The sequence below is a fragment of the Balearica regulorum genome, chromosome 15, assembly GCF_011004875.1.
Source record: "Balearica regulorum gibbericeps isolate bBalReg1 chromosome 15, bBalReg1.pri, whole genome shotgun sequence".
Lineage (NCBI taxonomy): Eukaryota > Metazoa > Chordata > Aves > Gruiformes > Gruidae > Balearica > Balearica regulorum.
Genome location: NC_046198.1, coordinates 9,684,966 through 9,757,054, shown reverse-complemented (window position 1 = coordinate 9,757,054; position 72,089 = coordinate 9,684,966). Strand labels below are relative to the sequence as shown.

General features: G+C 45.9%; 1 long non-coding RNA gene across 2 annotated transcripts; it reads right to left on the bottom strand.

Moving 5' to 3' along the window:
• Positions 1-49,189: 49,189 nt before the first annotated feature.
• Positions 49,190-55,369, bottom strand: LOC142603985 (uncharacterized). 2 transcript variants are annotated; one of them, XR_012837874.1, is made up of 3 exons: positions 53,838-55,369; positions 53,015-53,196; positions 49,190-52,931 (listed from the first exon to the last, which is right to left on the bottom strand). It is a non-coding gene; the product is annotated as an uncharacterized LOC142603985 (long non-coding RNA). The 2 variants fall into 2 exon arrangements; XR_012837873.1 differs by having other exon boundaries at positions 53,015-55,369.
• Between the last annotated feature and the right edge of the window lie 16,720 nt (positions 55,370-72,089).

Genomic DNA, 72,089 nt, shown 5'->3' with positions numbered 1-72,089 from the left:
TAAATGTTCCTTACTAAAGATTTTATAATCCATAATTAAAGCTTTGAAATAAAGCCACAAATCAATTACATACTCACTTATACAAGTAACTATACTACGACTTTGGTGGGGTTATGCACATGTAGATAGCGACCATTTGGTCATGTGGACCTATTTATTGCATATTGTGGTAGGGTGTAATTGTAGCCTGATTATCAAAAGCAATAAATAATTTCAGTAGGTTTTCCACAGTGGAAGTTGATAGACCTGATGCTCAGAGAGTTTCTTCAGGAGCCCACTTACAGATTCAATAGTATACGTCTTAAAATCACAGCAGCGGAAACCCTCTGTCTTCTAAAACATGTTGAAGAGGTCTTCTGGGTCCTCCTAGGTTCTGGGAAATACTTGCACATTGGATTTCAGCATCATTCACTTCAGCAGGTATTATACTTGAGTATGCATTCAAGCTGTACTGACATGGCATCTGTACCTTCTTAAAATCCAGGTGCATGTCACACCGAGGTTTGCAAAGGCTCTCAGAGCGCTTGAACACCAGGTCTGTGGGTCTGCCTCAGGAAGAAATAAACCCAGGCATTCGTAACTATTTTAAGCTCTTGCTTGAGAATTTTGCTAATTCAAATCTCCCAGTCTCAGATGGAAAACCTAGTGCTATTTTGAGCTAGTATAGTCAGATTATTGAAAACAAGTGTGTGGGCATCTTTGAAAGAGAAAAACAGGAGTCTATGAAAACATTCTGTGATAAATGTTTTTCCTCACTGGATTTTTTAATTAATTTGTTGGCCTGAGGCAGTTTAGGTTTTCTGGCTTCTGATAAGAACAGCAAATGATGGAGTAGATTTTGTCTCAAGTTTGTTACCATTTGTGCAGTGCCCAAGGGGCAGTTGTAAATTAACTACTCAGAGGAGCAACAAGATTGTAGTCACTTAGCAGACATATTATTATAGGACTTTCATCTGATGCTTATTTTCTTTTTGTCTCTGATGATACCAGAGATGAATACAGGCAGTGCTGAAATGCTGATACTAACTCACAATCATAAAAATGTACATAAAATTAAGAATGATCCAAAATGAGCAATTGACTGGCACAGGGGAAATCAACCTGTTATGAAGCAAGATCTTCTTTTTACCCTGAGAACTACTTAGTGTTTTCCATCAAGCTGAGTTTAATCATGATGCCTCATCCACTCACATTTTGCAATACAAGAATTGCATCCTGAACACAAGTTCCTGAGAGTATCTGTGCTTGCCTTGGGAGTTGACACACAGCCACAGTCACACATATCAGCTTGTGCAGAGAGGACATGAGCCATGCAAATCCATGGAAATATTTGTTTTTGGTGTCATAGGCTTAGGGATGTTTTAAATGAGAGGCTTCAATGTATGCAAAGCTCCTATTCTTTCTCCTGGGACTTTATAACCTGGGAAACCTTGTCAAAATGTGATAATCCTGGTATTCATTGGTGCATGTTCAGGTGGTAAAAGGAAAAATATTTCTGGTGCACAACTTCTAGAAAGAAGAAAAGGCACTAAGGGACTAGATCCAGATAAGTCAATAGGCATAAGTATTGTATCAAAACATGTTAAACTTCCCAGCACCTTGGGAGCCAGGATGGACCTTACCCTTGGTTGTAAGGGAAGAAGTTATGACACTCTATGGCTGATAAATCAGATAGACAGTTATGCACATGGTCCCTCTTCGTGCCAGCATAGCACATAGGTGTCTCTGAAAATGAGTTAGTCTGAAATTTGCTGCTGCTACTACTTACCATTATTTTCAAAGTAAAAAGTTACTTTGAGGATTCATGCTACATTGACTCCCAAAGACAAAATACATCGCATCACTTGTATGCTAAACATGAAGACCTACTTAGCAACATCTTTAACATAATCAAGAAGAGTTTGACCTGAATAACAGGGTGAAATTTAGTGTCATGCAGAAGGACTGTTCTACCAATACAGTCATTCAAAGCCATTATGCTGTCTAAATGGGACTGACAGATTTAAATGGTCTGTAGATTGTCCTGTAGACCTTTGCACAAAAATAACTTTCATCCATAGAGATTTACTGTGTTTTACATCTTACCAATTGTCTACACAAGGTGAATTTCAAACAGAACAAAAGTGACCGTGTGTACGTGCATAGACTTTGAGCCCTGGTATTTGTACTAATGCCTCTTGTTGTTTCATAACACAATTCAATACTTTATTCCTCAGAATAGTGCTTCAATGTAAGGTTTGACTGAATTTTCTTTTGACATTTATATGAAGGAATTAACATAACGACTAAATTGAACTTTCTCCATCACTGTTGTTTTAAGCTAATCTACAATGAAAATAGCAAAGCTGACAATATCTCAGATTTTGGTGGAACCTATTTTAGGATCAAGTTAGTCCATATGTTCTGTTGTTGTACACAGATAATCTGAAATAGATCTTCACAAAAATGTTAATTTAATCCTCTTCTCCTGTTTTCAGCCTTAATTCATTCTGGGATGGTCTGATGCCCTCAACTGCATGAAATCATCCTCTAATAGTTTTCTAATTTTATTAAAATTCATGCACGTAGATGTGAAGGGTTTGTAGTTAATATGAATATGAAAGGCAAAATAGAGATGTGATGATGCAAATCCATTTAAAAAAAAAATTAAAGGTCTGTTTGGAAAAGCAAAACCAAGGAGTAAACATATCTATTTAACAACTCTTTTCTTGATACCAGTCTTTGAAAATGTCATAGTCTCTTCTGGAATAAAATTCAGGCTAGTCTTACTGGAATAGCGCATTGTCTAGTCTCATGTTTGATAGGAAAATTAGTGGCTGATTCAGAACATTCTTTTAAAACCTTAACAGGTTAAAAACTGAGAATCACTGCCAAAAATTCATGAAGTCTCATTAATTAAGGACCTAAAAAGAGCTTTAAAATTCCCCCTGCCCTCCTTGGAGGGGATTCCAGGCTTGCAAAGTAAATGTCATTGAAAGAGTTTGAGCTCATGGAAAAATAAATTCTCTCTGACAGAAGAGAAAATTTGAGGGCCCCAAGAGTGCAAGAACATAAAGTCTAGCCAGAGCGAACCAGATCTGCAATATATTAAGCCTGAATCATAGTACTGAGTCATTCTTCACGCTGAAGGAAACCAGCTATTTAGAGTTAGATCATGAGGTCCCCATGCTCGGATTTTACTCCAGTAATACTCTCACTGAGAATTACATGTAATAGGTTTACACATTTGTTTAAACTTACCCACTTGCTGGTCTTAACCCCCAGTCTGAGTAAGCAAGGGTAGGGATTAATAGCATAGATATCAAAGGCTTCTCAGACAGCATGAAGTGGAGGTGAATGGAGAGATCCACACCTTCCCCCAGCCTGGGGTGTGTGTCTCAGGCCCTCAATCACAGCAGAGGGAAATAGGAAGATAAGTGAATCCAGGAGAACTCTGTATTTCAGTGCTTTATCTGCCCACAGAGATTGTGCTATTATGTCTTTATTTTCTAGATTTTTTTTTCCCTCCTCCCTACTCTTAAGCTATGAATTGTGTTTTTACAAAAGGATCTTGGCAGGCTGAAATTCAGCTTGCCAGCATGATTTCTTTTGACAGCAGCACAATGCTTGAATTAAATACCAGATGTAGTCTCAGTTCAGTCATTCTCCTAAGCAGATTGGAGATCCAAATTTGAAAGTGCTTGTGTTTTTGGAAGTGGATTGCTATATTCCACTTTTCCATATCTACTGGTTTTATAGCTATCTCTATTTATTACACTGAATGGTTTTAGCCTTACAGAACTCATATCTCTATAATGTACAGGGATATATGTTTGTGTGTATACGTGCATATCATTATGTATGATTGTGCATGCATATGTGTAAATGCATTTAGACAAGTTGGCCTGTGAGGAGCAGGAAAACTTAAGCTCATTTCAGGTCTTTCCCCCCTGTGTGTTTTCTGATATCTAACAAAAGTTAAACCTTCTAACCCTTCTTCCATTCTTTCTTGCATCTGTTTTCTGTAAGTTTCTTGAAAACAAGGGACTGAATTGATGTGGGTCTTGTCTCTTTCTGCTAGGTGTGATGCAGATTAAACAACAGGCCCAAAAGTTATTGAATCAGATCCACTTGCCATTCATAAACTCAGCAGGCACTGTCCTACCCCCATGTAGGACAGCACTGATACCTGCCACTCTGTACACCTAAAGAGCTATTGCACAAATTTATGGTCACCTTATTGCTAAACAAACACTTCAGAAAGGGAAAGTGTGGTTTAGGAAGCATCTTTCTAATGTTCTTAAAAATATCCTGGCTTGTTTCAATAGTCCAAGGAGCTATTATGTACATTGGTAATGTAGCATACATTGCAAATGTCTAATCATCATCATTAAAAGTTTGATCTCCACTTATGCTGGATTTGATTTTCTCCTTACAGACAGTAAAACCATGAAGGAAGCCTGAGGCTGCCTTAGAGCTCTGGCTCCAACTCTAATTTCAGGTGGGTTAAAGAGCTCTCAGCTGTCTCAGAGTGTCAGTATTTACCTCTTTTCTTGGTCAAGAAAGAGAATTTTAAATTATTTGCAGCTTTTCTCTTTGCAAATGCTACAACATCCATAGTGGGCTAATTACTCTGCTCTTTAAAGCAGAGTAATTAAACTGCAATTAAACTGCCACCCAGAATATGGTCCTGGTCAAATGCAAATAGCATTTAATTCAGGTCACCTTGTCTAAATCAGAATCTCAGCACACATCAGCCTTAGCAAAAAGGGACAAAAGCAGGCACAGCAGTTGATCGGCATGAGGAAGCAGAGGGATCTCGCCAACATCCAGTGTGTAAATCTGAGCTCTGCGATACTGGCCACCTCACAGCAATGTGCGAATCCCTGGATTAGCATTCTCCGCTTCAGCTGTCAGGCGACATGCAAGGAAGCACCATGCAGGTTTATTAAAAATTGTTTCCTGGAGTATAGCACGCCTCAGTGTCCCTGCCGCCAAGTACTGAGAGCCGTAGTTATTGGTAGCGTGTTGTACGGATGCACTGAGCTGTCTCCTTCGCAGAGCTTCAGAGGTTCCCACTTTTGTCCCTCACCAAAGACAGTGGAGACCTGCTTGTCACCTAATGGCATGTTCTGGTGTTTGAGTCAAGCGCTATAATGAGAAGTGTAATTGGACTGTTCCATGGCAGCCCCTCTGCTTGGCAAATGACTGTTCCATTATAATAACATTCATGGAGGAGAGGCAGGAATAAAAAGCCATTCATTCATGAAGGGGACAGTAAGGGGCAGATTTGCAATTCTTTCTCTTGTTAATGGAGATGGAGAGTCAAGCAAGAAGTGGACCTGTCCACTCTCCACCCTGCTGGTCTGACTCCCCCGTGTGATGGGAATCAGGATTAAAGCCTTTTGGCCAAATCAATTTGATGAAGTAGACAAGAACTCTGCTTGCACAGCACTTCTCTTGGCTATTTAAGGGTCTGATCAAGTTGGCATTGGGATGGAATCACTGACAGTTGAAATCTAATTCCAAAGAAAGGTTCCTATAAACTGACCCTTCATTTAAATTGGTGTTTAACCAAATGTGGCTTAGAGAGTGCCATGAGGAAGCAGTCCGGAGCTGAGCCATGGGAATAGTTTCAGTAGGAAATTGGTTCATAGGAAAGAAATAATCCAGGAAAAATCACTGTGATTTATGAATGAATCTCAGATCTATGATGGAGAGCTATGCCAGTGAAGTCCAAGAAACAATTCCGTAAACAGTGTGTCAGTTCTAAGGACTAAGCAATAAAACCCAAAATAATTAGCCTCTGTGTCTCTGCAAAACTCAGTATGTGCCAAAGAGAAAGCAATAAACATTTTCTGTGATTGGACTGCAAGAAATCTGCATAGCAGGACTAAATTATCAAAAAGAAAAGGAATGTGCCCGGAAGAGAGGTCAAATGCAGCTAACCACAGGTTGGGCTGAAAACAGCATGGAAACAAAAGTAAATTTGAATGAGAATTAGACTATGCATCCTGAGTTTAAGCATGAATATAAGATCTGTTGACTTCAGGGCTTGATTGCATTCAGAGACATTTTTGAATAATTTGTGGAGTCTTGGTCATAGCACATATATCTTTAATAACTGTGCTCCTTTGGAAAACCATTTATAGACATGTAACTGGTCTTGTACTAAAACACAATCAGGATTCCCTTGTTAAAATGAGTCTATATTCCAGAGGAAGAGAGGACAAGAAAACATTCCCTGACTGGTTAGCAAGTCCTTTGCTTTGCCAGGTTTTGCTCCTGGTTTCTTTTTGTCTGGCAGTATCAGCATTTATTTTAGGCTTTAAATTCATCATTCCTTTCTGGAGAAGTTGTATCTTCAGCCTTTAATGCTCTGTGACCTTCCCAAAGGCAGGACCTGGAGCCAGGCTTGGCTGTGGGCAGCCCAGATAGAGATGCTGAGCATGCCGAGCATCAGAACAAGCATGCAGAGCACATAGAGCTTGCAGAGCGTGCAGAGCGCGCAGAACGTGCAGAACATGCCTCCTGCTGAGCCGCAGTACCCGGGGTGGTACTTATCCAACAGAGGAGCCAGAGGCACTTCCAAAGCCAAGTGCCCCACACCACAACTCCACCAAAGGGTTTGGGAATCGCCCCTCACTGCAGCCGCTGGGATCCTCTGCCAGACCCTGTTTGTTTTAGAAAATGTTTCAGATGGTTCAGAAAATCCATCTCCAAGATAAGAAAGCGTGGTAAGCTGGCTACATTAGCTGGGATTTCCACAGGAATTAAGGGATCAAGCGATCAGAATCCCTTAGGCTCCAATACAAACAACCTTCTTTGTACCTTGCATTTAACAGCATTACAATTTAGTTTCCCTTCAGCAAAAAATACCGGGTCTTATAAAGAAAACAGATATAACAGGGACCAACGTATTTACCACCTTCGCAGATTTTTGCCATTAAGTTTTTATTCATATTGTGTTAGATAAATGTAGCCCGCACCAACCTAGATTAGGTTTCATTTATTCCCAACGAATTGTGTTTATTTAATTCTCCCCTTTTTCCACATGTGGAATATCACCGTCCCATTACCTCCAGCAGCAGATGTTCACTGAAATCTGATAATACAGTCGCAGCAAGGATAGCTGCTCCCTCACATGTCACCATTCAAGGCAAAGACTTGGGTTTAGTTTGCTCAGGTTTCACCTTATTTAACTTTCCCTTTTTGTGTTAGACATGTAGCGAGAGACCTTTACTCAAGCAAGCCTGAAAGAAAGCTGGGATTTTTTCGTTCAGCTAGGAAGGAGGTAAAGGAAAGGCAGCAGCACTGTGCATGGCTGAGACTTGGTACACAGACCGAACTGGAAGAGATTAAATGCCCTCACATGCTCTACCATGGGTGTTTATACTTCTGACTGCTTCCGAGGAGGCTACACATCCTGAACGACTGACCTGGTGTGACAGCTGCATTCCTGTCCAGGTTATTGCGGGGCCCATGGGGATCACAGCTGCATCCTGTCGCCCATCTCCTTCCCCTTGGGAAGGTCCCTCCCGCTGCAGCATGGAGCTGGGCAAAACCTGCACCACCTTCCCCAGGGATTTTGCAGCCCTCCTTGAACTCTGCATGTGCCTACGAGTCCGGAGCAAACCAGAGCTTCAGCAAGAAACTTTGTAGAGCCATGCCCTGCTTCTCCTTCCCCCCGACCAGCCTCTCTCTGCCTCATCTTCCCTACCTCGCACACCTCCCTATTCAACTGTCTGTTGCAGAACACAGTCACTGCGTTGCTTTATCACTTTGATAAAACTGCTTAATCTCTGATTTTGGCTGCTGATTTTGCTTTTCTCCATGATGCCACTTCAGATTAGGAGAGGGGACACAGCTTGCTAGCAAGAAAGAACATAAAGCCAGGTTTGTCAGGCTTGTACTGTTCCTGAGCAGCACGCAAGCTTCGTCTCTAGGGACAATTTTACCATTCATTCTTGCTTAGAAGCAAACTGATTGAAAAAGACACATGAAAACCAGCCTTTTTAATCATTGATGCCCAGATCTGGGCACCATTCTTCATGGTTTGAAGTAGCCAAACAGCCTCTTTGATTTCCCACACGAGCTAAAGCAGGCAGGTTTAGAAGCATCTGGTCCAAACTGTCTGCCCCTGAGGCCCCCCCACTCGTACAGATCATTTCTGCTGTGGCTCTGCAATCATGGCATCAGAGCTGCATCTGAGCCCCACCTCTCAGGTGCTGCTGCTCGGCTGGAGGACCAGGTTTATTCAGCCAGGATTTCTGAGCACTCTTCATGTTGCTGTCACCTGGAAACCCAGCAAATCACAGCCAGAAGCAGCAGGACAGGAGTTTACTGGACAGTTTGGTAAAATCCTGAGATCTCTGATCTGTCAGGGTGAGGATGGTGCACTGTGGTCCCTGGGGCTCGCAAAACTCTTGTGTTCGGCATGCACAGGAAAGGGCAACACATTCTTCTGACGGCTGGTCCTGTAGCAGCTGACCCTTGCTCCGTGGAGGATGCTCACCCGGGGACTGACAAGCTTCATGTGAGGCCTGACATTTAAACTTGTCTTGACATTTTGCTCCTCTAAGCAAGAACAAGGCAGACATACAGTAACAAGAAGTCAACAGGAATCTGCCTGAACCTCTCCCTCTCCCAGGGAGGTGTTTGCCCTCAGCACTTAAGGCCAAATTGTTCGCGATGCAGAGAGCGTAGCACGCTCCCCAAGCAGAACAGCCAGTGCTGTGAAAGGATAGAAAGACATACGGATCCTGTTCCTCCACATACGGATCCTGTGCTCCTGCAGGGAGTTGGCTCCGAGACAGAGATGTGCAAATGACACCCAGTTTGCTGGACCTGAGCACTGACTTTCTTGTTAGACAGGGCTGTAGGTGATAATAAGATGCTTGTGTCAAGAAATGCTGAGAGGTTGTAATGAGCATCAGCTGAGCCAGCTATGTTTACAAAATGAAGGGTTTCTAGCGAGCTGGCACATGCCATGGATTAGATCCTTATACCCATATGAGACTGGGATGCTGTCACTCCCATGGAGCTATGCGCTGTGCCGGGTTTCTCTCTCCTGCACTTCTGTTGAGTAAGTTCACTTCACCCACTTCTGGTTTACTCCTTCATGGGAGGACTCAGCAGGCAGACAGAAGAGGAAAACCACACCCCTGGTGGCCTGTTAAAATTTGGAAGATCCCTCAAATGAACAAATAAATTGGTCCTGTAGAGCTCAGCTCTCCAGTTAGCTAGGCATTAACACAGCTGCACAGAGGTTTGTGTGCAGGTAGGAGTCCCTGCACACAAGTCATGCACTTGTTTTCTGGTTTATAAAAGAGGACGATGGTGTGCTGGGTCTGGGTACGTGTGTGTGCAGCCCTGTGTAATGCACAGTCCGTGGGTACACTCTTGTGCACCCTGGGAAAACCCCCCGTGCTTCACTTCATCTATACATGGCAGCGCTGCCTGACTTCACAGAGGCAATGTGAGGATAAACAAGATTAAAAAAAATAAAGATTTATGCTATACTCATTCATCATAGAAATAGGAGATGACAAAAGAATTCATATTATTTTTTTTGGTGTGCATACAAAGTGTAGATGTGATGGACCTGTCAGGACTTACCCACTGGAGTAAGGCTTCATCCAGTTATTTGCTAATCCTTGCCAACCTGATTTTAGAGTGGTCCAAATGGCAAAATTCCCAGGCTGCTCAGTGCAATCAGTGCAATGGGATGGAGCTCTTCAAAAGCACGGAGACCAGCAAACCTGGGCCATTAGTCTTTCCCCAAGAGGTGCAAATGGATGGGCAACACAGGTGTTTGCACTGCAGCTGTATTGTACCTGTTACTGACGTTCCATCTGCAAATTCTCGTGTGCATCACAAGGTTGCTCTCCTCTCTCTTTGGTGACATTGGCTGTAGCCAATTTTTGTAGTCTTTCCGTGGCTCCTTTTCCCCTTTGAGTATCAGGGAGGATCATTCTCTTCTACCCTGCCAAAAAGGGTCTCTACTGACGGTGTGAAGTGTTTGTAGCAAAAAGGACTATTTAAGTACCTGAGATAGGCAGCATATTGCATCAGAAAAAATCATTTTGGCGTGTACATTTTGTAGCCAGGTGTCCTATGTGCCAGTCTAGCCTGTGATACGCGCTGTGAGTGCTATTAAAATGCTATCATTTACCTTTTCCCAGCTGTTCTTGTGCTTTAGAAGGAATTCCCTGGGCTCCACGCTGAATAAAGAGGATTTCTGCAGCACCACAGTAACACTCTCATCCCCAAATGGTGAGCCTAAACATTTGGTTTGTGACTAAAAAACCATTTGAAAGACAGCATTTGATTTCAACAGAGTGGTGTTAAAATGTCGCGCACTATAATTTATGTCCCATTTTCCCCAATTACTGATTACAACTAACTCAGCTTCAAAGATCAGCACCTGCTCCATCCATCTCTGTTACTAATGCTTAGTGTTTATGGCAGCGTCTTTAGCCCAAGATCCTCAACGTACAGCTCCGCATTATTAGTTTTCCCATTTTTATGTGTCAGGATGTCATGGAGTGAGGCTTACCCTCTTATTAGCATCCACTAGTTCTGAGCTACCGGCACGCTGATACCTGCATTGACTGACATTAGGATCCTCACGGCTTGCCCAGATTAATCACGCTGGAGACTGGCTATAGGGAGGGCAGCAAAGTCCTGCACAGACTAGCTGGGCTCAACCCACAGCATGGGGTTACAGGAAGGAGAAGGCTCAGCTATAGCAAGAAGGAGGCTCGATAATCAATCCTCACTGCGATTTTTGTTATCCTCAGTGTAGGAGGCTGTGATCTTTCTCTTTCCAACTCGCAGGAGCACGTGGCAGGATGCAGACAGTTTCATTTATTCATCTGAAAGCCCTCTTTGCTGCTCTGCTCTGATGTTAAAAGTTCATCTGTATATTTAAAAATTGGGCTGCACCCGAGATGGAATGAGCTCTGCTGACACCAGCTCTGTGCTTCAGTCAGTTCAATCAATGTGATGATTGTTATTAACTTGGTCGGTCCTTTGCTTCACCATCCAGGATTTTTCCTCCCAGCATGAATTTAAAAAACAATTAGTAGTAAATTATCCACTGGCTGCAGTAGTTGCTTGTAAAACCCAGGCATGGAGGCCCTGGTATTCACTCCTGACTTTCTTGCCAGGTTGAGGTGTAAAAGCTGAATTTCCTGGAAGTTTTCCTTTCCCGCGCTCCCTACACCTAAAAGGTGGTGCAGCGGGCCAGGCCTGTACAGGGAGTGAGGAGAGCTCTGAAGGACATTATTGATGCTGCAGTGTACCACACACAAGTATAAGGGGTTGGACCAGAAAAAATGGCAAGGAGTTGCTCTACTCTTTCAGCTGTTAAGCAGGGGACATTCCCGTGTGCATCTGTAGAGATGCTCTGACTTCCCTAAAGCAGTCCTGCCGTGGGTGACCTGCACCCTAACGAACTCGGCAGGGGGACTTTGTAGGTGCAGATCCGGTTGAGGAGACCTTGCTCAGTTTCTCTGATGTTTTTGTCCTTGTCTTCCAAGTATCTGCATTATCTCTGGCATGGATCATGTATATTAATGAATTTATCCTTTATTCTGTAAGTTACAGGAATAGAATTACCATTATTTTGGAGACAGATGATATTATTTGCTTGATATCCAACAGGGAACTGAACTTCGATCTTCTGCCTTTTAGCTCCGTGCCCGAGCTATAAAACCTGCCCGTCTCCTCTCTCATTATTTTCTGTACTTTGTAGCAGGTAGGGTCTGAGCTGATAAACACAAAGCCTGGGTATAACCAAGACAGGGTCTTCTCCCGAAGAGGTTATGGTCTAAGTTTGTAACAACAGCAAGCAGATGGCTACAGCGGACAGATGGGCAGCACAGGGTTGGCTGTTGTTGCTTGTAATGTTTTATTCAGTCCACGTCAGTTATCATCCGATCTGAGCCTTAGCCTGAATCTTTGGCACAGTCAGTTGTGCTTCAGATTGATTTGCACCAAACAGGAAAGCTTCTAGCTTACAGGAATCTCCCTAAAATGGCAAGGATGTGATGGGAAGCTGGGTATAGCCAAGGACAGAGAGAAAAAAGCAAAGTCCTTGGCTGCTCATGCATTTCAGGGAAAGCGCACACCTGGGTCTGGAAAAGTCTGAAGAGTGATCAGGGGTCTGTGCCTTTCTGGTGCATGAGTCAAACCACATCCCTGAACATGGAAGGCAAAGGGCATTAACGCTCTCCCCGTGCCCCTCGTAGCACCCCACGGCAGCAGTGGTACACAGCACAAAGCATTTTTGTACTCTCACTCTCCCTGGCTGGTACTTGCCATGTTCTTACCACCCCATACAGGTAGAAAAAAAACCCCAAAACATGTTTAAAATATGTAAAGTCCAGTTCTCTCTCTCCACCCGCCCCCCCCCCCCCCCCCCCCCCCAGCAAAATACCATGCAATAATGAAGGCTTACTCTATATTTATCTTTGCAAGAGCCTTGAATCAGAATTAATTCCTGTGAGCTGCATTTATTAAGAGAACACTATTTCAGATGGGGAAACAACGCTTGCAATTATTTAATTAGAAACCCAGTGCCAGACAGCAGAACAGGATGTGCCCTGGGCTAATAACTGCAGGTTTCACAGCTCCCCGTTTGCATCGTGTCCCCTCCTTTAATGTGCCTCCAGACAGACGCACTGGAGGGCAGGACCAAATCACACACAGCTCCAAATGCATCACGATGTGTTTTATTCCCCAGCGAGCTACATTCGCTTCCAGCCTCTTGTAACTCCAGCGGTATATTGTGATTGAATTTTACATGCCCCCACCATCTCTGAGGGAGAAATGAGGGTGTGAAATGGAAACAGGGAACAAATCCCATTCACTTTAATTGACAAATCAAAAGATCCTCAGGTCCTATATTTTATTTTTTTTATATTTTTAAATCCCTGAGAGAACTGGGGAAGACCCTGCAGACTCAGACTAGTTGCTCCAGAGCTCATGAAGAAGCTTTTTCTGGGCAAGTTTCTTAGAGCAACTGCAATGTTCAGTGCAAAAGTGACTTTGTGGAATAGCTAGAGCTCCTCTCCTGTGGGAACAGCTTGTGTGCTGGAAGGTCAGGGGAAGATCATTGTGCACCTGAGGAAAATGGAGGTGGGTCACGCGTGGTGAAGCACAGTCTGGGGACAGCTTTCCCTGCTACGAGTGAGTGGTGGAGAACGGGCAGAGCTTCAGTGCTTTCCTCCCGCACTTCTGTTCATCAGTGTCTGCGGAGAGCGAAGGTGACCTGTCTCCTGCAGCCATCAGCTCTTCCTCCCCAAGCCCCAGACCCCCCTAAAATGGGCCTGTTGTGCTTTCTGAGGGGAAATTCCTCCTCTAGCCTGACCCAGAGCAGAGCTTGGGCAAGAAAGCCCGCTCTTCCTCCCACTAGCCCCACCAGTAGGGTTATCACCATCATTCACGGGATGCTCCCACAAAGGGGTGGGTTGGTTTTGCCCTGTCTTTTGCAGAGTTATTCCCCGTGACCAGGGGGCCAGGAGAGGAAGAAACAGCAGCACAGTGTAGCCACTGGGTCACACTTCCTGCAGATTCATTGTCAGGGCAAAAAAATGCCAATTTTCAGCCCCCAAAGTCAGATCTAAACATTTCTATAAATCCAGGAACCTGGGGAAAGATTGCTATGCAACTTGTCTTCCCAGATTTTTTTCCTTTTGATTGAAGGACTCGCACTAGAAGTAAGTGATGCTTTTTCTGAGATGTCTATTTCTGATAAGCTCTTGCCAGTCCACCAGAAAACACCCAGCCTTGCACAGCCCTTCTCTTTCATTTTTGAAAGGGCATATGCGTGATTTACTGCTTTGCCCAAATCTCCAGAGCAGCTCTTGCCATTGTCTTCTTTGGCATCATTATTTATCATCATTTCAATTCTTGCTGAACCTGAGAAAGAGAGCAATATAGTGAATTGCCAGGCAATTGCACAAAGCAGGGGGGTGAAGTTGGCAGCAAAAAAAGGGAAATAAAACAGTAATAATCAAAATAATCACCTGGAGTGATTAGCACAGCTTTTGAGAGAACTAGCACCAATTGCCATCCCCAAAGCTTGTTTCTCAATGCTTTAAGACAATTTAGTCAGGCAGACGGAGTTTGTCTTATCAGGTGGAAATCAAAGCCTGCTCTTGGATGAACAAGACTCCAGCTCAGACATTTTAGAGCGTTCCTCCCTCTTGCGAGGCTGAGGTGACAGAAGCAGAGGTACGGCGGGATGAAGATTTATTCTGCAGTACGCTGACTTTACAGTGTCCTCTGTAAAGTGCTGAGATGACAACTCTTCAGCTGGCCCCTGGAGACGGGACCAAACCAGGCACGTGGCATTTACTGCTCAGATGTTAAAAATGGATGCTCACAGCTGGGAAAAGGGGTCACGTTTAAAGTGCACGAGTGCACAGCTTTCCTGGGTTGCTCTGCTCATACTGCTCCATGGCAGATTAATCTGTTCCTCTTCCCAACTAGGCTCCTAGAAATAAAGTGCAATAAACTCCAAAAAGGATGATAATTGCTAGGGCTTGGGTAATGTTTTTCCCAAATGCTCTGATCTACTCTTATCCATATCAGGGCTTTTCTTCCCCTTTGCCACATGAGTGTAGTTTTATTTTCACATTAATAGCGGGAAAGGGTCTCCTGTGGGACCAGGGACGACTGTCTGATTGCCTGGTGGAGGTGGGGATGAGGAATATGAGAAATGATGAGGTAACAGGAGAAATCATAACTAGATTTTTTTTCAATAAAACTTTTTTTCAGTGTCTTCATTTATTTAAAAAAAAAAAGATATTCAAAATTAACTTCAACTCTCATTGTAATAGTAGCTAGCAAGCGTCTGTTAACAGCATCAAATATCCCAAATGGTACCAACTTATAATTTCCCTAATTTTTAATGTAAAGTTATCTTGGAAAGCTCAGGTCTGGTAAGGAGCAGAAAAGCTGTTGAGCAAAGAGGTACGAAAGGGCTGCGTTCCCAGAAGAGTTCTTCAAGTTCTTAAAAAAATGTCTTCTAATCACGCTTGATGACTCAGGAGTAAGGCTGGCCTTTCCGTAGGGTGCCTGGGTGCCTGCGGCAGGGTCCGTGGGAAGGACGGCTCGGCAGAGGACACCGCTAGAGGCCACTGTTGTAATTTAGCAAGGCCCCCTCGGAGCAAATCACTGCTGCTCACTCCATTGCTTACTAATTTCCTAACGAAGCGTTCAGTAGGTGCAGCGCATGGAGCCAAGAAAAGGGATTTTGTTTGCGTTTCTTCCCTTCAGTTCTAAAGAGAGAGTTTGCATAATCAGCTGGAGAATTTGCGGGGAGGGTTAAACAAATTTTGTTACTTGAATGTCCAATAAAAATCCAAATGTCCTGAAGAGCTGGTGTTGTGTTGCTCCTGGTTATCACTAAGGACCAAAGGCTGAGCCAAATGATAGTGGCAGACAGCACGTCCTCAGTTGCACGCGTGCCAGTGCTCACACTTTCCCGAGGAAAAGCCAGCTGAGGACACCAGGACACGGTGACACCAGCCCACAGTGACACCGGCACGTGGTGACACTGGCACACACAGGAGCACAGATGAGGGCGAAGGCTGCCTGCAAGCCTGGCTGCGAAGGGAAGAAGAGGTGCCTTGGGCTTTTCTCTGCTTCAGTTTTGCTGGTGGAGTCAAAGCCAAAGTGGTATTTGGGGAACTCTGTAGTCAGCTTAAACAGAATTGCCATAAAACCCTAAAAAAAGAGAAATATTTCACATTTTTACAGATGCCAGGATTTTTCCCCCCCAATGTTACTCCCTCTCTCCCATCCCTGCTGGGTTTCAACATCTCTCTCTTTTGCTAGGCTTGCTTTAGAGGGCAAAACCATCAAAATCGGCCCAGCCAGACATTGCAGGCGTGTTCCCAACCCCAGACGCCCAAAGCAGAGAGCAGAAGTGCTGCATTACCCAGGGTGGTCCCCTCTCCCCGGGCCTGTAAAGGGGACACTAAGGGATTAGGTGGGCTCAGCTGCCTTCTCTTGCAGGATAAAAAGTCACAACAATCTCTCAGAATAGTTTCCCTCCAGCAAATCGCTCCCCAGGAGCCCCTCCAGCCCATTTTCCCACGCAGGGGGCGGGAGGGGGGGTTTTGCCATGTCGTACCAAGTTACTCTCCCAGCACCACTTCAAGGCAGGTGATGCTGATTCTCTTAAGCTGCTCCTCTTCCCCATTAATAACTCTTCTTCACTAACTCCAAATGACTTCTGATTTCATGCTACGGTGAGTGACAGGCAAAGCTCATCCAAGACAGCGTGTTGTAACATCCGTGCTCGTCCTGGCTGAACTGGCAGCTGGAAATGCCTCCTACGCCCACGGCAGCACATGGGCATGTCACCTCGATATTTGAACTCAGACCCTGCAGAAGCAAAGCATGAGCCTTGCCAATGCAGGAAAAAAAGAGTCTGACCAACGAGGAAGAAGCAGTTTGGACTCTGACATGTCTTATGTAGATATGCCACTAGAGGGGAACAAAGATCTATATAATATTTCCCAGATTTGCAAAGAGTGCTGAAAAGCTGCCTGCATTCGGGGGGGCCACACTGCCTGCCTGGAGATGCTTCTGTGCCAGCACCATGTGAATGCTTTTCCTTATCTCTGACAAGAAAAACCTCAATCCATTTCATTAATTGCACTTATCACAAGCAAAGAAGAGCAAAAGCAATTGTTCCCGAGGATCTGTGAGTTTTACTAACCACTGACACCCACACCAGGTAAAAAATGAAGAAAACAATATAGCCTTTGGCAATACTTTTTCTGATAATTCTGTTTCTAAATTGGGTGTTCGTGATATACTTGGGAGGTACATGTGCAAAAAGTAAAGAAATTAGTTCCAAACCATTCAAAATTTACGTTGAGAGCTTAATAAATGAAGTACACAATCATTTCTTTGCAGTCTGTCTAGAAATAATAAAGGTTGATAACGTGATTATTAGGTTATTCATTATGGAGGCATCATTCATTTGCAATAATCTGGAGGCGTTGAAGCTGAAGATCTCTAATTATGATGCTTTTAGAGGAAACATACATAAAAGAAAAGTAGGGGGTAGCTTGTAATTCTCTCCATAAAATTAGTTCCTAGATGAAAACGAAAGGGTCAGAAAATTAGTTAGTGACTTAATTAGTTTAGAGAAAAACTGTAAATTATCTGAAAATAAAATGTTGGAAAGCTTTAATGCACGGAGAGGGCTTGTAATATGCAGACTCGCAATAGAAATTTGAATTTGGCAGTGATTTGATTAGTGTGATGGAAACACTTTGGCCATGAAGAGGGGGTGACTGCCATCGATTTCTCATAGGGTCCATTTGAAGTTGAGTGTGTGGCAGAGGAGCACGTCACATCAGACAGAACAGAGTCGGTCCTCGAGACCGTTGGGAGACCTCTCCTGCCCTGGCTGCGAGTGGAGGAAAGCTCAGCAGAAATATTCTCACCTGCAATCAGACTTGGCCAGTATCCCTCCTCCAGGTGCTTTCCTACCCTCCACCCCAGCTGCTATCAGAGACTGACGGTGATGCCCTGGTTATGTCAGCCAGCACAACGGGAAGGTGTGAAGGTGACACATGCACACATGTAAAACCTCTCTTGCACACATTCAGTCTCCGTGCTGGGTTAAGGCAGCGATCTCAGAGGAAATGTGGATTTCTCTCTCGCTTTAGCTTACTGCAAAATGTAATGTCGTGTTCGGGAGGGAGGAGGCTGGGTGCCCTTGCTGGATTAGCACAAAAGGGAAGCATATGTGTCTGTCTGGACATAAAAGTTATACAAATCCCCAAAGGGATACTCACTTATGGTCCAGCCGATTTCTTTAGCAAAATGTAAACTTCTTTCCTGCTCTGTGTCATGGGAAACCTCTGTTCCTGGTGGCACAACGGCAGGACTGGAAGCTAACTGAAAGACCAAAAAGCAAGAACAGCTACAGCCTGCTGCTGGACTCAGTTTATGTGTACTACACAAGAAGAACTTGAATCTGAAGTTACCTCTGTTTGGTGTGTGATGAGGCAGCAAATCGTCACTTTGAATCAGGAGCTCCCCAGACAGTTCCAGCGTGGCAGTCCCTCATGCCCAGTCTGGAGTTCAGACCTACATCCCAAATCCTTAATGGAGCAAAACCCAAAGTGCAGGGAGATTCCTGGAGTAGATAATGTATGGTCCACCTCAGTCCAATGTCTGCTGTCATCTCTAAACCACACAGTCACACACCAAAGGTCCTCTCCATTTATTCAGAAAAAGTGTCTACCTCCTCTCCAAAACCAGAGTGCTTTGTTCCTCCCAAAGCACTTAAGTGGCTTAATCTAAACCTCCAGAGCTGGAAAATACCCACAGGTGAATACAGCAAGGTTTTCATCTGTACTACAAACACACCTTAAAATTCTCACAGAAATAAAGCCCCGTGGCCATGATTAACTTTTTTGAGGCTGGATTCCCTCCCCAACACTTGTATCACAATTGCCAAAAAGTAATGAGCAAAATGACCCATCAGAAGTCACATTTGTTCCTTCCACCTTCTTGAAAGTGGTCCCTGCCCTCCTGCCAAAAAGGGGTGACCTCCTCCAGGATCACCCTGACGGTGAGGACACGGCACATCTCTTCCCTGACCGTGCTGGACATGTTTGTTTGGGACACTGAAAGTGAGTCACCACGGAATTATGTTTCCCCAGAGGACTGAAAAATAGCTGGACACTAAATCTCAGTATAAATCAGCCAAGAGTTAATGTTTATCTTTTATCAGAGTAATGGGAAAAGTTCGAGCAAGCCGGCTAGATTCAGGGTGAAGTCGAACTCCCAAACTTTCTCTTAAATTAGGCCCAGCGGGGGCGTAAAAGCATCCTTAGGGACCACAGAGCTCTGCAGGAAATTATGCCAGCTCCACCAACTCGTGTTCATTATCAGTGTCGCTCACTCATGTCACCTCCACAATTATTTTAGGACCTGTCACCAGTAACATTCTCCCACCAGCAAATGTTTCCCGCTCGCTCTAATGGGGAGGGTGAAGTTCGAAGCAAAAGTTACCTCTGCACCTACTCCTTCGCACTTACTGCCTTTTCGCACCCCTGCTGAACAGAAAGCAGCCGAAGGCTCCTGCGATCCGCCCGCGTCTGGCAGCTGATGGGAGGCACTTTGGAGCGAGGGGGCTGTGCAGCTTCCCGCGCTCAAATGAAGGAGTGGAGATGGGGGAGGTGGGATGGATGGGCAGTGTCAGACTCTGGGAAGCGGACCCAGGGCTAAGCTGGGGTCTATGATGTAAAAACTTAAATCCGCAAACTCCAAAGTTTGAGGGAAATTAATGTCAGGCTCCTGTGGAGGTGCTAATGATGTAGGGAGAGGACAGAGAGGAGATAAGCAAAGTCTACCCTGTTATAGGGCTGTCATCCAGGGCCTGACGGCTGATCAGCTTGGATACACATTTATTGGCTTTCAGAAGAGTTTTTGAATATTGTGGAAGGTGAAAGAAACGTCAAATGTCACACAAGCACATGATAATACAGGTTTGAAGGGACTCCACAGGTTTCTGAGCCCTCTGCTCAGAACAGGTATAACCTCAGGATGAGACGACATCGCGCAAGGCTTCACCTGGATGAGTGTCAAATAGCTCTGAGGATGGAGGCTCCACAGCTTTCCTCTGCCCCTGTGCCAGGAGTTAACCACCCTCGCTGGCACTATTTTTCTCTTGCATCTACTCCGTATCTAGCTGCAAGCTGTGCCCGTTCCCTCCTGCCTGGGAAGGGTCTGGCTCCACCTCTCCTAGAAGTGCCCCTCACCTCTCCCCCCCAGCTCTCTGCCACCAGCAGTGCCCCCCTCTGCCAGTGCAGGCACCGTCTCTGTACGGTGGCAATTTGTCCCACGCTTCTTCTTGGCTACTTCTACTCTGAAACAGTGGAGGTTGTGAAAGGCGCTGGCGGCAGCTCGAGTTCAAATGTGGATATGCCAGATGAGCCACCGTCGGAGGCTCCAGGGATGAGCCGTGTGCTGGAAGGGAGCAGCTTTGATTAAGTGGATTATGCTGGAAATAAGCACCAGACAAAGCACTGAAATGTTGACATGAGCTATAGCAATGAGAAACGGCAGTGATTAATAAGCTGCAGTACTGTAACTAATCAGTGTTTGCAAGCACTTTGGACCTGGAAAGCATCTGCTGAGAACTGTTCGCTGTGAACATTTCCTATATGATGTTGACAAATCATATTGATATCTTCACAATGGGGAAAGGGGCCGACGAGTCCTTTGGTGGAAGGGATGTTTTAATGATCTTTACTTCACAGAGGCACACCACGTCCTCGTGACAGGCTGCAGGATGTTACCCATCCCTCGGTCCGTGGCCCTTTGTGCATCAGGGTTTGGGGCTCCTGCCACGCCATCAGCCCTCAGCGTGCCTCCAGCACACCCAAACCCGCGTGGGATCACAGGCTTGGGTGCAGGCAGGATGGCTGTGGGGTATGTTGGCCCACAGGAACCTCCAGGTACATCAGCTGGAGCCAGGATTTCTGTTACATCTCTTCCAGCTCCATCATCTCCGTCCCGTCCTGTTCTCCTGCCAGCAAACAATTTCCCTGGGTTAGCACGAGCAGTGCACACAGATCAGAGCCCATTATCAAATTTTCTTTCATGCCAAGTTGAGCTGGAATTTGATTTTCTAGAGAAGAACATACAATTTCATTACAGTATAAGCCAGCAAAAAAAGCCGCTTGCTTGTGAGAAACCGCCATCCTTCTTGTAAATATTCCTGGGGAAAAGAGTCCTCAGAGTCAAACTGATGGCCCCATCTTGTCACCGCCGGCACAGACATCCCACCTCCTTCCCCAGACACCCTGTCCTGAGACAACAGGTGAAAAGCAAGTTCACAGAGAATTTTTTCTTCCTCCAGTTTCCCTTTTCTTTCCCCCCCCCCATGTCTCACCCGCCTGCCTTTTATAGTGTAACACATGTCAGGGTTCATGTAACAAAAAGAATTTCCAATGTCAGGCAAATAATTTTTCCATCTGTGGGTTTTTTTCTCCCCATTTTATATTTTTTAACGGAAGTGGCATCTGCGAGGTGCTGGCTGTAACCGATACGTCCAGGAGTTGCGCAGTTCATTACCAGCAGCCCGCTGTCGGCATGCCATTTTTGGCTGCTCCAGCTGTTGTTATGGAGAGGGCATGCATCAGTTCGGCTGACAGCTGCAGGCTCGCAGAGAAAATGAAAGTTGTTTTTTCCTGTTCAGCAGTTGTCTTATCCTTCCCAGCACACCCTGATGGGGTTTTCTAGTAATAGGCTAAGGTTAAAAATCCTGAAAAATATTCACAAGTGTCTTCTTGATATGGGTCAGGTCTTGCATTTCCTCCTGTCCATTTTCAGAGTGGTGCATCCCCAAAGCTGGTCGTGTATGAGCCTGATTTACCTGGTTGGGACACGCTCAGGACCCTGAGAAGGTACGAGCTGCTCTGGGTTGTAATAATTCACATCAGATGCTGAATGAGTGTGATGAGAAGTGGAAGTGAGTGCTGGGGGAAGAAGGTCCTCTAGGTCCAGTCTTTGAAATTCTTCTGCCGAAACCAGCTCTGAGCAGCAAGAATTAAGGAATCAGTGTGGAAACTGGAAACCCGTTAGAGATGGACTTCACTGGACAGCCCCTGCCTTTCTTCCTGCTGGTGCTGAACCATCCAACTGGTGTGTAGGAGAGATGGTGGTAAACCCGGCAGTCCCATGGCCATGCCATTGGTCACGCACATGTCCTTCACTGCCCCTATGTCCATCCCTGGGAAATGTCCTCCAGGTGTGTAGGACCAGGCAGGTCTTTCACCCATCAACAAATCTGAGAAACACAGAGGACAAATGGCACCAGAGGACAACTGGCACAGGTACGGGCTCATCACCTGCCCATAGGAGCCAGCGCTCGCTGAAGGGAAGGAAAGGCTTTATCAGACCTCGAGCAACATGTGTGTGCTATTAAAGGCATGTTAATGAAGATAAATCTTTAGGTACGTACTGAAACCCTACCTGCACAATATAACAGCAACAGCAGCCGTAGTGTGACAACCCTTCTGCTTGCACCGCCGTAATGTAACCAGATCTTACACTCTAGCCGACTGGGATGCTGTTACCCCTCACGGGTCAGCATCAGAGACGTCAGGATCCCAACCCAGAGCCCTGTGCGGGAGCGGGGGGGTGACAGCAGCCTGCATCCCCACAGCCCCCCCCGCATCGCAATCACAACTCTGCCCTTGGTGCGAGCACCTGTGGGTGCCACCCCAGTTACACAACACCAAGCCTTGACGGCAGGTCCTTCGCCTTCGAAGGAGGGGCTGATTTCTCGTTAAATGCCTTGTGGAGGTGGAAATGCTCTTTCCATTGCTTTCCTGCCCACGCTCCTCCTGTGAGATCCCACACATGTGGCAATCAAAGCTAGGAAGCCAGCCTGACTTTCTGAGCATTTCTCACTGTTTTCTCGCCCGTGGAGCAACGTGGCAGGGGGAGAGCACCAGGGGATTTACAGCTCTCCATGCCCTCCTCTGCATCGCTCTGAGGTGTCCAGGGACTTGCAGCTATGATGGGAATGGCAGATTGAGCGGTGTCGCTTACTACGCACTGCTTTCAAATCTGCAACATGGATGCAGGAGGAATGTGTCTCTTGAGTAGAGTATCATAAGGCAAAAATCAAGAATATTTGTTTATCTTTCCAATAAAGGCATCATGGGAAGGATAATTTCCTACATGCTAAAATACAGACTGTATCACACTGAGAAAATTGAAGGAAATATTGCTCATCTATTCCTCTTTAACTGCCAAGGCATTTTCAAGCATCCTTCTTTTATTAAATGCCACATGAGACCTTTTTTCAATACTACATGAAAGAAAGGTACTTTATTAGGTAAATATAATGAAATAACCATGTGTTGTTTCTCACTTCACGGCAAATGTTTCTACTTCCTGACAGTATTGATTCCAGATCGAAAAATGCTGCTTTATCCCAGTACCACTTACCTTCCACACAATCTGTTAAACTCAGCCTAAAAGCTGTGTAAAATTTCCTTTTCCATCAAGTTTCCCTGACTTTTTTTAGTACAATACTTGTGGAGTCAAAAAATATTGCTCAAACTCAAATATTCATTCCAGTGCAATGTATTTTTCTCTTCATATTTCCTTTTGCTGTATCCTACCATTTGCACACCCATGAAAAGAGAATTTCCAGCATAAATTGTGGAAAACAAATGACAAAGTGCATTTGGTGGCAACTATTCAAAATTTGCAAGGTGCTGGTGCTAACCGTGCATCACCCAATAGTAAAAGATAGAAACCATAAAAAGCTGAAGTGTGGAGTGTTTGCGAAGGGCTCTTCTTGCAGGCTGAAATACCAAGAAGCTGTGGCTCGATGGATACCCTGGACCAGCAGAAGAGATGAGATTTCCTCTATAGAGACTGAATTCATTACCTGAAATTACCAATTCCGTACCACATTTAATGAACTACATTAATTTGGGGGTACATTCTGTCAAGATCACATTAACAATTTCCCATGGAAACCACATTGATCATGTTGCTGATGGAAATGAAGCTGAACATTAAAACTTTTGTCACATCTATTGAAAAAGTGAATTTCAAATGATGTGGGATTTTATTTTCCTTCTGATAAGCACCCAGAAAGCCAAATGTTCATATGGACTTGTACAAATCTGATTAAGCCATCAGAAAAGAAACCTTGTGATGGTGAAATCAGGTGCCTTCCCCAGGGAATCTAAGTGCTTCATGATGATTTCTAACAAGGAAAACTGCAAAGAGCTTTTTTTTTTCTTTTGAGACACTCTGATCAATAATTTTGGATGGTTCTGCACACTCACACACTCCAAAGTCATTGAGAAAACCAAGGTGTGCCCGAAACCTCCAAACCTTCCAAATCCAGAGTGCAACCCAGACGAGCCTGGGCTTGGGAGGTCTCTTTGGTGCTGCAGCACTTGCATACAGCAAAGAATTGAGGGGCTAAGGGAAGCACTCATCCTTTGCTGTTTGACCTCTGGTGCACAACAATGCTTTGTAAAGCCAGGTGTAGGCATCTCCTCAGTTACAATAAAAGCTAATCACAGCCCTCTGCTGCCACCTGACATCTCAAACCTCTCGTGTTCTGGTATTGTATGGGGAGACCCAGAGCCAACTCCAGGTGAAGTCAGTGATGGCTTAGGATACAATAAGAGATTGAAAAACAGCTGCTACCCCTCTCCATCCTGGACAGCACAAGGAGCATGGCTGGTTCCTGCAGCTGAAGGCAAGGTCAAGGTGTGAAAGAAGGTGACTGCTCTGGGTGATAGGGGGGGGCAAAACAGCCCAAAGGCATCTGTCACTTCCCTCACCTCTGGCCAGGAGCAGCAAGCTCATCTGGATGGATTGCTTGTTCCAGCTGGCCACTTACTGCAGCACTTCTGGATCTTCTTCCTGACCTTCAAGATTAGTTGGCAAATGCCAGGCATGGAAGCAAGATTGAGAAGAGCCAGATTAGACTGAGAAAGGTCAGAGGACCCTGAAATTACTGCACAGAATATCTCTCATACGTCACATGCCCTTAGGGTTTTCCTCCAGCTCTTGGTTTTGCTGCCGGGCACAAAGAGACCAGCCACTCCTGCCTCTGCATTGAGTGGGTCTCCATCACACTTGGTCTGGGTGATCCCATTCATATTGGACACCCCTCAGCTTTTCTTGGCAATCACTGCTCACGTGTGCAACCAAACATGCTCTGATCCATACCCTGTGCTGCATGACATAATCCCATATCAGTTACTGCTTATTTCCTTCTTTTTGTCCCTTCTAGCCTCATTCAGACACATACAAATTCTTCGCCTCCTACATCAAATGCATTGCAACCCACTTCCTCCAGACACTGACTGGGGAAAACTTGGCACCAAAAGCCCACTGCATATAAGATGATTTTTTTGTTGTTGTCTTAAGCAGTTTAAAGCTGTTGATTTATTTAAGGTTCCACATCTTCTCAGCATCACCAAACATCTGATGATTTTATTTTGATTGCCTGGTTATTCATGGCCAGCCTGCTTTTTCACTCACCCAAGCCTCTTTCAGTTATGAAAAAAATGAAATGGTGGATGTTTATTTTATCTCTTTTCCCCAGAGAAGGAGTTTAATAATTTAGCAGCAGATATGAAACTGCTCCATGAGGAGTAATTTGTTTTAGGGGGGGAAAAAATGAGATGATTTTTTTTTTCTCTCTCCCAGATCCCCATATATAAAGGTATGGTTTGCTTTGGATCATATTCACTCTCTGAAGACTTGGTTTTGCTATTAAAATCTTTATTTCACTACAGATTATTCTACCATTCCTTTGTCTCTCTGCTATTAGTCTGCTTTTGGTATGCAGCTGTCACCATGGCTTTTAGTAACCTGCTTTCTATTGGTTCCCAGAAATGGTTTATATCCCCTTAGAACAAGCCAATAAAGGATTTCAGGTGCTTTTTAACCTGCCAAATGCAGCTCATCAAGAGATGCATGGAAAGGAAGGGCAGGAAGCAACAGATTTTTTGTCACAACTTATTTACTAACCTTGTATTTTGAGTTTATTGCTTGCTTGGTCTCTTCAAGAACTTTTTTCCCTTATGAAACAGAACCTTTATGCTTGTAGTGACCAACACAGGGATGGACAAGTCCCGTGTCACCAAGTGAAAGATGCCTGTGCCTGCTGTCTGTGTGCATCCAGAAAATGAGCCCTGCCGTCCCTTCCACGGTGATTGCGAGAGTGGAGCTCAATAAACTGCATTTCTAGACTGAGGACTGTCAAAGGCCCTTATACATATTTCCCAGAAATTTTAGAGGTTTAATGGCCTCTGAAATCACCAAGATCTTCCAAAGATCTATTCTCAGAAGACCTGTAAGAGCTCGGTATCTTGCCAGCCTTGGCGTCTCTGTCAAAGGGGGCTGAAGTTGACTGAGTTATTGCAGGAGAGGCAGACAGACGGGCGCATTCACGGCAGCCACACAGGGCTCCTTTCACCAACCAGGTGAAAAAAAAATAATATCCAAACCCTGCAAGTCCATGCTTTGCTTTTCCCCAGGATCCGGAGACCAGCCCTGATACGCAGGTCCCCCTTGTTCCCAAACGGAACCCCCCCCTCCCCAAGGACACCCCACCACCGTGGATGCCCACGAGCTGCTTGCATCCTCCTGATGGGAAAAGCGGGATTAAATAAATAGCAGGTTCTGTAACTGCTAACTCCTAAATAGTATCACTTTTGGCAAAGCTGTTTCACATTCTGACCAAATGGAAATTCTTCTTTATAGCAGAGGGTTGGATTTTTTTTTAATTCGCTCTTTTTTTTTTTTAATAGTTCTTGCGGGTTCCCCCCCTCTGTCATTTTTAATGTGTGGCACATAATAATATGAAGCTAAGGACACTGTTCTGATAATTCCTTGAGCAGCCCTAGCGAAACACTATCCAGATGTGTTGCTGTTTTTCTGCAGGGGGAATGCATTGTGCATGTCAAAAAAAAAAAAAAAGGGCAATTTTCCCCTCCATTTGGCCTTCAGTTTTAAATGAAGTGAGGTAGGCCACCATTTTGAGGCCAGAAGATGAAAACCAGCACACCCAACCCTTCCAATAACATAATGAGGAAGAATCCAGAAGAGTTCATTTGAGGAAGAAATAGCAGGAGAGAAAAAGAGAAGGGAAAAAAAATAAAATCCAGGCTTAGGAATCAGAAGCAGAAATATGAGCCTTGTTCCTTGTAAGCTTGGATAATCTAAGTCAAAAACCACATGAATCAACTCAAGCTGAGTCCAGACTGCTGTTCTGTACACACATGTACACACACACACACAGCATTTGCTCCGTTTTATAACATTTTAGCGGCTGCTGCTTTGTTGGGAACTGTTGGGAAACACATTTGCTCTGTTCCCACTCATGAGGAGGGCTGAAAATGTTTTGATTTTATAATAATTGGACTTTCACACCCTTAGTGTTTTCAAAGCACTGCACGAGCATTATCTAATAATCCTCAAGGCAGCTCAGTGAGGTAGGTAAAAGTCAGCATCATTATCCTCATTTTACAAACCGGGGTGAAACCAAGACAGGGGTGATATATGCCTTGCCCAAGGCCACACAACACGTCGATGGCAGAGATGGGATTAGTGCTAAGGAGCTGCTGGCTCACGGCCCAGGATCGGGGCTCCGTCCACTGGCCTGGGCTTCCCCTGGGATGCAAATGCATTTGTGCGTGAGCGAAAGAGGGGAGAAAGGGAGGGGAGGGCAAGATGTGCAGCAAATGTGCACTGTAATCAGTAGCACGGGGGTATTTTTAGCACCAAAAGGATGGGCTCAGAGAGCTCAATGGTGTTTCAGATGTCCTGTCTTGCAGGCAGAGCTGATGCTGATGCTCAGCTGGAGGGAATGAGTTTTTCCAAGGCAGAGGTTGGTTCCTTGGTCCCTTTCTGACCTATGTCCTTCGGACAAAAATGAGTTGAACTCAGAAAGAGAGTGAGCAGCAGGTCTCTGCTAACGGGGCTCGTCCGGACAGAGATGGATGAGGGAGCGCTGACCCCATCGGCTCTGCTGGCAGGGGAGCAGTGACAAGCAGCTGGTAGTTGCAACTACCTCCCCCGAAACAGCTGGATCTGAGGGAGGACATCTGGACGCAGTCTGGGTGGTTTGCGAGAAACAACGTCCACTGAGTCACCAAAGAGAGTGAACCTGGGTCTTCGGGATGCAGAACACGAGGCGCCCTGCGTTCGCCACGGGGACGGGGCTGCAGGGCGGTTGCGGAGATGGACTGGGCCTCCCACGGCGCAGAGGTGGGAGGAATAACTGCGTTAGGGGGTTATGCACTCTGAACCCTGCCCCGGTGTCTGGGGGTGGGGAACTGTGGTGGATCAGAGCTGCACGTGAACCATCAAAATCCTATAAATCCAAAGGCTCGCACAGAGAGTCCACATCTTATGAACGTACTAGGGCCAAAGAGTCAAACAGCGATGTAAAGGTGGAGGAAAACTTAAATCTCTCCAAACCTTCCCTGCAGCTGCCAGTCCTAGCTTGGCTAGTCTCTGGAGGCTTCTGAAGCTCCAAGAGGACTTTCTCCCATGCAGAGGCGGATCTGCCAAACCCACATCCCTCTACCAGCCATGGCTGTGCCTGGAGCCTCATGGGTGATGGCACCCTCCAGCAAAGCATCTGAGCACCCCAATTTCAGGAGTTTTCCAGCCCCTCTCTCTGGCTTTCAGCAGCGGGTGAAGGTGAAGCTCCACACAAGGTAGTGTGACCATCTGTCTAGTTTCTCGATTGCAGTAGCTTATTGAACATTTATGCCAAGCAATACTGCATTTAGCCAGTTCACAGCCACTTCTGTTGAGCTTTCCCTCCTCCAGAGCTACTGCTTGACTTTCCAGAGTAATCAAATTAGTGACCACCTCTGTGGATGCTTCATCAGGGAGGTAAAATTAAGTCAAAGTTTGCACCTTCTTAGACATCAAAGCCTCAGAAGAACGAGAAATCAGCATAGGAAACCAACTTTTACTCGTTCTGGTGCTCGGGGTTGTTTCTTACCAAGATCATAGAAAACACCCTTGGGGTGTCCTTCTCCACACTAGGAAGAACACTGGTTACAGGATTAGGTCCAGCTTTGTTTCCTTCAAAATTTTACTGTTTGCAAAGCAGTTACATGGTTTGCATCGAGTCGCTCTGTTTGCTCTGTGAGAGAACAAGTGTTCCCAGTTTTGAGGAGCCTTTCGCCTTCGATCCCAGGTGACACCATGCAGATTACTAACCTTTTGCCAGCCAGTTTCCAGACCCAAGAGACACGTCTGTATTTCTGAAGTCAGCCACAGGACTGTAACACCAGAGCCACCACCCTCTCCAAAACTGGGCACCCTTAGGGTAGGCATTTATTAACTACAAGTGCACATAAAGCCTGTGCTCGCTGGGTACCCACCATGCGAGGTGTCTGGACCTGTGACCCCTGCACCATGCAGCTCCTGAGAGTCGGAGTCCCCTCTCCTGACTTTGGCTGGAAGTTCATCTCAGTTCATAACACTTGTGTTTTACCTTTGTTCTGCTTCCCTACGCATAAGCCCGTGGCCTAGAGGGAGAAATGCTGCTTGAATGTGCAGGAAACCTGGGCTAGATTCCCGTTCTCTTGCTCCTTCAACTACTTTAAAAGGAGAAGGAGTGGGGTTTTCCAGCCACATGCGTGTCACATTCATGCATCTCGTTAATGCAGCATCGTGGGGAACTTGCTCTCCAAGCCTCATTACCTTTTGTCTCCAGTTCCAGGAACAGAGCAGACGGTTGCCAGACTGTGGTATGCAACGCTTACGCCTTGAAAATCTTTGAAGAATTTAAACTTTGCACAGACGTTTTAAGCAACCCCAGCTGCCAATTCCACATGAGACAATCTTAAGATAAATGAATGTTTGTAATCATCCAGGCGCTGGCAAAGGAAAGAACCACCATTCAGGTAAGCAGCTTATTAAATTTACCTGTGTGCCCTCGCTGATTGCGCTACAGGGTTCACCCATGTCTGTCCACACTTTCTTACAGTGCCACTTCTGCTATGCTCAACACTGCAATTAACTTGATTTATATTAAACATTGTTACCGCTCCCTCTCCCTATGTTTCCATCTTTGGGAAGCCTGGAGAGTTTTGACAGGAGTAAACCATAACTAATAGGAGTGGAAAATGGTCCAGTGACTGGGGATCTGGGCTCTGCTCCTCGTGATGTCATAGACCTCATCAGGAGGAGCAGATAGCATAAAAAATGGGAAAAAAAATGGTTTGGCTTGAGAAAACCCACAGCAGATGCCTGTGCGTGCTGCCGGCTCCTGCAGAAGGGAGGGAGTGACCCTCTCGTATCCCTCCTGGCAGCAGAGCACTTGGAGCAAGACTTCAAGCAGGTAGAAATCACCTGGCATGGGGATTTCATGGCAAACCCGTCTCTCAGGCAAAAAGTTTGCTGTGTGGGGTGAATCTTTCTGAAGTGGGATTTGCTGTCGGGCAGAGGGCCAGCCCCGAACTGCCAGAGCCCTCGGGGCTCGCTTAACCCCTGCCTGGCACCCCGGGTGCCAAGCCCACGCTGCCGTTCGGCTTTGATATGGCCTCGCACCCCTCAAACAGCCACGGGGGCATCAAACAAAAGCCCCTGAGCCTGCAGCGTTCAGCCCTGCCCGCCTCTGCCCATGCTGCCGGCACTGGAGCCCACATAGCACGCTCCTCCATCCTCGCTGGGCAAGCGTTTTGCCACGAGCCATGGGCAGATTTTGGGACAGAGCCTCACCCTGCCCCTGCAGAGCATCCTGCAAGGTCCCCTCGCTGCTGCTGGTGCAGGCTGAGTTGGTAGGATATTTGCGGAAACCAAGTGCACCAAGGGCAGCTGAACAAAGTGAATGCAGTAAAAAGAGTTTAAGGAAGGGTTGGTGGAAAAGGGGCTGCCACTGTCACCCAGCTGCAGCCATGACCTCACTTAACCGCACTTGGCCTCCTCTGAGCTGACACCTCATGGCACTTCTCCCGTACGCGCTTGTGCTCAACTAAACCGACTAAGCGATAATGCAAATTTACTGCAGCCAGACAAGCAAGAGATGAGAAAAAGATTTTGTGTGTTATCCCTAGAGCAGGACTGAGGGGGATGCAGAAGTCACTCGCCTTGTGATGGGACCTTGCACTAACTGTGGACAAGCTCCGGACGGTGGCATTGACCCCGGCGGACAGGACAGCTAGCCTGCGAGGCTTGGGTCGCTCTTCTTGCCCTAATCCACACTGGATCAGCTGATTTCATTTCTAATTTCCTCACACATGTGCTCAAGCACAGCTGTGGAACATGAGCCGAGTCTGCAGAGGAAATCCTGAGATTTACACAGGCCCCAGTGGATTATAAAAACCTGGAAACCGGACAGATAACACTCATGTAACAGACTCGAAACATGCTGAGGAGAAAAAAAAAATCACAATAGATTAAAACCTGCTGTTCTCTGCAAAATGTAAAAGTGTCTTTTCCAACACTTTGAACTACTGTGTTAAAACTTTGTAGGTAGCTATCGTTTCAAAGGTGTAATCTTCAGGAGGATTTTTTTTTTTTTAAAATGGATTTGGTAACGTTGCAATAAAAGAGTTCTTAAAAGGGCTTGACCTAGAGGACTGCAAGCTTTTTGCCTGGCAAAGTTAATTTTTAAACTGTGTGCAGCTTCCAGAGCTTCTGAGAACTTCCAAAATCTGAACTGGCTGATGATGTTAAATGCACAAGGTAGTGGGAGTAAGAAGTAAACATTTCTTGTTGGGAGATGTTACGTTTTCCATCCTAGTGGAACCAGTTGAACACTGTGTGGGTTTCTGACAGGGGACAGATAAATCTGTTTTCCCAGCTTCTCCCTGCCTACAGAAAGCACGGGCTTTGAGGGTTTGGCTTTACTACAGCCTAGGAGATGACCAGCTAGAAAAGATTTCATTCATAGGTTGGATGCTCAGCTGATATCACAGTGTGAATTTACCACAGTGGCTGTAGCAGTCTACACCATTACCTGAATCCTGTGGTTTTGTAGCCCATTGCGTATAGAAATGTTTTTCTTTCCAACTGCAAAGCAATAATGGCCACAACCACCATTTTCTCAATGAAATGTCTTTGTCCTGGTTCATGGTTTCATCTCTTCTGTGCCATTGCCCCTGTTTCTCTGTGTTTGCTCTTAGACCTTTTTAATAACTTCAGCTAACAACTGATCTGGAAGGGATGGCCACTGTCCTGGAGAGACATTTTCATATTCCCCATATCAGTAGTGTATGAAGGACTTTTTCCACATATTTTCTGGTTGGCTACTGGCTCAGAGCTGCCATTTTTGTGCTCATTGAGGTCTCCAGCTGCATCAGTGGGATCAAAAACAGGCACAAGGTCAGGCTGTTTTTTCTTAAGCTGTCAAATGTGATTTATTACTTTTCTCAGGATCAATGACTTAAGAATTTGGGTTGCCAAGCTGTGCTGGGTCACGTCCATCCAGGGCAGTTAACAGGGCCAGAACCTCTTATTTCGAGGCCCTTTCTTCCCCCAGGACTTTGTGTGAATCTCAGTTCCATTTTATCTTGGGCATCAAAAGAATTTCGAGGAGGGGTCAGATAAAAGTTTGGGGTGTTTCCTCCCTCATTTCTGTGAAGAGAAAACCAAGATGGTTTGGGGTTTGCGAAAGCAAAACCAGGTTGACTTGGATCTCAGATCTATTTTATCTCAGTCACCAATCTTTCATTTGAATTTGGGGTTTCCAAACCAAAACCCAGCTAAGACTTTGTAAAAAAACAAACCTGAAATCCAGCCTCCTCCACACATTCCAAGCGGTTGCTGAGAATTCTCCTCCAAGTTCATTTTAATCAAACTGTGACAAGAAGAAACCTCAGCTGACATCCACCTCCCCCCAGAAGGAGCAAATCCCATCCTGAGAGGGGCAGAAAGAAGAACAGAGAAAGGCAGACAAGACCTGACTTGGTGTCTGCACTGCCAACATGCTCCAAGCTGGAGCTATTTAAATGCAAAGCAAGAACTCCAGGCATCTCACGACCTTTAGCATGGCTTGAGACAGTGTGAAATGATGTTGCAAGTATCATATGACAAGACAGAAGTAACACTGCTGAGATTTGCCTGGACTGCAGAAGCTATTGGGGTAGTCAAGAGAATAGAGTGGTTTGAGCCTTAGTGCCTTACAAGATGATAGAGAAGGTGTGAAGGTGCAGAGTGTGTTACCTTGAAAGATGATTTTCTGATGAATATGGTAATGTTGTCCTCAAAAACAGAGCCCCTTCTATCACAGATGAAGTTAATATTTTAGGATGCACAAACCTGGGGCACGTAGGAGACGGGGCAGTGCAGAATGCTCAGTTTTCAAAGATGGGGTTGCAGCATTTGTATTTTGAGCCCTTGTCTTAATATCCAGAAAGAATCAGGTCTTGGCAGATAGTCAGTGACAGAAAGAAGGAAATCAGTCTCTGCAGGTAACTTTTTCCACTAGTAATATGATCCCACCAAAAAAAAAAAGAAAAAGTAGTTTCTGTCCTTTTCCCCCAGGAATCTGTGTCTCTCCTATTGGATCCAACTCTTTAAAAAAATTCCTTCCCATTCTTTAAATGGATTTCCTTAACAATAAATTGAAATCCTTTCTATCATGATTTCCAAGGTATCTGTTCTGCTCTGAGCGTCAGCTATCATTCCCAAGGGTTTTGTGACATAAACTGTGACTTTTAACCGAGAATCAAAGCTTCCTGGGGTGAGCGCTGCATGTTTTCTTTTGCATTTTGCAGTTGTCCCACTTCAGTGAGTAATAAGTAGCCAAATGAAAAACTACCCATTCTATGCAGCTAGAACGCATTCACACAAATGATCTTTTTTTTATATAACCTCTATAGCGTTTATTTGGTGCGTGTCACAGGCCAAATTGAATGGGAAAGTAGAATGAGTCAGAATCTGCAGTGGTGTCTTTATTGTTTAGTTCAGCATTTCAAAATTATACTGTGAATAATCCAGAGAGCAGAGATCCTGCAATGATCTAGAGAGCAAAGTCAGTGCAAAGTCAGACGCCTAAATGAGTTCTTAGGGAGGGCTGTGCACACCATCCCTTTAATTGCTTCTTCAAGATACGGGCTGGCATGCCCAGCTCTTGAGCTTGCACTAGCACGTGTGTGTCCTCACATGTGCACCCCCTCATTCATGCCCACCCCAATTTTTGCTCTGATCTGGGCACGTTGCGGTTGAGAACACACAGCAGATAGGTCCTCAGGAAACACCATTTGTGCAGGCAGAGACACAAAACCCCCAAATCCAGCACACACTTGCATGCACACTCCTATGCCCAGCAAAGGGGACTGTCCCCAGATGAGCACAGCCACGCTCTGCACCGCGGGCACTGCAAGCACGCTCGCCCACGCCGACACACGCAGTGCCATACTGTGTCTGAGGTGCTGCACTTTCACATCTATCCGAGGAGGCTCGCAACGCACTGTAACAACCCGCTGGAAAGCCAAGGGCCCAGACTTGGGGATTTTATTGGACCATTAACTTGGACAATTAAATTCTTCAGGGAGGATATTTCTCGAGACAGACAGTTTCGTCAAGCGTTTTTTTCCATCTGACCCTGGGCCCCGAAAGTAACGACAGCCTGAACACAAAAATGCTGTTTGCTGATTGGTACCGCGGTCCCATGAAAGTCAACCATGAGCCTGGTGAATTTTCCTCTTTAATTAGGTGTGAAAAGTCAACGGAGCCGTGTGGCTCTCGCAGGGGAACCGTAGGGAGTCTGTTCCATGGACAACCCCTTTCCACCCCGCAGCGCTGCACACCTCAGCCCCGTACAATCGCCCTTTGAAAGCCGGGCCACAGTTACAGCCCCGGCTTTCCTTCCCCTGATGGCAAACTGAGGAGAGCCTGGAAATCCTGTAACCCCCGGAGAGCCGAACAGTGCCTGGCTACATCCATTCCTCAACAGGTTTCTCTGCTGGGGGGACTCAACCACCAAAATCACTTCTAGACTGTTTGTACTTTGTGTTTCAATTCCTCTTTTCTGTCTGAGAATCGGAAAGCGCTCTGTGTGCAGGGTGAAATTTGTCCTGCAACGCTCATGATGCAGCTGGGAGGATGGTGGTCATGTACTGTAACAACACGGGAGACAGAGGCACCGGGTTGTTCATTATTTCTGGTTTTCCAAAGAGCTGAAATCCTATTTAAATTCCAAAATTAGGGTGCTGTGGGCTGGGCTTCCTGAGTGAAGTGGTGCAGCACTGTGTGCCATCACCTCCAGAGCTGAAGCCGGCTAATAGGAGAAAATATTTTCACTGGTGCTCATTGTAGAGAGTGACAGGTTAAAGTGACCTGCACATTGCCTTTCTCGGGGCTTACTCAGTCTGAGACGCATGAGACCCTGCTCACCCAACAGCAGGAGCCCTGGGACAGACAGCTTTTAATCTCAAACAGAATGACAGACTGTGGGGATTTAAGGCAAAGCAAAGTGATTTAGCTCAAATTGCTTTAGGCAAGTCAGTGGCACAGCCAGGAAGGGATCTGGCTCCTTCACTCACCGACCAGCTCAGGTTTTTAGACATTCGCTATTTCCTTATAAATTGCAGCCCTGCAACAACTTCAGGTTGTACAGTACCACTGGCAAGACTGAGGTGAAGTACAAACTCCTGAGCAGGAGGAAGGAAGAGGAACAGGAGAAGGAGCACTTTTATTTACCAGCAAGAGGAAGGATGAGGCAGGGAGGGGTAACTGGCCACCCCCAGCCGATGCACTGCAAGGGGAAAGGCTCTCACCCGGTCCCGGGTGGGTGAAAGGAGCAGAGAGGATTTTATCACTCAAAACCACCGTCTTGCCTGTGGGTTTGTGCAGCACCCAGCACAACAGCTTTCTAGCCGCAAGGCTAATTAGCTGTGACTGTACAAGAAGAAGATTGGGGAACAGAGAGAAATTAAGTCACTGACACCAGATAGTTTAAGTCCATGCAAGACTTAGCCACCAGTAAGAGATCTACTGACTGGCTTTGGCAGTTATCTTCAGACAAAAACCGCATATCTTACAAGATTTCAGGTCTTAAACTGCATAAGTCTTCATGAAGAGTCATCCTTGCTCTACCAAGTGGCCTGTTAGGCAGGCAGTCATGTCGACAATATTAAAATACAGTCAAGGTATCACAATTTTTCCTTACAAACATACAATTTATTGTTAAGATCACAGACCCTCACCACCAGACATAGCAATATGTGATTGCAGGAGTTAACCTTCCAAATGCATCTAATGTTTCGGTTCAAGTTTTAAGTGGCTTCCGCTGCACCAGTGGGGAGAAAGAGCAAGCCAGCAACAAAACACGAGCAACCTCATAAATCTGTAGAAAACTGAAACTTGGGAGGATCTTACATGGCTGAATGCAAAACAATGCAGTGTGTGCAGTAATTGAAACATTGCATTACAATTAGACAAGGAGGATATCTGGTAGTACCTTCGAAGTTAGGCCTGAGAGTGTGTCTGCATGGCAGGGTTTCAGTGGCACGCAGCAATGCTCAGTTTTGCTGTAACTCAGCCAAACTGAGGATAGGAATAAGGACAACTGCGCTACTCTGGCATCTGCCTGACTCTGCTTACCTTACTAACACAGCTGAACAGCTGCTGCTGCTGGAGCAAACACAGTTATTACCACTATCATTAACAGCAGCGGTGCACTAATTCCTATGCAAACATACCTTATGCAACATAAGCCAATACTGCCCCAAGAATACGCAGTATAAAGACCTGGTGGATAAAGCAGAAGAAACAACTCTAGAAGGGTCCCTCTATCAAACTATAGTTTGTAAAGTATGGGGAAAGCTTGGAGCAGGTTGCTCAGACCATGGGATAGGACATAGGTTGTGATTGCAACCAGCTTGCACGATCCATGATGCATGTTCAGGTCAGGCGGCTGGAGAAGGCTGCAGAAAATGAACAAAAAGTCATCACCGCATGTACACCACAGATAAAGGTTTCAGCATTGCTGCCAGAGCTTACAATTTTCCAAGGAACTGCCACAACAGTGTCTTGTCACCAAACCAAGTGTTTGCAAAATCTTCCAGAAATCTTCCACAAACCACACCGTAGGCTTCCTGCCAGGAGATGCAGTGGCTCTTGCTATCTTTAGCTTGTTCAGATGTCTAGCTTGGTGCAATTTTGTGCATGAGAGGACCCATCCAGCCAATGGAGAGAGAGATGAGACTGAACCCTCAGTCACATTCCTGACATAACCTGACTTGGATGGTGTGAGCACTCCCTGCAGCTACCAACATCTGCTGGGAGCCAAGTGACGAGCCACCAGAGAAATATCTGATGAACTAATGATAAAAAAGGAATCAGAAACTGCTCATGATGCATGCCCAAAGAAAGCGGATACATGGCTCAGCAGCCTCCAAAATACGGTGCTCTGCCATCTGGGAGAGGGTGGTGATGGGGAGGCAGGAGCACATCCGGAGCCTTGGCCCCAGCTAGGACCACCTCAGGGGATGTGGGAGCAGTTGATCTTGGCTCTCATTTTTCCGTGCAGGAAATCACAGACAGAAATACTATGCATCCACCATACGGTGAGTCCGGCATCCTGGACAAATGAGCTGCTCTCCACGGCCGGGTGCGTGGGGTGGAGCTCAGCCCCGGTAGCCCCTTTCCCCTCTCCCACCTTCAGTGAAGCCGCCCCATGATCAAACCATGGCACTTCACCAACACAATGAACTCAAACATTCCTCTTCCGGAGAGGATGTGGTCAGTCACCACACACATCTTCTGGGGCCCAACCACAGATCCAAACAGTCTGGTCACACATCACATGTAATCTTAACAGCAAACTTTCTGACATGCAGTTCAGACCTACCCCTGTCCTTGTGGGATATTTCCCTTATATCTCCATGATAATAAAGAGTGAGACTTGTTCAAAATATTAGTATCTGGGGAGAGAGAAAAAACGCTTCAGCAGACTATGACTCACACAAGAATTCCCTAAACCTGAGATGTGGGTAAGTCGTTAGGAAGAATGAACTCATCCCAGCTCAGAGGTGAGAAGTCAGGATCTCTTCCCAAGCTGAAGCTTCCAAAGCATTCCCCAACGAGGCCCTTGCTGGGGGGTTCATGCTGGCATCACTCAGCAGACCCCACCCCACGTAAGGCTTTGCCGACCAGGAGATGCTCTCAGACACCATGGTGGAGCCCCAGGCTTAGAGCAGGGACCTTCCGTAAGATGTAGCCTGTTGAACACATCTCATAGCAAGGGATCAGATCTAGGGCCACCATTTCATGCTCCGTAGCAGGACATCAGCCTGGACATGATGTGATGACACCTGGAGCTGACAGTTCCTCTCTCACCAGCAGCACCCTGGGGACTCTGAGCTCCAAATTTCTCATATGTACTCCCTCATACGGTGGCCCAAATGCTCTTGCAAGTTCTGCAGCACCCACAGCACATGCTAACATCATCTCCACATAAAAAGGGTAATGTTTTATACAGCAATACTCTCCTGAAAGTATTATCGTCCAACTTGCAACATGTATGACTAAATGAATCTGTATAAAAATAGCAGAACGGCAATCTTCCGGTCAGATTTTTTTAGAAGAAAATAATACTTAGATTAAACTTAACTTTTATCTTTTTCACTTCCATTAAAAACTCAGAATTATTTTATAAAAATAAAAAGCCCCTTGATTTTTTTTTTAATTGAGAACTTTTACATGGAGCAAGAAATATTTTTTAAAAATCTGAAGATGAAATTTCCGTTTTTCTGATATGTAGTTTCCAGGTATCAAGATTTGGAGGTTTTTTTGGTGAAGCTTTCTGCAGTTGGGTGAAGCATGTTTTCCCATCAACTGCAGAGTGTAGATCAACACATTCATTTAATCAACCTGTAGTTTCCCTGTTTAATATCTCCTGATGGCTATTAAAATCCAGTTGGTTTAATATGTAGTCTCCATCTTCCAACAGTTAGCACAGAATATCGGTAATTTATTAGCATTTCCACCTATGCTTGGAGTTGCAGATATCTGCAGTAACTATTTAGTAATGACTTTCTTATGGCTTCTGTTGCAGATATAAAAGCTTATAATGTTGAAATGATTGTTTTTTATCAGTCAAAGTATTTTCCAATCTGTCCCATTTCCTCCACCCACATATTTTGTTTTGTGTGAGGAAAATTAAATAAACAGGATCCATTTTTCCAATGAAAACAAAATTAGTTTGCAAGCCAAAAGGAACTCAGCTTGAATGCAGTTGGGCTTTGAGCAATTTAAAACTATTTCTGTGCTTCTGTTAATGAAGAAATTAAAAGTTTAGAGGGAACAAAATCACCGTGAATGACGCATTGGAAATAGTCTAACTCAGCTCTGCAGGATAACGCATATCGTTTGGACATGGCCCTAGTTGTTGATAACATCGCAGGAGCATAAAGGGCATGTGGCAACCAAAGTTTTGGAAACCGAAGTACAAACCAGCTGCTTTCATGGCTCTGGGTCCAGCTGCTCCGGAGCCAACAAACAGCACTTGCTTCTCTTCAGCCGCGCAAGCAGTGGAGTTGAAGCAGAAGCTCCTGATCCCCAGAGACAGTTTGTTGCAGCTCATGGACGTGGGACAGGGAGCCGGGAAGGGGAGAGTCCAGGAGGGCAGCGTACGGGGTGGTGCATCCCAGGATGCCATGTTCTGGAGCCACGGCCCCTTCTGCAGCTCCCGGAGATGGAGAGGAGACACGAACTTCCAGGTCTGCAAGCCATGGCCATGAACTTGCCTAACTCTCCGATCCCTCCTTAATTTCTCCTGGGCTCTCATTAGTGCTGATGCTACTAGCCGCCATCCCACTCCCAGCAGCCCTGTCCTGCAGCCCATCCTCTTCATGTGCAGCAGACAATCATCCAGCTGTGTTCACATCCCTGCTTGAAATTTAGAAGTGGCTCATGCCCAAGAAAAGATCACTCCCCCCCCAAACTAGAGGAGCCAAGTGCTCCTGCCTCCTCAACACTCCCACGTCGCTGGCCAAGTGCAAGTGGTGACGGATGATTTTTTTAATACACACGGCCAACAGCCCAGTGAGCTGCAACCAACCCTGCAATGAGCCCGAAACACATGGCGTTGGCCGGTGGGTCCCTGGGGAGGATGCTCAGCAGTCCAAGGGTTTCTTCGAGAGCTCCTCACCGTTCCGGGCTGTCCCAGGATATTTCCCCACCAGGACTTCAGCGGCTGAGGAGAGCTTGCAGTGAAGCAGAGGGCATTTCCACGAAGAAGGGAAATATCTAGAAACATCTCTGAGAGTGCAGGCGAGTCAAGAGGGTTTGGAAGCGGGACGGGGGCTGCAGGAGGGAGGGCAGCAGCAACAGGTTGCCTCCGAGCTGCTGCTGGCACATGCTCCTGACCGCCTGTTGCTGTCTCCGAACAGATGTGGGCAGTTTCTCAGATGATGAAGTATTGAATATGTTTCTCCTTCAGGGATTATTACTACTAAATAAATCTGCAGGTTTATATGTTTAGCAGCTGACAGAGATTCTTTTTCCCTCCCCTTCTCTGTTATATTATTCCTTGCAGCAAGAGCCAAAACAAGGCTTTTAAGCCAGGGAGGGGAGAGAGAACAATCAGGATGTGATTTGGGAAATTTTAGAGACAATGCTACAGCAAATGGAGGCAAAATATCCTACCCAAAACATAGCTCATTTATACATTTAACCTTGTTTCATGGTGTATCTTGGACTCCATGAGCATTGGTTTAACCACCAGTTCATAAATTCGTCTGGTATCTTTAGAATTTGTGGCCTGGGAAAAAATTTCTCCCTCTCTCCTGGTGGTATTTGATTTATTTTTTTTTCTTTTCTTTCTTTCTTTCTGAGCTGACTTTGAGCAACATGGGGCTTGGATTTACAGCGTTTTAAGTTCCACTGAAAATATTCCCTGATCAGCCCCGAAATGAAAGCTGGAGAGTGTGTGATGAAGGAGCCCAACCTGTTTGCAAGGGTATTCCAGCTCCTCTTTGGTAACATCAGGTTGATCTAGGGACACAAGCTGAATCATGCAGTCTTGATGTTTTGATGTATACTTTTTTGTTAGTGGGTCTAAACTTACTTGAATACACCTCAAAAACCAGCCTGGAGAGAGGCTCAGTGCTACTTCTGTGGCATCCGTGGCTCCTGGGTGTCTGGCACCAGACAGACCCTCCCAGCACCGTTGCAGGACTTTTGCTTCCTCCTTCCAGTTTCTAACTTCCCCTTGTTTCATAAATGTTCAGTTCAGACTGCCGAAAGGCCCCAGCTCGGGAGAAATAAGGGACGTGCAAGAAACACTTGGCCGTATACCGAAGTTGATGGCAGCCGTTGCTGCACCTGAAAAGCTTCAGGACTGTTTTACCTGAGATGGGGTATTGCTCAAGGGATGGGGGACTCCTGTGAGACACCACATTGCTCAGCTGCTCTGGTTTGGGAGCCCAACCCTGCACTCGGTCCCTGCACGTGGGAGTGCGGAACCCCACCGCGTGCCTAAGGGTGCCTGTGTCCTGACACTTGGCCATAGTAATAATCATCATAATCCCAAATGCACTATGAAGAGAGGAAAGCGGTTATGAATTCAGCTCATCCAGAGCCTCAGGAAGCCAAGGAAGCAGATCCCACTTGGGTGGAGCAGGAAGGCATATCATGCTGTTTGAAACTCCCTGCTAGTTTGACCACAAATTTAAAAGCTGAGACCTCTCCAGGAGAAAGTCGGGAGAGTAGGAAGCACAGGGCAGCGTGACCATGGCTGCAGCTTTGGAGAAGGATGAATGCCCTGCACCAAGCTGGCAACACCACCTCTGTGACAAGGGACACTGCTGGTTTCATGCTCTGCTCTTCTCAGCTACTGTGTTTGAGACGTGCCCATGGCCGTGCCCATCCAGACCCTGGGGACACAAGGTCTGGGCAGTCCGTGCTCCCCCCCCCCGGCTCTGGCTGCACATGCAGCCCCGTGCCTGGGGGAGCAGCAGGTGCTGTGTGTGGCCAGGTCCTGGGGCATTTTTAGGAAAAAGGGAATGCTTGGAGTAAGTCTGGTACAAATCCCTGCTCAGCTCGCGGGTTTTAGGAAAACCCTCTTTGCTTTCCTTTCCACATCTCAGACATGAGCTAATTAAACCCTGCAACAAGCATGGTGTCAGATATAAGTAACGGGATCCACGTGGAGATGGGGAAGCTGTTGGAATCATGACTGTATTTCTGATTCCTGGCTCCTAGCTATGGCCAGCCCGGGGAACGTGCCTCTGAAGGCGTCTCCTTGGTGCTCGCCATGCGGCAAGCATCTGCTGGGAGCTCGGCTGGTCCAGCCCTCGTCTCTGCTGTGAGACTTCGCTGAATCACCCAGCAATTAGGTAAGAATAAAGCTGAAGCGGGCTCTCATGTTACCAGGGAAAAGCCAATGCAAGTAGTACAGAGCAACTTACATCACAAGTCTGAGGTTAATGCATTTCACAACAGCACATGAAAATCTTTTAACAGATTGTTCTTTATTTAATGGTTAAAATGGGGGGGAAGGTGCTGTGTAATCCCGCGGTTGTGGGGAGAAACCTGCTCTTGGACTCATCCCCCACACATCCCATTGCAAAGCTGAGGAGGAAAGAAATATCATTTGTAGTGTGTTTTTGACAAAAAAAAAAAAAAAAAATTAATTTTTACGTCCCAGTTTGCGTGAATGAACATGATATTACACTGGTTTAAGAGAACTTTGGCAGCTTTTTATTACTGTTTTACAGCACAGTTGTTCTTAGAAACAAAAGGTTTGAATTAATGGTGTTTTAATGTACAGGATATGACAGAAATGAAATGCAGAAACAGTTGGCTTGCACACTGGGATCCAAGTCAAAATAAAATTTGGCCGTAAGCCTGCAGCGCTCCTCTGGGACACCCAAAAGGGGTGTGAACATTAACTCATACAGCAATAACCCTGGCGATCATGAGCCTGCTTCAGACTCCCACTAATGCAATAATTGAATAAAAACCATCTTCAATTGTCGTATTAAAAAGCAACCTTGAACACTGGATAAAGACACAAAAGCAGAACAAACCGCACATCCTGAGCCATTCAAGGTCCTGGTTAGCTACAGTTTTCCTGTTAAAGGTAAGCCTCTGACAGAGTCCAAAGCTTTGGTTTGTATCTATTAAGATTTAGCAAACTACAAAAAAAAAAAAAAAAAAAAAAGCACTGCAGATTTTGCTTTTTTGTTTTTCCAAGGCAGTATAAATCCTCCAAGTACCCAAACCAGAAGGCAAGGATGATTATCATCAAAATATCTCTGACATTTCCTTCAGGGTTTTTGAAATACTCAAGACCTCTTTCTATCTTTGTCAGTGCCTTCCTCTGCTGCCTACAACCACGTGCCTTAACTCCTCCATCTCTCCAGCCTCCAACTTGCCTCTGATGTTTCATGCATTGTGTAGTTGACGACCGCTTCGTTGTGGTGCCAGCTTGTTCCACAGACTTGACTCTGTCTTTCTTTTGCCTTCTTTTTTTTTTTTTTTTTTTTCATTTTGGTAATTGGGAACAGGCAGAAGTTTGGGTATTAAAAAAAAAAAAAAAAGAGCGTTCCACGTAATTTAGAGAAGTTAACAAAGCGTGAAACTAAATAAAAAACACCATCCGGTGCTGATCTCAACGTTTATATATGCGTGAGTGCATATAGCCATATAGAATATATTTGAACTAGATCCCTGTTTTCAGAACAAGCTTGTTGCTGTTGCTCCAACACTGCACAGTATTTTGAAGACTTTTTGACCAGATCGGGTTTTTGACCCATGGGTATCTGCTCGAATGCTTCAGGTTTCCTGTTTTGGGTACTTTGCCATGTTACTGGCATCTCTGTAAACTATCACAGTGGTATCTCAGTAACGCAGCCTTCTGGGCACTTTCTGGAGGTTTGATTAGCCAAAGTGGCCACCTTGGATGGGCTCTCCTTACCTTCTGCTCTTTCTGAAGATCGGAAAGGCCTACAAGGAGGAAGAATTAATAGGGGGAAAGAGTCAATGAGTCAAACTGCCTACATTCACTGGCATTGCTCTTGCTTGACGGTGCTGACAGCGGTGCTGTCCAGCTGGGGAGCTGGAAGCTGGGAGGTCCAGAGCCAGAAGCCATAATTCAACATTGTCACCAATCAAGATGCCACCAAGGGGAGAGGAACCAGTAGGTTCCTCCAGCAGATTTCCCAGTGGCCACATCCACAAGCACGATCATATCCAGGACATCCTTTGCCTATGTGGACTGTGCCACTAATACTACTTGTATTCACTTCTTGTGTCCAGGAGGATGGAGCTCCCTGGAGCTGTGGGTGTCCCACCGGTGGATCTTGGCCCCAAAGTGCAGAGCGGTTTGGTCAGGTTATGCCTTAGGCGTTGACACTGGCAGCTGGCTCATGTCTGTCAGTGGGAGGCTCAGCATAACATGGTAAAAATTGATTCCTTCTATGTTTCTTCTGTTCCTACCCCGAGCCCAGATTAGACACATGCCTAGCCCCTTGCTAGCAAAGTTGATTTCCTGGTTGTGATTAGGGATGGTTTACATATATTTCCTAAAGTTGTTTTCCTTTTATTACTATCATTTAAACAGAATTCTGTGTATCATTGCTTTTCCGAGACATCTGCACTTCAAAAGACCCTTGCCAACTTTGGTCCTGAAATGGGATGTTGAAACACGCGCAGCCAGGAAGACTTGCATTGGCTGAGGCTCTGACCCAAACTTCATTCTGCGAAGTCTCAATTTCCCTTTCATCCCACCACTTCTAACTTGAACTGCAGGAGTCACTGCAGGAATTAGAGCACGTTTAACAGAGCGCTTCTTAGCAGAAAACGGATGTTGAACCACTATGTGAGAAATAGCCTCCACGATGAGTAATAACGAGGTCTCAGACTGTCACTTCTCCACTTCTCCTCTCTCCCCAGATGAAGGGTAGGATGGAGCTGGGCCAAGCCAGGCACGGGGAGAAGGAGCTGTGGGGCTGGGTGTGCAGCTCCTTCTTTGCTCACCCTCCCTCCACGGAGGAAGCTGGCGGCTGCTGGACAAGGTCTGTCGCAGATTTCTAGCCTCTCCTCCCTGGCTTAGCTGGCCAATGCTTTCAGCTTGAGTCTAACCCTCCACTACCGATTCCCATGTCCACGATGGGTGAGAGGGAAGGTGAAAGGGAAACTGGCAGTCCTCTTGAGCTCATTTTTCCCTCCTGAAATAAAGTCATACTGCTGAGTAAGGAGGTGGACTCTCTTCTTCCATTAGTCCCCTGCCATGGTACAAGGGTGAGTGAAGCTCTTGCCTTCAGCACCGAGCAGCTCTGTGTTTGGAATTTGTCTGTCCTGCATTTCAGGCACATCTTTGCCTTCTCCAGAGGGGCCGTGGGAGTCTTCCTTACTGAAGGCAGAGCAGGATATTCAGACACATTAGGAGGCTGCACATTAATGTACACCTTGGTCATTTTTAATAAAAGGACGATGGAGTGGCCTTCGAGGGCGGAGCTTAAAGAGCACCCAATCTTCAGTGAGAGCAGAGTGGATTCAGGATCAATATTTTTCCTACCCAGGCAGAACTGGGAACAATGGTTTGACTGCACCCACACCTCATGAGACTATACTGTTTCATTCAAACTGTGGCTCAGCTGGGAATTAAGGAGCAGTTGGACTCTGGAATTTACCTCCTTTACAAAAAAAATAGTCAAAATATTTCAACATTGTGTCCCATTGTGAAAGTCACACTCACGCAGCCAAAACAAAATGTTCTGACCTTATTCACACAAAATTGCGTCATAAACTTTGATTCCTCCTCCACTCTTCTTGCAACTGTAAAGCTCAGTCCTTTTCCTTTGGCAGCATCCCTCTGGTTTTATGAGGTCTGTGGGGGGTTATTAATGTAGTTTCAGATTCCCTGACAATCCAATACAAGAAGTGGTTTTCCCAACTGAAAATCAGTCTCAGATCCCAGCTGACCCCACAGAAACAAGTGTCATTCAGACAAAAGGAATGAAATGTGCATACCTGAGCACTGCCCTGTGCTGCATTGGAGGGATGCTGCAGCTTCCAGGGGCATTGCCTTTGCTCTGAGCCATTACCCACCATCAGGGAAGTTTCTAAGCATATGTCTTTGTTTCAAGTTCTCCTTTCCTGCTTTACCCTTTCTACTGTTCTCATTCCCGTCTGCTTGATACCTGCCTCTATGGTATAAAAGAAACCCCAGTTATTCTGCTGTGAATAATGGATTTAAGCATCTGCCATGGTGTCTAAGGCTGAAAGACTCTGGCTTCCTCTGTGGTCAAAGAAAGTTAAAGATGCAGGTGCGACAACTAAACTAGCATGTGCAGAAAGGAGTGGGGTGGTTGTAACCCTTAACTCTCTCCCATAGCTCTTTAGGAAGTCAGAGCCACACAGCCGTGTAGACACAGTGGTTTGAATAACTTTTTGATGTGTATGCCTATGTCTGCCTTGAACTCACAGATAGTGTCATAATAGCCCATGCATGTTCCCATACCAGATCAGACCAAGTTTCTGTCTTAATTCTGATTTGGTTCTGTGAGACAGAGCAAGGTGATACCAAGAAAAGAGAAATATGGCATGCCAGTAATACAGATACAGTGATAATGGGCAATTAAGAGGACATGTGCCAACAAGTTAGAAATAGGCATTTGTGCAGAAATACTGGGATCACAAATCCTAAGTACTGGAGCTCAGTGGTGTCTCATTATACATAGATACAGCCATTCCTTTCTTGAATGTTACAGCCATTGGCTATCAGGTGATTAGACTCAAACTGGATTAGTTCTCATTTCCTTGCTTAACGACTTCTGTCTCTTTCCCACCTACATACCAAGATGGCAAAGGGAGAAGAGCTCACCAAATCAGATCAGAACAGAAAGAACACCCACATTCCTGTCCTCAGCTGCCATCAGCATCCCTTGCTGGTGTGTCATGGCAAGAGAGACACATGGGGTCTGTCTTCATTGGCCCCATCTGTACGAAGAGGGGTGAGGGGGATAAATTTATAGATGCTAGAAAGCAGTTAGGTTCTCTACTTGCATTTTGAAACATATGCACAAGAAAAGTCTGTCTCCACACACGTTCATCAAACGACAGTGACATCCTTCCAGAGAGCAAGGTAGAACCGAGAAGATATTAAGGCACAACCTACATTCCTCTGGAGCCGGAGAAATCTTCCCACCGATTTTGCAAAGGCTCCCGCAGCAATAACTGGGTGCTGCCTCGGGCTCTTCTGCTAGGCAGGGTGGGAGATGCAAGCCCCAGGTCTGCATTGCCATGGCAATGGGCGGGGGCACAATTTCCTGCTGCCTCTGCACACCACATCCAGAGGAGAAAAACTCACATTTTGCAAAATGTGAAATGCCACATGCCTTATCCATAAAGGCTTGCTATTGCCCCAAACAGGAGAAGGCTCGGTGGAGGAGGCAGCGTTATGTTTGCTGTAACAAAGCAACAGTAGCCAATGTGAAATATCATTCCAAGGCTGTTGTTTTTATTACTTGAGGTCCCTTTGAATTAGAGTTTTAACAAGCATTACTGACTCAACCGGTAAACATGGTAACTGTTGCTAACAGCATGCAACAATTAAGCAAATTAATCTCAACACAGCCCCATGCCGTCCTGCTCGCAGGCCTGCTAGTCCGGCTTCCCCTGTGAAATCAGAAGGGCTTTTTGTCCCGCTCCTTGATTTGAGTGATGCTGGTTTTTCCAACCCAAAAGTTTTGAGCAGTGTTGGCTGAAGCGCCTTCGCAGCCTGATGTGCCGTAGGAAAAAACCTGCCCTTCTAGGCAGGGAGCTGACCAGTGACAAAAGGCCAGCGAAGCGGAGGTGAGATCTTGTCCTTCTCAGAGGTCCCGTTAGCTGACTGGGGGCAGCAGAAGAAGCAGTTGTTATGTCCATTACCTTCCAGGCTGTTGTTATGCCACCAGAAAACTCCCATTCACCTTGGGAAGGCTTTAAACGCTGCCAAAGTGCCGGTCAGGCTTCTGGCATAGAAAACTGTGTGGGGCATTGGGACTGGGACTGGAGCAAGTGCAGGGACCGATGCTACCAGCAAACCCAGTGCTCAAGAAAACACCATAACGGTCCCAGTTCCTGACAGTTAGCAGTTTTTCCTAACCTCTGCAACTGAGGATTTTCATGTCTCTGAGTATAGGTTGCAGTAAATCAAAGCACCCAAAATCCAGAGTCATTTTTGGCAAAGGAAAACGCAGGATCAAGTGACCGCCCGGTGCCAGCGCTGTAGCTCAACCTTTGCTGATCTACAGGAAGAACACGGACCTGCCAGCTGTGAACAGTCACCACAACCCCATCACCCGTCCTGCCACCAGCATCCAGAATGAAAATGTCATTTTATTTAAACTTTAAATGAGTCCAAACGAAGCAGATGATAAATGCAGAGCTGCTGTAGCTCAGCTGAAGCCAAATAAACCTCACCCTGAAAACACTTATCTGTTACTAATATCCCACCACCTAGAAAAACCAAGTGACAGAGTGCACAAGTGGGTACAAGAAGACGCCTGGAGATGATGCATATGTGTTGTCTACTCCTAGCTGTACTATCCCTGCCATTTAGTCACACTCTAATCAAAGAAGTGCCCCGTTACTACACAAATATCCCAGTATGGCCCAGGAAATCAGTCTGCTGTGCCTTCCCCTGGACACTGCGTTTCTGATGTCCCATCAGGTGAATGAGATTTTATTGCCTGAATATCCAATATCTTTCTCTTCTGAACAGAGAAGGCCAAGGTGGCTTGTGGGCTGAAATCAGCCTTCCCAAGAAACCAGGAGGCAGTGAAATGCAACCCAGCTTAGCAGACTCAATAAAGATTTTAAATGATGCTTCAGTTTCATTACTTATAGAAAAACAAAAACCCAAGACATCAAGAGCCAAGACATTTACTAGGAAATTCTTGGCATTTCTTCTTGGAACGTTTCATGATCATTCTGGGATATGGTTTTTCAGGAAAACACAGAGAGGAAGGATATATTATACAGGGAATGTTGCAATGCCACACAGCTTTGTGACCAATATTATTTACAAAATATAATTTCAAGAACAAACAAACAAAAAGAAATAAAAAACCACTGAAGTATGAAGATGGGGAAACTGAGGCATGGGCTCCAGGACAGATGCAGATACCCCACTGCGGTCTGAGTAGCTGCGCCTCTCCAAAGAGCTGACTGTGCATCTCTGTCCTCCCCAGGCGGGTCCTGCCCAACGCGTGGCTGTGACAGAAGTGAACAGGGTGAAAGTCTCAGGCTGCAGGCAGAGCTGGAGACAGCCCATCGCAGGGTCAGAGCATCCCGTGGCAAAGCAGGGATGGTGGTGAACATCTGACAGAGCAAGGGGCTTTGGAGAAAGTGCACAGAGATGAGTCAGGCCACCGATCCAATGGGACTTTGGTCTGCAAAAAGGCTGAGAAAAGGCTTCACTATTTGGCCCATGACAATAGAAAACCATCCAGATGAAAATCTGTGGTCAGAAGCTCTCTAGCTTGGAGGTCTGCACTGAAGCAAGTGAGCTTTTCAGCAATGCAACATGAACCCCGAGCAGATCAGCAAGGAAATCACTCTGTGACAGTAGCTAAAAATATGCTGGAGCAGAAAACATTTCAAGGCAGGCCAGGGCCGGCTGGAGCACCCTCTCCCCAGCAGACCTTTCCAATTGCTCTAACGTGCTTCCTTTTTCTTTTTTCTTTTTCTTTAAAAAAAAAAAAAAAAAACAAAAAAAAAAACCTGAATTGGATGGGACATGACTTCCTATTGTGACCAAAATTGCTTCCGTAGGATTGTGGGGGAGAAAACAGAAAATAAATATGTTAATTTTTCCTCTGAGGCCAGAGAAGAGTATGAAAGAAAGGCTAGATATGCAGATGGATAAATGATTAACCAGGCACTGTCCTTTATCTGTCTGGAAGTCTCTGGAAAATAAAGGTTAAGAAAAGAGTACAGAAGCAACTGGCCATAGACCTCATTAATCTGTCTCTTTTTGTTGGCCCCAGCCAGGTAGCTGGACCCCCAGGGGCTATCAGCGTCCACTTTCAACATGTTTCTTTGATAACTAAAGCAGTATTTCATGTCCAGCAATGACTAAGCGGTGGAGTTTGCACTGTTACCTTACCTTACCCCCAATGTTTTCAGATCACAGGACAACACAATAATCAGCTTGGCAAAGGAGCTTGGCCAGGCAATGCTTTTAATACGATTTCCAGAAAGAAAAAGCTCTCGAGTTTGTATGAGTGAGAGCCTGGGTTTCTCTAGAGTTAAATAGTAAGGGAGAGCTGAAAAGAGAGGAAGGCATCTGAAAACACAACTCTCCTTAATGAGGGAGTCTTGACCAGCATAGTTGATCTTTTTCCAAGTATTTTCATTGTTTTGCTCCATTAGCGAAAAGCAGCCTATGCTCCCAATATGCCATACATGCAAAGTTGAGAAAAACCATCGCGGGGAGGTTCTCGAGGCAGCTAACATCATCCTCTCCTGCTCAGCCAGCGTTGTGCAATTGTGCTTTGCAGCTGTAGTTTGCACTTCTCCAGCAGCCCTCGTGCCAAGCTCCCCAAGTGCCTTAGGAGGATTAATGCTGAAGGCCACGGTCACACCACAGCATGTTCCTGGTGCTGCAACCTCCCTCCTGCGAGAAAACCTCCTCCTGCCCAGCAAATGCGGCAGCCTGGGAAGAGGCGACACATTGGGGTCCCTGCAGCAAAGGCTCCTGCTGCGCAGTGTCACCACCCCCTGAGGCTCCGGGAGGTGGGTAAACTGAGGCACGGGCTGGGGATGGGCGCAGGTGTCAAAAGGGGCGTGTTATCCCATTTCGTAAGTCGCTGAGCCAGCACACTCATTGACTCAGAGTCTCCAGCAAGTTTGACAGAGGAAAATAAGCAACGGGGGACGGGGGAAAGAAAAGCAAAGCAAAGTAAATCCACTTTTCCTTTCATCAGGGACTGTGGCATGCAGTGCACGGGGAGGGAGGAGAATGGGTTAAAGTGATCTATCCAGCCAGAGATCACAGGAGACCCCCCTTTGTCAATCTGGAGTGCTTGCCAGATATTGGGTTGAATAATTAAACAGCTACTTAACCCTCGGACAGCGTGTCTCCCGCTCCCTCCCCTGCTCCTGACAGCCTGTACTTAAGTAGCTATGGCAACGATTTGGGCGCCAGCCTGTTGACTGAAGAATATGGAAATCACAAGGATTTAATTTTGCTGTGGCACAAAAACTTGTTTGATCTGAGGGTTGTGGCTTTTCTGCAGCTTTCAGCAAAGAATAATTTCTATATTCATATCTCCCATTCAGATGTCAGTTAACAGCTCAAAAAAAACCAAAACAAGGAAAAAAAAAAAAGACCAAAAGATTCTCAGAAAAAATCATCTCCTTTTTCTGGGCTGGATTAACACTTGAGATGCCAGCTGGAGGGAGCTATCTCTGCTTCACTCAGAAGTGCTGAAGATGCATCTGCCCTGAGTGTGTCCAAAGGATCCTCACAGGACAGCGGGGAGGGTGGTGGGACCACTGCAAGGGAAGAGCCAAGGAGGGCTCAGAGGACACCCAAAAAAAGAGTCAAGGAGAGGAACAGTCCAAAAAACTTCAAGGGCTAGAAGGTACTCAAGGGACACCTAGGAAGGCTGTAGCAGAGGAGGCTGGTGGGGTCAAGGAATCAAGGGGATGAACCAAAGACAGGAGATGATCTGGTTCTGCAAAAGAGGATGCAGATCCCCAAAGTGGGGGCATCCCTGCAGCAGCATCCACTCCAACATTGCAGAGAAACTGAACTGGAAGCAAAAGGAAGAGCTGAGCAGCAGCCAGGACATGGAAAGTCAGCGCAGAGCTGCCAGCTGGGGAGAGAGGATTCATCCATCACCAAAAGTGGCCATCGCAGAGCAGGCTGCAGGTGGACGGATCAGGTGCAGATAACCCATCCGCTTGGAAAATGCTGTTTCCAGACTAGTTATTTGGGGGCTGGTTGGGTTATAGCACATGAGGAAGACGAGGAGAACATATCAGGGACAAGCAAGAGTCTGTTTTCATCCCATTTCTCTACCTCGATAACAACTGCCGGGCAGGAAGCTTCTGTGTTCACGCACAAAGACCAGAGACATTTATCTCTGGCCTTTGGGAAAGTACCAAGGTGTCCCACATTACTGTTCTTACCCTGGTTTTCTTTCTGTACTTGCTTGTATCTCTCTTCCAGGCTGCTTTCCTAAAGGAAGCTGATTGGTAACTTGAGTTAATGAAGGAATGCCACAAGTATACAGGCATCAACTGTTTTCTAAGATGCTAGCACTGCATAGCCAAAGGGACTGACTTAAACTGTTCTTGCTATTTTTGTTTTCTCTTTCTTGAATGTTTGAGGGGTGGAGGTTGAAGCGAAGAGGCTTAAATGCAAAAGCTGAAATTCAAAACACATGGTATCAAAAAAAGTTATATACATCAAAGAGTGCACAATTGTAGCCTACCGAAGCCAACAAACCTTTGTCATCAACACTGACAGGAACCGGACTGGTCCCGGTGCTTGCATTACAAGCTACTGCTGATTCACATAAAAAGAGTCTTCCCGCAGTCCTTACCTTATGTCAGCTGAAGCTCAGACCCCTGCAGCCAGGACTATGCACCCACCTTTACTTGTGCTGTTTCTTCCCCATTTTCAGAAACTCTAGGGTATGGAGAAGAAATAAGACTGTGATTTAGGCACTACCTAGGGACGAAACAGCCAGCATCCTGCCTGGGCAGGAGGGAGGTGCCCGGCAGGACCCAGCTTTTCACTGCAGAAGACCTGCAAACACCTTTTCATCACGATGTAGCTCCTTTGTGAGCAGAGTCAGGAGGAACGCAAGGAGCCGAAGTGCCTGACATATCTGATCCTCAGAGGTCAGGCTGGGGTCACCAGAATTCAGGTACCACCTTCACAAGCTAGACTTTGCCCATGGGGATCCTGCTTCACTGCCAGGACTGTGTGATGCTCAGGCTGGTGGGAAGAGCTCAGTCCTGCAGAAAGCTAGTGCTCTTAGAGGGATATCAGCACGCAGATAGCCCCTTCAGATGCAGGATCCAGTGTGGTGGGGCTCGTAAGTGCTACAGAATTACAGAAAAATCATCGTCCTGGTACTGTGGCTTCTCACCAGAGGAGCTGGTGGGCAGCAGCTGACTGTGCAAGCTGCCAAGGGAGCAAGAGGATATAGTTAATGGGAGAGCTAAAGCTCATTTTTCTCATCCCTGATAAATCCACTCCTCAGTTAAAAGCTGTAACAGCTTGAACCAAAGTGCACAGGCTCTGCAGCTGCTGGCTGTGACAACTCATGACCTCTGTGGATTGGCAAAGATGGAAGGCTCTTGTAACACACACCCCAGGAGGTTGCTCTGGCTCCTACGTGGGCTGAGCTCTTCATGTCTAGCCTTATGTTGGAGCTGAATTTCAAATGCGTAGTGTAAGAGATCCCTGGGGTTTGGAGGGTTCCTCTGAGGAACTTCTGCAATGCAAGAAAATCATGTTTTGTTTTGTTTTTTTAAAAAGTACGCTACAGAAATGACAACTTTCACTAGGTTGGCTCACCATTTGGAAGCAGGTTGATTTGCAGGAGCACCCATGTGTCTGTCCACCTCTCTGGCTCCCCTTTCTGCCATCCAGATCCTAGAGGAGTCAGCTGGATATCTCACAAAAGTAGGTTTTGTTAGGAAAATTCAGATCTGGTTTGTCTTTTGGAAGCAAGCAAGAGAAACAGAAGAACAGCCCTCCTAGGAATAAGAGGGCAAGTTTTTTTAACTAGTCCAAGTCCAGGTAAGCAGAATTGTGCAAAGGGCTTTGGTGGATGTGTCAGGAGTGGGGAGGAAGGTAGGACCTGAGTGGTGTTAAATTTATCCAGAATTTTCAGATGCAGAGGTTTCTGTAAAAATAGTAATTTCTAATGTCTGCATCAGCTATTTCATTCTCAGGATGATGGAAGACCCTTAAGGCTCCCAGAGTCGGTTCTGGTCCATCGAACACATAAATTATCCTACATGTCTGAATAAAGTATGCACAAATAGCCAGCTGGCCAGAGGACACTAATCCCATGCTGTAAAAGGTTTTCTCTTCTCAGCCATCTGCCTTTTTTGCTGTCCAGAACTATCTGTCAGCTAAGTGCAGAATGGGTCAGGCTTGGTCATCAGCTATCCTTGAGCAGAGAGCTGCAGGAGAGTACCTCACTGGCATCCATCCAAAAAACTATTTTTCCTTTCCAGGAAGGCAGCGAGCCTGGGCCATGGTAAATGTCCTTCCCAGTTCCCTGTCTAACAGCTGGTGAGGGCACCTCCTTGGTGCACAGTGGTGGCCTGAAATGTGTCAGCCGCAAAGAAAGTAGTTCAGCGATTAAATAGAACTCAAGCAATTAACTAACCTTGAAATATCCACAGTGGTAGAGATCAGAAACCTTGGAACAAAGTCATGCAATCATGAAAACATTGACCAAGCCATTTGCTGATGGCCTCTAATTTGCTTGAAGAACTCCTAAACAGTCCTACCCAAAGACAACGTCTCTGTCACTGCTGTGAACACTCTCCCACCCGTTACTGGAATAACTGGGCTGAGTGGATTGCTCTGCATGGGACTTAGCTTCTAGGGACCAGACTCCAGACAAATTTAAAGGGACAAGCCCATGAACAGAGTATGATAATTGTACACCACCGTAGGCTTGTTACCTTGTTATCATGTGCAGTTATCAGCCAAAGACAAAAAGTGACTCAAAAAATAGAATTTCAATTTACTGGAAATTCCAGTATTTCAAAGTGGTTTTTTTTAAATCCCAAAATAATTTTCTAAAAAAAGGTCAAAGTAGGAACAACTAAATAAATGGTACAGAAAATTCTTAATGGATGTGTTTAGAAACATTACAACAAAACCTATTGATATTTAAAATAAAAAAATTCAATTCAAAAGTTTTATTTATTACCAAGAAATATGGAAAGTTGGAAAAAAAAATCACTATTTTTTACTTGAAAATTGCTATTTCAGTTAATTCCCAAGTCATCTTAGAACGTTATTTCAGTCAGTATATTTCAAGTGCCATAAAGAAGCAGCAACCAAAACCAACTTTTGTTAACCCTTTGATACCCAGAACAATTTAACTTCCCTGACATAAGCAGATCAGGCATTTCCCTAAAACAAAATTCCTTAAAACAATATTCAAGAAGATTTACTAAAAAAAAAAAACCCCACCAGTGAGTAATACGATTTCAGCAGAACTTTCCACTGGGCCGACATATTTGTAAATACTACTCTGTTCATGGTTGGATGAATTTTGCCTTTCCAGTCTGCAAGTTTATTGTCCATTAATAATTATCGGTATCCATTTCATTCTGTAGGAATGAAGGGATTTAAGCGCTAATGGTTACTGTAAGCAGCACTTTGCTGTCTTCTTGAACTGGAGAAAATTATTCTGTCTCTCCTTGTCATCCTAGCAAGGCTGGGATGGATAGATTACACCACGCCATGAAAATCGCTTGTGGTTCAGGAGTTTAAGCATGTGCTGGGCTGTGGGGGAAGCCACCCATTGGGCTGCATTTTGGCCTCTGGCACTGGGGCTCCTTACTTGCATGCAGCTCCCCATCAAATATAGGAGGGCACAGTTCAAAACACCTTTTACTTTTCTCCTCTCCAAACTACACAATCTCATTTTAAGCCTTTTCACATCTTCAGTCCTTTTTGTTGCCCATTGCTGGTCCCTTCCAAAATCATAGAATCGTAGAATGGTTTGGGTTGGAAAGGACCTTTAAGGATCATCTAGTCCAACCCCCCTGCAACAAGCAGGGACATCTTCAATGCGATCAGGTTGCTCGGAGTCCCATCCAACCTGACCTTGAGTGTTTCCAGGGATGGGGCATCTACCACCTGTCTGGGCAACCTGTGCCAGTCTTTCACCACCCTCACCATAAAAAATGTCTTCCTTATATCTAGTCTAAATCTATTCTCCTTTAATTTAAAACCTTTACCCCTTGTCCTATCACTATAGGCCCTACTAAAGGTCTGTTGCCATCTCTCTTATAAGGCCCCTTTAAGTATTGAAAAGCCTTCTGTCCTGCTAGAAACATGGCAACTGAAATGTAATGCAGCATAGTTTGTTCTGTGGAATGACATTAAAATACCTTTGGTCACGTTTTCTTTAAGTATTGTTGGATTGTTAGGCTATCAGGCAGCAATATTGGTCTTAGCAGAAGGAAATGTCCAGTCTTGCTGCCTGTGCAGGGTCCCGTGCAGCTGAGCAGAGATTATCGGGCAGGACCGTGGTGAGAAGCGGGTGGGTTACAAAGGCTGTGATTAGCCTTAGTTCCCAGGGTGGAAAAAGTGCTTGGGAAACGGGCTGTGATTTTGAGCTGAGATTCCTGGAAGACGGGATTGTCCTTGTTCCAAGACTGGTATCAATAAGATAAATTAAAAAAAAAAAAAAAAAGAAAGATACCAAACCACCCCCCACGCTCTGTATTAGAGAACTGATCTGCAAAGTCCTGGGTTTCTGCTGCAGCTCAACAGGGTGAAACAGAGTGACAGGGCGAGATGAGATATAGGAGGAAAAGACCACCCAAATGAAAGCTTGCATCTTGTAAGTCATTTAGCAGACAACTATGAAATCTGCATTCACTTTAATAAGTTTTAATGGCTTTTGAACACAAAAAAATTTTGGCATATCTGTAATCCTCTACCTCACTACCTGCTATACCCCAGTGTTACAGATGAACATTTCTCTTAGTTCCAGGAGCACACAGAGCAGCCGCTAGCTTTGGGCTCTCCTTAGTGGCAGCCAGGCATTTTCCCTGTGACCGTAATCCCGTGCAGAACTCCCTCCAGAAACACATCGCCTTGTGTTGCGAGGGGTTTCGTTTTACAGGTCATCGGATGATGGCTCCTTCCAGCTGTGAAGCAGTTCCCTTTCGAGCCGTACCATGGCACAGGGGCCGCAATCAGCCAGTGCTGTTTTTCTTGCAAAAAGACAAGGAGCAGACGGAGCTGCTGCACTCCGCTCTGTGGCAATAGCTCCCCAAGGCAAACTTTGCTGGCTAATCCTTGGAGCCTGTCAAAACCTCGCCGGAGCCAAGCCGTGCCGTGGTACGAGCCTCAGCCAGTCCCCAAAGGGTCTGTTGCTGCACAGGGAACAAGAGATCCTGTGACACAGATTAAATTGGGAGATCTGTGGGTTTTCATTCAACTCTAGCCTGAATTGTCCTTTTTACTACATTTTCTTAAGAATGGGGTGGGGGGAAACCCTGCAAGTTCTTTGAAAGTCTCCAAGTCCAGCTGTAATTAGCTGATAAGTTTCTTTATCGCAAGTCAAATGGAAAGTCTATGGCTGCAGCCAGGTTAACATTTTGTCTGATGAGTTATCTCTGCACCAATGCCAGGTATAACACCCTTAGCAGTAGTTAAATCACCCTATGGACCTGAACAGCTCAAATTTAGGTTCTACTGTGGTCTGCTGCTTAACATCAGTGAAGTGTGCTGGGGGAAATGGAGCTCGGTGCAGAAGGATGACCTGGGCAGAGCACCAGTCAGGCAGGGGACACTGTCAGGTCCAGGATTTAGGGCAAATCAGGAAAGAGACATTCAGGAAATCTTTCTGTGTCATGCTAGAGTAAAGACAACAAGGTCACTTGGAAAGAAAAGCTTTGGGAACACAGGACTGCAATGGACCACACTTAATGTACCATAACAGTTCCTTGATTTTTTTTTAAAAACAAGAGGCATTTAGTCCAGGGAGGTTCACAGGACACCCACTCCCCACATCTCCCATCCACTGCTATCACAGAAACCTTCCAGCACCTTCTAAGACACAGAAACCTCATTGTAATGTGCAAGAGCATCACTAATGTCAAGTTTCCTGCAATATTTGCTGGGGGAAATCCTCAGTGATCCTATGCATGCTCCAAAGTCATCACCCTTCTGACCTGAGAGAAGTCATTTCTGCACCCTAAATCAGACAGTTTGTTTAACCCAGAGCATGGAGAAATGATCTATCCACCAGGCATCCAAAAGATTTTAATACCACTAGGAGCATAAGTGCTTTGCTCAACATCCTGTTCCTAGCTGTGGCCAATTTCCACTGTTTCAGAGGAAATAAAGAAAAAGAAAAAGAAAAAGAAAAGAAAAAACAATCTCAAAACCAGAAGCTAAATTGTGCTAAAAGGGTCAGAAATAAATCCTTCCTTGCCCCTGTGGATGAGATGCAGAACCCCTGAAGAAAGGGATTAATGAAATATAAAACAGTGCAAAAAATTTTGAATAAGCAGTTAGTAATTCTCCTTTAACGTCTCTTCTCCATCTTCAGGATGCAATCAGAAGATAATCATATTTTCAGATTTTTTTTCAGACTGTTTTCACACAAAATACCCTTCTGATTTGCATAACATTGTGTAGGGCAAAGAAAATGGAGCATAACTGGCCTCTTTCCTTCATATGTAAATTTGGGCCATGTGTCTCATCCTCATTACCTCCACCTAGCCAAGCAGGCATCTTCTGACCCCAGCCCAGCTATACATACATGTTTCAATTCCCCCTTTCAGGTTAGATATCCAACGAGCATCACCTAAATGTGGTTCTCTGCCTCCATAACAGACCAACTCATAATTTCTCTCGCACCTCCTACAATATGTATTTTATGAAACTAAAGAAATGCTCTCTGGATAGAAACCAGAGGCAATTACCTTCAAATCTTGAAAATCCCAATTCTTTGTAACCTGGCATGCATCCCACACCACCTCATATACAAACCAGGGGAAGCTCGGGCACTGGTTCCTGCAGCCTCTAATCAGGAAACGAGGATCGTTTGAGCCTTCATCCCTTCTCTCTGCCCAGGCACCCATGAGACAACGGTCTTGACTTTATCCGTTACCCAGGGCCCTGCAAATGTGGAGCTTAGAGGCTAAAACAAATAGATAAGAAATAGGCAGATAAATACAGTTCCATTTCCCAAACCACCCAGGGCATATTTTCAGAGTCCCTGTAGCTGGTATTTGATGGGACCTGCTTTAAGGTGTGATAAGTCCAATAATATTATGTATACTTCTGTACCTATATACAGACACATCCATGTATGTGTGTATATATATATATGCATGTGAGTATATCCATGCATACACATTTATAGGAAGTAACCAACAATTACAAGAGAAAAGCCACAAGTTAATGTATGTAATCATGTCAAATCCCCAAAGCAATAAAGGGGAAACCGCCTCTGCTCGAGGTTTTGCTCGGTGAAGTCAAGCAGTCAGCTGTGCAGAGGAAAGCCTCCCCGAGACGCCGCCGTTCCCATGGCAAAGCTCTCTCCCACCCTCAGCCACCCACTCCTCCCTGGGCCACTGGGCACATATCAGCCCAATTGGCCCCCAACCCTTTGCAACCGCTCTCTTGGCTCCCATCTCCTTCCTAAACTGCTCCAGGACACGGTGGCCAAAACATTTCCCTCTGACTCTCAGTGTAATCTCCTTCCCCACCCCCCCTCTCCCCTGCAGTACAGGGTAATAAAAAAAAAAAAAAAAAAAAATTAATGGGACGTGAGCTACTTTCGGAAGCTGCGAGCCTGGAGCCTGAGGTTAGTGAGAGAGAGGAGAAAAAAACACACCTAATTATAAGTGTGCAAAAAAGAGTTCGCCTGTAGGAAATGGGAAGATTACATGCTGAAGGAATTGGCAAATAGCTGCAAGACAGCCAGTCTGAAATGAATTATGTCTCAGCACTGCAACTCCCCACTTGTAACTATTTTCATTTAAAATCGTTATTGTCTTCCTTCCTGACGATTGTTCAGGGGACTCCAAATCAGCCCTTGCCTAAGGAGCAGCATGGAAATTCCTGGCCACAGAGCAGGACAAGGGGGATGAACGGATGGATGGCACGTTCGTCCTTCCTCTGGGCCCTCCAGGTTAGGCAGAGGTAAAAAAAGGCCATTGGGATAGAGCCAGAAGGGAAGGTTACATACCCATCTGACCTTGGGACTGGGCTGTCTTCACTCGCCCTGAGCTCAGGACCATGCCTGCATCCCAGCCGGGGCCTCGGGGCTGCATCCACAGCATCCCTGCGGCTGCTGCAGCCAGCGGTGTGGGAAACGCGGCTCCGGCATGAGCAGCACTTGCAGGGAACAGCAGCACCTCCCCAAACTGCATCCGCACCCCGCAGACTGGGCTCGAGGTTCGCAGCCATCTCGGGTACAGCTAAAAACAACTTTCCAGGAACCTTTCTGGGCTGACAGCCCCTAATTAAACACCTAGAGGTCAAGTTAAGTTTGGAGCTAATTGAGGAAGATCCCACCTAATTATGACTTACCTTATCAGGGTAACAGAACGTCTTGCTTGAAAACATCTCAATTTGCTGTAAGCCAGAGCAGGCAAAATAGTTGCAATTAGACATGGCCTATATTTTTACACTCTCTCAAATGCCAGCTTCTCTGCACCATCCGCCAGCATAACTCAACTCAGCGATGCACTTGCAAAAAAAGAAAAAAAAAAAAAAAAGTTTTTTTCAGTTGGGAACCTTTTGCATTCAATTTAGGTCTTGATTTCTTTTTGGTTGCCTCGTTGTTCCTCTTCCTTTAAACAGAAAGGAAATAATTCAGCCAGCAGACATTGCAATGATGAGCAATGGAGGAAATGGATAAACAGCTGGGTTTGTGTATGGTATTTTTATGACCTCTGTCTTACTGGTATTCTCCTTCCATCAAATAGTCATTACTGAATTCTGATGCCTTCCCTTCCATATGAAACTGCAATTATTAGCTCTGCCTGTGAATAAACCACATATATGGCATGCTTGAGAGAGTAAGCAGGCTCAGAAATCACTGAAGTTCAAATGCAAAATGTATGCAATGATCCGAGCCTTCCCAGTTATCAGTATGTATTTAAATATGAACTATTGCCTAACAATATATTTGATAGCAGCTATGTTAGGGGAAAAAACACTGCAGGAAACCCAGTTCTGAGCAGAAACAAGCAACAATTTCATGCAGCAAGATTTGGAGGTGATGATAGTCAATCTTTTTACTGCCCAAGTAGTCTCTAAGTTTCTCCAGTCAGCAGTGGCAGGGGCAGTCTGAGCCAGAAACAGCCACAGCCTAATTTATCCCATGGATTTATCCCTATCAGTCATAGAAAGAACCCCCTCGACCTTGGGCACTGCCAGTGGAGAAGGTGGCTTTCCAGCTCGTTGTGGTATTTTGGTCTTAGCTAAATCCTCCACTGCACATTTTAGCATTTGCACAACAAATCCCAGACTTAGATGGCAGCCCCTGAACGTTGCATTACTGGCTTACAAATAAGGCACAATTGAGGCCTCTAGACTAAGGCAGTGCAGCGCCTGAGAGGTTTCTGGACTGTAGCAGAGCACGTCTGCTCTGCTGTGGCGTGTGATTTAAACAAGGGTTAACTCTGGGGAAGGAAACCACACGCCAGAGGCCACTGATGGCAATCCAGTGCTAGTAACAACAGACAGACACATCTGCTGGACAAAGAAGCTCTGCAATCAGCATCACTCCACAAACTGTATGCTATTGTCATTGAATGATGGAAAACAAGGCTGGGAGGGACCTGCAGAGGTCATCTCATCCATCCTCCTGCCCTGGGCTGGAGCAGCAGCTCTCAAGTGGTGGCTGGCAGCTGTGGGTCAAACCTGGTCTGACCGAGTTTCCAGGATGATGACTCCTGCTTTGACCCAAGGCAGTTTCTCCCAGTGCTTAACTCCTTCCAGGTAGAATGATTTTTCTGTCTTTAAACTCCTTTGCTGCAGTGTAACCCATCGTTTCTGGACCTCTCCCCAGTGAGCACAGATAGAAGGTCTGATCCCTGTTGCAGCAACCTCTTATAATACTGGAAGACTTAATGATACAAAGGAGTGAACTCTTTTTGGCCTCAGCAGGAGATTGGCTTAATAATAACTATTATCATTGGCCTGTGATTCATCCTTTCCTTAGTATTCATCCCCTTCAAGTGTCCCCCAGGAATATATTTTCAAATTTTAAAGCAACAGACTGTGAATCCCAGAGCCAGATCTCCAGGCACTGCTTCCTCTTCACCCTCCCAGCTCCTGCTCTCCACGCTGCGGTCCTCGGTTCACGTGTCCCTTCCCATTTGTTTGTCGCTTTATTTTTAGAGCTACAGAAAAGAAACGCTGCAGAGGCGTTATTCTTCGCAAAGAAGCTGGTTTCTGCTGGGTGGTGGTGCCATCTGTGTGTCCCACTCGGGTCGCTGGCCGTGGGCTCACATACCAGCGAGGACAAGGAGGGGTTGTTTCATGGGCAGCCGGCTTCCCCCGGGCCGGCAACATGTCGGTACAGCTCTCTGCAAGCCCACGAGCCAGCACCGAAAAGTCAAGTGTTGTGGGCTCCTGTGAGCAGAGAGCTGTAGATGTTGAGACATTTGGCCTCATTCTTCGCAAGCCAAATGTGTCCTGATAAATCAGAGCCAACTTCACATTGGGGACGTGCAGGGACTGTAGAGTTTGTGTTTGTTTAATTAATGCATCTGGTTTTGCTCCACTTTGGCTCTTTGTTTTTACTTATCGGAATACGAAATAAGACTAGAGCTTCCCCAGGACCCCAGAAGAAAGAAGGAGTGTGTTTTTCCAGGAGAGTGAATCTCTGCAGTCCATCAGTCTATCTGCAGGCTGAACAAACCGGTACGGCCCGGAGGTCAGGCAGGATAAGCTCAGAGCTGTGTCTCATGTAGGAAGGAGAGAAGACCTCTTACAAAGACTATTTCTGCCCCTTCCAGACCTCTGGTCTTGTCTGATCCATGCAGACCCTAAAGGCTACTGCTGCCTGCAGCATACATTAACGCCAGTCTTTTGTAGGGAGCTGAATTTAATCCTGGTCTTGCTTCCATGTCGTGGGATGAGTCTGTGGGAGCAAGGCTGATGGGGTGTCCCTGGTGCACGCAGGGTAACAGCCTCCTCCTTGCAGCTCTGCCATGGGGACACCCAGAAAGGCAGGCGGACTCCAAATACAACACCACACAGACGGGAAGCTTTAGTTGGAGTTTGACCCTGTATGCAGAAAGAGGAGAACATAGAGGTTTGTTGGAGAAGGGTTTCAGCGGCTTGAGGCCAAACCTGTTGCTGAGTCACTGACTGAGCTTCAGGGAGTCACTTCTGGTCATGCTTGCAAAAACGGCTGCTGGATTGGTCACCGACTTTCAACTTGATCCAGCCCGACCCCATCTGCCAAACTTGTGCACCTCCCTGTAACTTTGCTTGAGTTGGGAAGACCCCTGGAAATGCCTCTAAGGGGTGCATCAGCCTCTTAGGGACAGGGATTGCAGCCAGTCCTGCTTGGGGAGAAGGGATTTGCTGCCTCCTGGACAGGGCACCGAGCAGCCCAGCTCTTTGGTGAGCAGAGAGAAAAAGGATAACATTGTCATTCCTGCTGCAAGGGAAGGGAAGAGGGATGCAGTGGGCTCCCAGCCCTGCCTTGCTCAGCTCTGTGTGTTACCCATCGCTTTGTCAATACACAGTTTTGGCATGGCAGCTTCTCCTTTGACTGACAGCTCTGAAGGAAAGGCGGGGGTGTCAATGGTAATTTTTCAAAGAATTCCTTGATGTCTTTAGGTTTCTACCAGAAAAAAAACCCCAACTCCAAACTAACAGCACAAAACACACACCCCACACACCCCCAACTTAACAGCTTTATCAATCTTAGAACAGAATTTTGCCAGAACGAGGATGGAGAGCACTTGCCAAATTATTTGTTGTCATTAAAATAAATTAGGTATCAAGTTATAAAACAATAGCGTGGTGACAGAAAGCTGGAAAGCAAGAGCAATCCTAATCAGAGGCAAACATGCTGCGTGTTCTGGAGCCGAGAGCACGGCGCTGTGACAGGATCCTCATCCGGTGCGGGCGATGCAGATCTGCAATCCATCTGCTGGTCCCGACGGCTGGGAAATTAACTCACAGGGACTAATTACTAATTACCCCAGAAACGGGGGGGCGGGGCGGAAATAGGTCTTGCACTGTTTTCTCAGAAGATCTCAAAGCACTTTGGGAAGAGTGATGGCGATTTCTGCACTGGTACCTACGTGCTTGAGCCTGGAGCCATACATGCTGCCGTGGCCCAAAGGGATGCAGCCAGGCTCACAGTGAGGATGACGAAGCATCACTACCTTCTGCTTGGCAAACACGGACCTGACAGGAGAGTAGAGGATTTATCAACTTGCGATTGCAGCCATTCTGTGCAACACAATGTGCCAGGGATGTGCAAAGGGAGAGGTGAGGAGGAGACTGAGCGAAGAGAGCTGAAGGCTTGCATACCTCCTGGACCAGAGTCGGGCTGCATCTGGACCAGAAACCTCCATCAATGGCTGAGTTCCTTCCACAGGTCAGAGGATGCAGGGGGGGGTCCGGACCATCCTACAGTGGGCCCTGGCACCGTCCCGTCCCCCCGGCCCCTGGGCCGGGCAGCTGGCGCACGGCGTGTTGTGCAGACGGATTAGCAGTGGCGCGCATACAGCTGTGCTGATCCGACACACAGGGGTTGCATTCGAGACGGGTCAGGCTGGCAGATTCCCTGGGAAGGGCTGGGGGAAAGGACACCCACAGTTGTTGCCCGAGAGTTCGTCTCTATCCACCGGCACTAATTCCCGCAGTAATCCCCCTCCACAACAGGCGCAGTGTTGGGGGCCGGGTGGCCCCTTGCCTCCCCGGCTGACCCCGCAGCTCGGACCCATGCCAGCGCTCGCTGCCCCGCTCCACAACTGGATGCCGTCCCTGGGGAGGGGGCGACGGGCCACGGGGGCTGCAGGCGCAGGTGGCCCGGCCAGCTGCGGGTTTTCGATTTCCCATTGATTCAGTAACGGCCCTCAGTTTTGTCAGGAAAGCAGGAAAGGCAGAGCAGGCTCTGGCAAGGACAGAGGAGGTGGTTTCCTCAGCTGATGTTGAGCCTGTGGGTTACCCCTGTCTGTCGTGGTGAATGCCTGCCGTGTCTTTTCCTGCAGACCCTATTCAAGTTCCTATTCGCCTGCAAAAATACAGGTTGCAGAAAGACAATGGTGTTTCTCTTCCATTTCTCTCCCAGAATCTCACTCCAAACTGGGGTCCAGGAGCCAGCTGGTGTCTGCACATCATCTTGCAGCCAGAGGTGCATCCCCAGAAGTTTTGTTGATGTCCATTCTTACAGACACCGCTATACCTATTTTTATTTTCAGGTACCTTTGCAAGGAACACAGCAGCAATCTATGCCCAACTTTCTTACTTAAAGTAGTCCTGGACTGGCCAACACCCTCTGTGCTCCCCTGTAGTGCCCACATGATACATCACTCTCCAGAAATGTGTGACAGCCACCTTTAAAAGACCAGCCAAAATATCATCCTTGATCCAGGTTCAATATAAGCTGAGGAGGTAGGGACTGGGCCAGCCTCAAAACCTGTACAAAAGCAAAATCTTACTTTCTAGTGTCCACCAAGCAGCTGCTGCTCTGCTGAGCCAAGAAGTTCAAAAACAGTCGGTGAGTTGGAGTACTGCCAGTTTTGGCCACTAAAACACCTTAAAAGAATCTGATTTTCAGAGGCAGAAACTTCCTGGAAAAATTTAAATCTTTAGTGAAGTCTGCACAAATTGGAGACACCTAATTCTGCTGATTAAGAGAAGATCTCAGTGCCACTGAAACAGCTCTTCTCTAAGCTGAGATTTTAATTTCAAAACCACAAATGCTTAGATGATGAGTAGACTAGAGACAAGGGCAATGAGGATGCTGATTTTTCTCAGAATAGAGACTTATACCTGGTATCCTGGATATGTGCAGTAGAATTCAGCCTTAAAAAAAATGTGTTTGTCTTGGAAGGAGCCAGATACAGTTTTAACATACCCCCATTGAGGGACTGAATCATATAACTCCACTGGAGCATGGCACCGTGTCCAAACAGTTGTCTGGTGGGGAGGGAGGCTGGCAGAAGGACTCATCACTTGGCATGTGGAAACAGCTTCCTACGCATTTAAAAAAAAAGAAAAAAGAAAAAAAAAAGGAAAAAAAAAGAAAAAAAAGAAGACATTCCTAATATACTCAGTTTGAAATAGCAACCAACAACTGACGACAAATTTCCCTCTCGTTTATTAGTTGCATCCCTTTCATATGGAGACCAAAAGCGTGTTGGATTCCTCTTTACCAAACAACATCTCTGGAGAGTGTGAAACAGGATCAGATTTTACGTCAAAACTAATGGATCTTTCAGTAAATTTCTCAATTTATTTCTGCTATCAAGTACATAGCAGTCTAAATTTAGAGTTATTTTCCTCTTTTTCAGCAAAAACATACTACTGGATTTTAGCTTTCCCTTGCAGAATCTTTTCTGCATCTTTTCTGCAAATTTCCCACATCCTCTGAGAAAAAGAACAGGAAAGTGAAAATGGCTCTAACTGGCCAGACAAGTTTCACTGCCCAAGCTAAGTAAACCTGAAAACTGGTTAAACAATATCCTTTTGGCTAAGCTAGGTTTCTGTAGATCCAAGCAGAGGCTCCATGCACTCCCTATTGAATTCACTGTCCTTGCTCCAGCCAGGACTGTGTTTTCCCCCTGCTGTGCCTGGGACTTTTGATTTCCAACCTGGTTTCCTTCCTTTGTGACACTGTAATACGATCTCATTGAAGTCTTCTCTTTAAATTAGTTTTTCATACCAGAGCAAACAAGAATGAGAATAGAAGGAAAGTTGTTAGACAGGATATAACAATAGCTCTGGTTGGTAATTAATTAATAAATAGAAAAGGAAAGTACCTTTATTAAGGAAAAGAAAAAGAGTTCTCAGGAATTGAATTTCCTTTGAAGTCTCTGTTAGTGAGTCACCTGATGACCAGTAGGTTTATTTCATATGGGATTTGAGAGATTTCCTGATGCAAGCCTTGGTGAGACATCAGGAGTACAAGGTAGTTGTAGTGACCTGTCGCTTCAGTGATGCTATTACTTTGCTGACGTAACTTGGGAAAGGAAGAAGGACCCATGCAACAACACCCGGGTTACCTGTCCTGCTGAGACAGGCAACATTCGTTAACGCAGACCGACTGCAGTGGTTTTCTGTTCAATCAACAGCTTGAGATACTGGACCTTTCACGATGGTGTCGCACCACCTTTAATAAAAGAAGTCAGGCTGGCTTCCCACCAGCTTTCACAACTGCAGATGCGGGACATGCAGGAGGTGTCGGTCCTGCACAGACACTGGGCTCTGGCCCAGCCCAGTCCTTGTCCCCAGTCCACCTTGCAGCATGGGTTGCCAAACCCATTCACCCTTTGGATGGGAGAAGCTCTGGTTCCTTGCACTCCAACCTGTCTTGACTTCAATGCCTACCTCCATATCTGGTCCGAACTGTGGAGGCCAGACATCTCTCTCCTCCTGGCAGAGATCCTATTTCGACATACCCCAATTTCTATAGCACACAGAGACCTTTGGAAAGGAATCCGGGTTAGGAACAACTAAGCTGCTTAGCACCTTCAAGTAACAAGATGGAGGAATGGTTGGAGGAGAAGGTAAGCAAACGCTGCCTCTCTGCAGAGCAAATCGAAGCATTTGGAAGCTGTTTGAAGTGTTTTGTGTGTTGGCTGGTCTTTTTTTTTTCTTTCCTCAATGAATTTCTGTGGAATGCTCACTGGAGACAGGAATGTTGGTTTCCCTGCTGCCCTTCCCAAGCGTGCAATGGCATTCAGATAAATTACACACGCAGCACTTTTTTTAGCTCTTTTTATTCTTTTTCTAGCTGAGTTTTGCTTGGAGTTGGGCAGCATTTTGGACTAAAAGCAAGACACAGCTCCTCTTTTGTGGGGGTTACTCAATTATAGCAATCAGTACACCAGGGCTTCCAAAAATATTAACTGTTGACTAAGTGGAAAACAATAAAAAGGATAAGGAATGTTTGCTGCTTCTTTTCCCTTGTGAGTCTAATGGTGATTAAATGTACCAGACCAAGAGCCCTGGAGAGGGAAGCTTTCTAATTTTCTACAAAACAGCATTGCAGAAAATTTCCCTATCAATGTGCTTCAACCCTGAGCAGGAATGCTCTGCTTTAACAACCCGTGTCTTTTTTGTCCTGCTTGGTTGAGTCTGCCAGTTAGCAGAAAGGGGGCTGGTGATCACAGAGACATTTAGGAACTTCAGTGTCAAGAGCTCCAGGTCTTTCCTCCACCATTTCTTCCTCCGTGCAGCCCTTCTGATGTTGTCTGTTTAAACAGAGACGGGAACACACATCTCTGAAGTGACGCTGCCCACATCATCACCCCAAGCTCAGCCTGCCCTGCAAAAAGAACAGACATGAGAAAGTTCTGCTATCGCAGCCCAGCTACAAAGGTGTCCAGCACATGGCTTCTTTCTTGGTGCTAGGTCTGGTTTTGGTATATTTGGACTATTCACATGTATTTATGATTAGTTTTCATTCAGTTTGTGTGAACTACTGTCAGACCACATGACTTGTAATACTTCCCCAAGGTTTCAATGCTGGGTGGATCTGTCTGGACATAGCTTTGAATTATTGACCAACACTAACTCCATACCCTTGCATGAGATGGCCCCAAGACATGAAACAAGCCACAGATTTGCCCTGCAGGCAAGGGCAGTCATTCAGCCCCCCTTCCCAGGAGCACATGGAAATGGAATGGACCGATACACCTGCTTACTTGGGTTTGATTGAGGCCAAAGCTTGTTTTCTCCTCCAAAGCTCATTGGAAATTGTAAAATCACTTGGATCTGCAGAATGGAGTAAGAAAGTTTGGGGGCAGTTTGTACTGGTACCTCCTACTTCTAACGGAGTTTCTTTTAAACTCTTTCCAGCATAATCCCCTAAACTATGTGATCTTTGTCCCAGAGGAGTTGTGCTGTTTCTATGGAGTCCCAAAGATACTATCCATTTTCCCTTTGATTTAATTTTAGCAGGTTCAAGAACTCAAGTAGAATAGCAAAGGACGAATACAAATACTTGTTAGAAAAATGCTTCGGAGGTTGCACAAGTGGCGAGAAAGGTGCATGCAACAATAGGTCTTGACTTTGCAATTCTCTATGCTTTGTACCCCACAGGGCACATGTCAAAGGCTGAAGATTAACACCCACCGAGCGCTCTGCTCACATACAAGGCCTCCCCCAAGTCGTGGCAATAAAAGCTCAGCCTCAAATCAAAAGCTAAGCTTGCTGAGACTTCAAAATAGCTCATAGCCCGGGCGCTTAGCCCAAACTCAATTCAGCAATGCGCAGCCTTGTGTACAGGTGTGAAAGCCCGTGCCTGTTGCCAGGATAAACCTTGCTGAGGCTCTGCAGGCAGCTGTCTGATGGTGGTGTGAAGCCACCAGAAATGCACAACGTGTCCCTGCATCAGGTTCAGCCCCTGGACCCTTCCCTGCTCCTGCTTCCACCTCTCCCAAAGGTGGCCAGAAGTACTAAGGCTCTCTGCTAACACATGAACTGCCTCCAGCTGAGTACCTCCAAGTGGCCTGAAAGCCCTGAAGTTCATTATCTCAACCCTTCCATTAGACAGGAAATTATTAACCATATTTTACAAGTAGGGAAAGTGAAGCAGGGAGGCACTGAAGGGAGCTGCAGGACTTTGTAAGAAAAAGGAGGTTTGGGGGCTTACTGGGAATTTTGAAAAAACTAGGGAAAAACTCATTTGGGGCTGGATCAAAACCAGGCAATTTTTAAAAAGCTTTTGACAAATCACAAACTGAAAGACAAGTAGAATGGTCATATAAAATGTTGCATTTCAATCAAATTGAAACCATCCCTCTCATTGATTTCTTGAAAATGTCTTGGAACCACTGATACAATTAAGAGAAAGCTGGAAACAAGAATTGAAATGGTACATTTTGAAAAATGTGAAAACAAGACCTTTGAGTGCTTTCTTGGAGTTATTTCTTTGCTTTTTCTAAAGCTAATCATTGGGCAAAATGATCATTACACGTTTCACTGTGATGGAATTCACATTTTCCATCAAAAAAAGGGTTTCAGGAAAAGAAAAGAAGTTTCTCTCCAGATGCAGCCAGTCTGGCATGGATGCTGGAGCAGAACCCAAAACTCCTCCTTCATCCCAGTCTGGAGGATGAGTTTGGGTTTGGGCTTAAACAGGAATAGAGCCTGGAGACAGCAGAGCCCCGCGGGTGCATCGTTGGCCTCTCCTGTGGATCCTCCTGTTAGCCTTGCTCTTGGATTTCATCTTCTTCTTCCTCCTCACTTTCTCAGCCTCTAAAACCAAAAACGTGAATGTTTCCCTGTTCTGTAGAGCATTTTGAATAACAGATGAAAAGCATGACTGCTAAATATTAATATGTTCAGTGTAATCATCTTCTGTTCATGGAATAATTGTTCATATTTATGGGACAATTAACTGATGATAGATACTATTGAATTTGCAATATGGGGACTGAAAATCCTGCAGCAACGAGTGCCCGTTTCTGCATCCCTGACCCTTGCAAAGCACTTGGTGAAGGAAATTAGTCTCATTAACTTTAATAGAGCCCTTAACCAGAGTAAACAGACCTTACACAATCAAGTCTTCCTCACACACAAGGAAATGCACTCCTTCCCTCTACTTATGGCCTCTCCCAGTTCCACTAGCTCATGCTTTGCAAACCCATGGTTTGTTTAAGGGCTCAATTATATTTAAATTACAAAGACTAATCTATAGATGCAGTTCTGCCATTTCAAAGCTATATTAAAAAATGGAGCTCTCATTTAGCATTTAAATCTGCAGAAGCATTTTCTAGGTTCCCTGGATGATTTAATTTTGCATAACTGGGACAGGAGAGAACCCAAATCTGAGATACTTGGGGGTCAGGGGGAGGATTGGCTTTTTTTTCCCACCTGACTGCAAAACCAGCAGCACGAAACAAGACCACAGGGTGGCAATTAAAGTAATTACAAAAAATTAGATCCCTCCCTCTTTTTCCCTCACATAATGGCAGGTCATTAAAGTTAATAGTCAGGATCACATTTGTACATGTCAGCAAAAAGTCATTGCAGCATCTTTCATCTCCGCTACTGCATGCAACTTTCCTCCCATTCCTTCAGTCTCTGAGGGAGCAGCACGGTATGTCGGCTTCTGGGTTTGGGTTTTCTTAGTGTTACACCTGTTGCTGGGACTCGCCAGCAAAGGTTTCAAGGTGCTAAAACTAGTCTGTTGGGATAGGAAAGCTTTCAAGTGCTCCAAATATTTTGAGGTCAGGGAGGAATTTGTGTTAGATGTAACCCCAGAGACGACTCTGTCTGGAGCCAGAGGTGGGTATTCAGCAGAGCAAGGGGAAAAACAGCTTGAAGTGCCTTTGATGGTGATGTGCCACTCCAAGAGGAGACAAGTCCATCCCCGTGCCATGCTGCAGCTGCCACGCATTGATCTGGCGGTCCCTGCGTGGGGGTTGCTTTGATCTGGAGCATCTCTCCACCACCACTTCCCACTGGACCAACCCACTTGTTCTTGAAATGACCTTGTGGGGTTTCCTGAGAGGAGAAACCAGACATTTGCATGGCAAAGGGATGATGGCAGCCACTGCCAGCGCTCAGCGGGGCCACGTGTTTTCTAAGGGAGGAGTAACAGCTGCACAGAACAAATTTTAGTCCCAGGAACCATGGATGGGATCTGCACATGCAGCATGGACCAGGTACGAGCCCTTTGCAGGAGCAGTCATGAAGTACGCTATGGGAACTGAAGAGCAAAGAAGCTATTTTATTTCAGCTTTTTCCCTTGCAATGCTGTGAGCCCAAAACAGACACGTGGGATAAATGAAATGTGCCTTTTGGGTAAGGGATCCAGGCAGAGGCATAATTTCGGCTTCAGACTGAACAGGGAAGCCCATGGGTGTCACACCTACTGTGTTCGATTAGCACAGAAAAGGGCCCATTCTGGGTACAGACACAGGTCTCTTCACCTGAGATGACTATCAAGCCACTTCACTCCATCCCAAGAAGCACAAGCTGCTTTTCCCCTCCTAATGCCTCCACTCCCTCCATGCACACCAAACTGTTCACATCATGCTGTTTGCGGTGAGAAGAAAGTCCTTCCAGGGGTTCTTAGCAGACAGCTTGTCTCTCTTACTGGGTTCATTTTGACTTGCAGAAGGGAAGGACAAGAAGTGGGGTGCGGTTGGTCTTGTTGCAATCATCTCTGCTCTTCTGTCTGAGGATGAAACTTGCTTCTCTTCCCGGCTGGCATTTGTGCCTGTTTGGAGCAGGGAGGAAGACTTTGTCTCAGAGTCATGGGCATCAGGGAGTAATAATCACTAGCAAAGGGAAACTACTACATGCAGCTAACATGCAGAGAGATTACTGATTTTACAGCGGCAAATGATACTAATAAATATATGGAATCTGCCGTCACAAGGGAAGTTCCAGATTTCAAACCACCAGCTGCTCTGGCCGGTCTGGTATCAGAGCATGACCCAAAAAAAAAAAAAAAAAAAGAAAGATTCTTATTTTACATTTGATCCTGGAGAGATGGATAATGTCTGGTTTTGCTGAACTCATCAGCAGGCCTCTCTTGACGGCTGAGTATGCCAGAGGCTGTTGAATGATGTAGGCTTGATGTTATCCTAGGAGAAAATTTCATTTCCCCATTTTTACGCTGGAACATCTCTGAACTGTTCCAGCTGTTTGAGAGTGAAGGTTCTTTGGGAATGATGCACCTCAGTCATCCTTTTCCTCTCCACAGATCAAAACTAGCAAT